This window comes from Mastigoproctus giganteus, chromosome 4 (genome assembly GCF_048544385.1).
Source record: "Mastigoproctus giganteus isolate SK-2022 chromosome 4, ASM4854438v1, whole genome shotgun sequence".
NCBI classification, from domain to species: Eukaryota; Metazoa; Arthropoda; class Arachnida; order Uropygi; family Thelyphonidae; genus Mastigoproctus; species Mastigoproctus giganteus.
The window spans coordinates 12505411-12577499 of NC_143578.1; the positions used below are offsets into that span (position 1 = coordinate 12505411).

Consider the following 72089-nt stretch of genomic DNA (forward strand, 5'->3'; position numbering starts at 1 on the left):
AGATTGAATTCAATTGAATTGATGTGGACCTTTGGAATAATCTTTTTCTTTGTTGTTCAATTAGTCTTAATATCCGTCTCAAAAATCATCTCGTGTTTGAGAATGTTTCTTTACAAGTGAAATATCTTTGTTATCTCAATGATTTGATCATGCTCCGAAGTTATTCGACATTATTTTGAGGTTTTATACTGTTTTTATATACTTCGGTTTTTAAAGTAAAATCCTTTTTTATACGTTTTGCCAGTACTCCAGGCCCATTTGTCACTACGTTTTGCTTTGTTCCTGGTTAAAATTTCGTTATATATCAGCAAGTATTTTGTTCTAGTATATTTCGAATGAAGTTTAGATTTTCACGGCAAATAAATCAATTGGCTCTCATACCAATACGGATATTTTGTGCTTCGTGTATAACATTGAGCACTATCGCTAATTACTAACATTAAATCGTGAATTAAGGCATCAGTCAGTAGATATTATTAGAAGCAGGTTGTCCTGCTAAAATGAATGTAGACAAATCTGGGAGTGATTGATCCCAGTAGGCCTTCTTTAAATGTAGCTCTGATGTCAGATTCATTTGAGAAGATAATATCGAGGACATTATTACCATTAAAAATAAACATATTTATTTTCAATATGTGAGTTTGCATTTCTTTTGCTTATCTCACCATCTACCTCATAAAGGTTAGGTAGATGGTGAGATATCACGCGTTTTCCCCCTTCGTGCTTCAGATTAGACTTGAAGAGACTATGCAATCTTTATATTTGAGAGGCAACACGTCATCGCTTGCGTTTTCAGAAATCTGACTTTCTAATTTGAGCTTAATCACCTCAATAAAGCGAGACTATATGTTTTCTCACCTTCTTAACTGTGTGATGTAACCTTCCCTTGGAAGGTGCAATCAAAACGACGCATTGTACCCCTGGAGCGTTAACTCTCAGCCTTTTCGAAAATTTCGACCCGTACAATTCTCCTTCAACGATCACGAACCAACTGACGAAGTACTTTGCAGGTTTTCTCACTTGCAAAATGAAGACAGTTAGTAGAAAGCAGTGTATTAAAGGTGCGAAAGGGTTCAAGGATTTAAGAGGACTTGTTCTCTCGTGTGAATGATTAAATTTTTTTCTGTGTATTCAAATTTAAATCATTATTTTATATTATAATCCTATTAGTTATTTTTTATTCAAAAGGCAATTAACATTTACTTAATCGATATCGATTACTTTGTTACCTTCCCTAGTAGAGAAATCATGGCATTCGAGTCTTGGGCAACCCAAATCACAACGGACTTTTTGGTCAAAGGTATTCGTGCCCTGCTGAAAGGCAGATTGTACAGGTCATTGATGTAGGGTACTCCTTTCTGCTCATCAAAGTTTGCCACAGCAATTCCAGAATCCCACAATTTTTCAAGAGTACATTCCACAGCTTCTGGGTCTATAATCAATAAAATGGCTTCCTTAATCAATTCAGCTCTTGGTTTATTTCACTTATTAATGTGAATGCCCCTCTAAGAGGAAAACAGTTTTCAGCTTTTTTTCATGTTTATTATTTATGATTCAAGTATACAGTATGCCCTCGATTTAACGGGCTAATTAGGGGAAGGGATGTCCGATATTGCCGAAAGTCCATTAAATCGAATGTATTTTAAAAACATATATTAATAACGAACTTACAATGTACAGGGTGTATTAAAATGTTATTATAATGTATAAGTATGAATAAAATATTATTATAATGTGCATTAAGTAATTAACACACGACACTAAAACATCTGTTAAAAATATAAAAATAAATTTACGACAGGAACCAAACTTTTTTTTAATTAAACACGTCAAAAACTATACAATGTAACTAATGGAGTGTTTCCACCACTTTATTCTTTCCTTAAAGCTCACACAAAGTTGTTTTCAATGTGAGCATTAGTTTTTTTTTCATTTAAATCCATTTTAGAGGGAAAAAATACTTTAAAATTCTTAAACTCCATTGAATAAAAAAAACATACAAAAAGCGTTAAAAAAAGATACATAATATTCAATATTAATATTAACTTAATTGAAATAATTTTCAGAGTCAGAAACAACTCTCATATGAAGGGAGAGGTGTTAATGCCTTGCTGGTAGAGGGGGGTCTGGTGAAACAGATCCAGTTGATGAAGTGGTCTTGAAGAAATCATCAAGCTTCAGTTGCCTTACAACTTGGTGCTGCTTACTTATTACTGTAGATCAAAATTGTCTAAAATATTCATAATAAGGAAGCACATCAGGGTCTAATGATCATTCAAATATAATGTATGATGTCATCCATATGTTGTCTTATAACAGACAATTTAGGATGAGGTGCAACTGATTCTTCGTCTTTGTCATCATCATCGTCCTCTTGTTCTCCCTGAAGAACATTTTCCGCAATCTCTCCCTCAGGAAAAAATTGATAGCCCGGATCACCTTCATCATTTTCATGCCATTGTTCCACATCATTCTTAGTAGCATTTTTGTTGCTGGCCCTCAGAAGAGTGTCCCGAAAATTAGACGTCTCGACTCCCTCAAAGTCCATTTGAGGTTCTACTCGTATAACAACTTCTTCCAACCGTTGGCCAAGGTTGAAATGAAGATTGGCCAATCTTCATATCTTTCCACGCAGCTGCTAAGTTGAAGATAGCAGATCTGATGTTGAACGCATGTAAATTTTGCAGTGCCCTGGTGCTTCTTGTATCCTATACTGAGTCTTCTGTTTCTTACAAAACAACAATCACCTCTTCCAAAAACTTCTGCTTATGCAACATCCAGTGAAGTAGAGTTAGGAGGCAGAAAAACATTTAATTCTCCCATCCCTGCTAACTTACCTCTCAGCATTACTTGATCAGGTGCACTTGTTCTTCATCTGCACCTAAAGATTCACCACAGGTTCTTTTATTAACAATGCCGTGGCGCTTTCGAAAACGCCACAGCCATCCATCACTCCCCTGAAATTTTAGGTCAAACACATGTTCATATGTTTATAAGAATTCTCTATTTTCTTATTTTTTGCAGCAGAAGTTTAGCGCAACTTCTAACTAATTTAAATTATTCAATAATTAAATAAAATTATTAAATAATTTAAATTATCTCGGCTGGCTATAAAGAGTCATCGATAACACTGCTAGAATAACACTAGTATAAAATGGGAATTTTATATTAGTCAATTTATATTAAGCTACAAAAGAAGTTTAATATTTTTTTTCACAATTCGTTCAGCTTATAAATGTGGGTAGGAAAGTTGTAACCAGCAATAAAAATCGGATTACTTTATTTTATATAAATGAATAAAGAAAAATGTCGCATGAACACACTACATGCAAAATCGACTTTAAATATCACAATTTTATAAAAATTATCTTTAGCTCTAAATTTCAGTTCCAAAATGTATTACTTTTAATAATAATGTCTCAAAGTATCTGAATGGACGGAATACAGAAATAATAACTCATACTGAGAACGAGTATTTGCCACATAAACATCTTCCACCAGCTTATGTACGGTAGAACAAATCCATGGCGTCTTGTACTCGACATTATGTGGCGCAATAATCAGTTTTGCTGTGCACGAAAAACAATAATAATAACAATAAAAAAAAAAGATAAAATTAATGGACTTTACAAATTACTAAAACGTACTAATTTTACAAAAATTCGTGTATACAAATTTTAAATACTTATATTTAACGTTGACATTAATGTAAAATCTATTAGCCATAAACACAATAGCTTTAAGAGCCGTACATATATAAATTTACGAAACTTTGGTGGCAGCATGTAATAATGAATTTTTGGAAATTTAAACATAACACTCCTTTGTACATCGACCACCAGTATATAAAGTAGTTCTCTCAACTCCGTGGATACTTAAATAACTTATACACATCCATGACCAGGCTGTTAGATACAGATACATGAAGACCTGTGTATATCCGGTCATGCTCTACGCCGTCGAAATATGGACTTCAACCGCTACGCCGCATCTTAGACGGATTTTTGCATGGAAATTCTTGCTATTAAAGTGGGCCATATGGAAATTACTGCTTTCTCCTGCACCAAGGACCGCCCAGATGGCGGCAGCTCTCAGCCTCAGACGTTTTATCATTCACGAGAGAAGACTCGTCTTTTCCGTCAAAATGATGGTTAGCCTTATTTCTGGACCAGATTTCTGGGCTAAATGCGGATGGAGGATCCCGGTCCCAAGACTTTGGGCCAATCCAGTCCTTTAGGCCACTCCAAATCGGTTAAAGTTATCCGATCGGTTCTTGCCCGTGCAAATGCAGTATATACACACCTTGGACGGCGACATCTACAAGCTCGCAGTCGATAAAAATATATGTAGAACGTACTCCATCAACTTCCTTCCCAGGACTACATTACAGGATATTAGAACCTGCTCCCGAGGACCTGTCCATCACTGCCATGGATCCATCACTCCAGTGTTCGAACCTTTCTGCGCCTGCTCAGATACTTGTACTGCACTACAAAAGGATTTCTCCCTTAAAATAACGTAATTTGCTAGCATGCTGTTGCAAATAATTTCCTTGTGAAAGAGAAAACATTTTCTTTTTCACAAAGTATGTATATGGCACTGATATCTCTCCTAGTCTTTGTGCAATAAATCGCTGAAAGTGTTCCCACCATTTATAAACACCCTGTATATTCTCATGTGTAAATATGTCATTTTTGCGCTCCACGCATTATCAAGTTGTGTAATTGGTCATAATGATTTTTTTGTTTGTTTGTTTGTTTGTTTTTGCTTATTCTTCTCATCTTTGTTTATTATATTGTGTTATTCATTTTATGTAAACCCCTGGCTTGTGGACGTGATGGGTGTTGTGTACAGCGATGTGCCTTCTGTTAAAGAGTTCTTCTTCTTATTATTATTATTTATAATTTGTTTATCTATACATGGTCACTGGGCAACATGCATGCCTAATAACTATATTATATACAGATTTGATATTTTCTGATGCGGAGTGACAACACTAAAACGTACAAATACAAAAGCCAGCGAGCACTGCGCCAGGTCTCAAAACACAAATCGAAAAAACAGCATGTGGCATTGGTTGAATGGCTATTGTGTGAAGAAAACAGTAATATGTGGATAACGATTTACACATGGGCTTTGACTGGACAAACACCACCACAGCATTTCACTATAACTGTGCAATTGTGCCAATATATAAAAAAAAAACAAAAAAGACTGTGCATTTTATGAACGTTGAATGTTCTTTTATGTATGGCAGAACAGAGTCATGATTTCTTGTATTTCACATCAGGTGGTGCAATAATCATATTTTCTCCGTATTGAAAACTTAACGGTAAGATTCATTAATATTTCAAATTTATTAACTAGCTGGATTTTAAATACGTGCATTTATTGCAAAAGCGAAGAAAACATCTATTAGTCAAGACAACAACAATTTCTATCAGACTTTCGTAAATGTTCTATTCCATTGTATTTGTTAGGAATATCTTATATTGCATTTATAAAAATGTACACTAAAAATAAACAAATCCTATTTATTTATACATTTCGTTATTCCCATTCATCTGCACGCAATTACTGGACAACACTAAAACTTTATTACGACTTTATTACGACAACACTTTATTACGACTCTTAGACAAAACTAACAGAACACATAAAAAAATAGTGTAACTCGTGCAGATTGTAATAAAGCAGGACAAAATATGTAATGCTATTGAAACATAAAATAACGATGAGATGGGAGACTGCGAGAAACTTCGGACGGTATATGGAACATTTATCGGAGTTGTATAAGAATTACCAATAAAGGTCACATTACAGAAGTCAATACAGGATGCTCGAAAATATGGTGACGTGACATCACTATGGCGTAAGATCCCCTCCAACGGCTCAACAGGCCTGACGATAGTGAACCACGGTACACGATTCTGTGGCAACAATCCCATTCTTCCACGACCTTAGCCCACATATTGACCAAGGAGAAGGCTGTCGGCGTTCTATGCTACGCTGACAGCATACATGTTCGATCGGATTTAAGTCTGGTGATCATACTGTCCACGGCAATCGTTGAATATCTTAAACTTCATGGTATTCCTCTACCACTCGAATTCTATGTGGAGTGGTGTTGTCGAGCATGAAAGAAAATCTGGCCAACTGTGTCCCTAAAAAGCCGCACATAGAGATTGATGATCTGCTCTAGGTAACTCTGAACAATTACAATAACCTTATCGAAAACGTGTAGAGGGGCCTGGCCGTTGATCTTTATTTTGTCCCACACGAAAATACTGCATCCATCGTAAGTGTCCCTTTCTCTGATATTATTGTGATGGTATCGAAATCTTCGTTGTCTCCTGATGAAATAACTTCGAGAATCGGTTTGGAGGCTAAAATGGTACTCATCAGAGAAGAGAATTGTACCCCATTTTAAGGCTCCGAGTCATGGCACCGGTTTCGACAAGTTCTGTGGAGGTTTTGGGTTAATGGGATTTTTTGTACTTTGTTGCTGCCTCCAGGGTTTCCCCCATACGCCAAAGGGTTAATTGGATACAAACCATTGGCTTCCTTGCATAATGTCCACTTAAATTGAGCCTTCTTAAAAAGTCCAGTTGGAAATGTTTTCAGCTGTGGCCACAGCAACCTCAAGAGACAGTTGATGACAAGACATTGTAGGGTTTGTCTTGCTAATGTTCTGTAATTCAGTCTGGTTGACTGAATCCTCGAGCGACCTTGGACAAAACTATTAAAACTATTACATTAGGGTAACCCGAAAAGTTATTTCAAATACCCATGTGTATTTGGTCTGTAATTTGTATACGTTCTCTGGTTGAGTCGCGCGTTTTGCTGGAAGAAAAATCAAACCCGAGTTTCTGGGGGAAAAACTGTTTATATCTACGACTGAGACCGATTAACTCAGCCATCGAGTGAAAAACGCCAATAAAATTCCTCGCGTTATGGACTGAATTCGAACCTGGGCCTTTTCCACTCGGTGCGGGAGGATTGGACCATATCACTGTGCTACTGCGCAGATATGGGCGACCTTGAACAGTTGTCCTTGTAATGACTCCTATTTTCTGAAACTTGCCATCAAGTTTCAGGAAATAGGAAATTGAGCCAACTTGCCACCTAACCGTGCGACTACCAGGTTTCAAGTAGTTCAACAGCCGTCATCTCAAAGAATCATTTAAACGACGATGACCTGCCATGCGGAGCACTAGAGATGTGGCTCTCCCAATGAGCAAGCAAAAAAACAGGAATAAAGTGATGTGGTTGCAACCTGTGCTTTTATATGTATGAATAATTTGCATAATGATCGGCTCTGTAAGACGGTAAATCAATTTCTAATGAGTACTCGGAATTTTCATGCCACCATGCCTATTGAATTAAATATTCACCTTCGGCGACACTTTTCGCTATAAAATATTCATGATAAATATTTTGTTCTGTTAATTTTGTCAAGCAGAGTTTTTCAGACACAGCATGGCTTTGTTAAGGGGAAAGCTTGTTTGACAAATATGATTGGATATACGATGTGGTCACAAAGGAACTGGATGCAAAAAATAAGTTTGATATCTTACACTTGGATTTTAAGTTAAGCTTTTTAAACTGTTGCACATTACAGACCGCTGTACAGATTGGAGCAGTGTGGCATTAAGGAAAAGTTACTGCTATACATATAGGGATGGTTGAGTGAGAGAAGACAGAGAGTGGTAATAAATAGACATTGTTGTTCGTGGACTAATGTTATCTGTAGTGTGCCCCAGGGTTCGGTGTTGGGCCCATTATCGTTTTCACTGTTTATAAATGATACCGATGAAGGCATGTATAATAATATGATAATAATAATAATACAATACAATACAATACAATACAATACAATTTTATTTATCAAGAGAATTCGTTTACAATAAATGAACTTGTTAAGAAAAGTAAATTTCTTGACAACAAGTTGTAATTCTTCCTTTACAAGTTTTGTACAAATTTGTTATCTTACAGAAAAGACTATGAAGTCACTACCCATAGTATATTCCACTGTAAACAGAGGTAGTTTATCTGCATATCAATTCTAATCTACTGTGTCATTGAGTATCAAGAATTTTCTTATTAGGAATTTTAATTTGGAGATGGGATAACTTCTCCTGAGCCTGAAATTAATGCTAGACAACAAGTTGTTTATTACATTCATTGTGTGTCTATCTCCAAATCTATTTAGTATCCTAGGGTGAGGCAAAGTAATTGCTTTTGGGTTCCTTAAATTATGTGAGACATTTCTTTGCAGATTCGACTTTTCAAAAATAGTGTTAAGATTTTTTAAGAATAGATTTAACTTCAGTTTTTGAACTGGATACAGTATTTTATGTTTCAACAAAAATTGCCTTCTCTTATTCAGGTCATTCCAAGAGTTTGTCCCCATTAAAAGTTTCAGAATCCTATTCATTAAGTTGTCTATTGCCCTTATCTCTGTTTTATTTGCTCGTGCCCATATGTATTTACTAAATAATTGAGTTGGGAGTCCACTAATGCATAATATAAGGTTACTTTTGTTCTAAGATTTAACTTATTCTTAATGTAGTAGAAAAAGTACACATAAAATCTCATTTTTTGTACAAGTTTGTTATATGCATTATCCAACTTCGACTGTAGTCGATCCATAACCCAAGGTAACAATGATTTGAGACTTTTTCCACAGTTAGACATTTGCAATTCTGGAAATTCTGTTCATGTAGGCAATCATGTTTGTGCAATTTGATAGAGGGTTGAATGTCCAAGGTTTGATGAGGAGGCCTTATTACCAAAAATTTAGTTTTTTCAAAGCTGAGTGCTAATTTATTATCGTGCAGCCAAGGTTGTAAATGTATTGCATCCTGTTGTAAATCATTCGCCATTTTTGTTAGGTCCTTTCCTATTGTATATAAGATTATATCATCTGCATAAATTTTCATAAAGGAGTTCTTAATTACTTCGAATATGTCATTTATATAGATGTTGAACATGATTGGCCCAGCATGAGTGCCCTGAGGTACTCCTCTCTTTACATTATAAGATTTCCCCTTTGTATTTTCTACTTCTACTGTTATTTTTCTCTTGGTTAAATAATTTGCTAGTAGTTGATTGAGTCTTCCCCTTATACCATATTTCAGTAATTTCTGTTGCAATATTGGGATATCAATAAGGTCATATGCTTTGGTCAAATCTATAAATAAAATCAATATGAAGTTATTGTTGTTTAAGTGTAAGTTTAGAGAGTCTATTAAGTTCTCTAATAATGTCTGTGTGCTCTTGCCCTTCTGATATGAGAATAGAGAGTTGTTTAACAGTCCATACTGTTGTAAATATTTGCTTATATGGGAAAATATATAATTTTCTATTATCATATTTAAAACTGACTGTATTGTTATTGGTCTGTAGTTGCAAAAGTCATCAGGTGGTCCCTTTTTATATATAGGAATTATCTTAAATGACAGTAAGTTTGTAGAATAGCTTCCCGACTCTAACATCCGTGCTATTAGCTCTACCAAGAGAACAAAGAACTGTTCTTTGTTTCTCTTTACCTCGGTTACTGTAATACAGTCCAGTCCGTAAGATTTCTTGTTCTTTAATTGTTCTATAATTTTAAGAATCTCAGTATAATGTGGAGCTAAGACTACACAAGAGTTCATTATCTGAGGACGCCTATCTTGTTGAGAAAAGGAATTTTGCCAATAATGTATTAAATATCTGTTGAGATCTAATACAGCTTTGGCAAACCCATTTGCAGCCTCATATTGTTTGTTTGCACCAGAAATCTGTTCTACTAGTGTTTTAATTTGGTTTCCCCTTGACGTTTTCTTCCTTGTACTTAACATGTTATTTATAATGCTCCATTTATCCTTTTGTGTTATCTGCTTATCCATGAAAAGATGATTAATAAGTGTTTTTTTGCTTTTTTATCATACCTGTCACTTTATTTCTGAGTGTTTTATAATTGTGATAATGTTCTTTCTTTGATGGACAATTTCTATACTGCCTGTAATATTTATCCCTTTGTACCATTAGTTCTTCTATTTCTTTAGTCATCCAAGGTTTCCTAAGCTTAATCCTGCTACTCCCAGTGTTTGTGTTGTTGCCTGTGTGATTAACTTTTCTCTTGGTATTTAACCTCGAATTGTTTATAATTTGTATTATCTTATTTGAAAAAACATTTACATTTGTTGTGTATGATGCTTGCTCTTGTCTTAACAAGTTTCCTATGTTCTGTTTCAGTTTCCCTGTTGATAAATAATTTTTCTTCATAGCATTTGTTAATTTTTTTTCTTCACATCGGTGTTGTTTTGAATACATATCTACTATTAGTATACATGTTCTGTGATCTGAAAGTTGATTTAATAGTATGTAGGTATTAGCATACTTCAACTTGATATTTGTAATTAGGTGGTCCAAACAAGAGCTGACTGTTCTATTACCCTCGATCCTTTGTTGTCTAGTTATTCCAATTGAGGTATGTTCAAATCCATAATTGTTTAAGATTGCAGAGTATCTGGGTATCACATTATCAGTTCCATCGGCTAGTAAATTAATATTAAAATCTCCTACTAGTATGGTCTTATCTGTTTGTATGTCGTCCCATTGCAAAATAATGTTTTCTAATTCTATTAGGAAGCTGTTTATTGAATCTGATGGTGGCCTGTAAAAAGCACAAATCATGAATGTGTTTTCTGGATCTTCTCCTAATAATTTGACACAGCAGTTTTCATAAGACTGAGTTAAGTGGTAAACCTGTATTGCCCTAAAGCATGTTTTATAGTATATTATTATTCCTCCACCCCTTCTCAACTCTCTCAATATATAGACCTTATCATAACCTTGTATGTTATAATTGGAAATTTCCTCACTTTTTATGTTAACCTCCGTTAAAACTATACAAGAGATAAATTCTTTCATTGGATTTATATATTGCAAGAAGTTAAACTAATTTTTTCTTAGTGACCTGATATTTAGAGCTACCATAAAGAATTGTTTTTTATCAATTATAAGAGCTTGAATATTTTGATTATTTATAAAATGTAAAGGTGAATTGTAAATCTGTGATTCCTCAAAAAGCATACCTGATGTCTTAATTTTACCTTAAATCTAGATTTCTGGAAATTTCAATTATTCACAATAAAAGAGTCTATTTTATAAACTGCAAATCCTTTGAACTCTGAATTCTAATGGCTCTTGAAGATTCATTCTTCTAAACATAAATTTTGCCATAGTTTTAGCCATAAAAATTTGTAACTGTGAGTTCTTGTTAGTTGTTTTGTTTCCCAAAACAATTGCTTGAGGTGGGCTGTTAAGTGGTCATTTATGTAGATTGGGATATTGCTATTGTTCTGATATATGTCTTTTGCTGTTAGTCGGATCTCCTTTGCCTTCCTCATCCATTTTTCCTTTGCCACATGGTTTGAAAACTTCACAATTAGTGTTGGCTTGTCTTTTGTTTTCTTACTGTTTGGTATGTAATAGTGTTCTATTTCTTTGTTGTTCTGTAGTTTCAATGCAAGTCCTAGCTGCTGTATAACAAGCTCTAGATCTTGGCCTGTTAATCCAGTTAATCCTACAATTTCTACGTTATTCGCTAACAACTGCTGCTCTATCGAGTCTATCCTTATGTTAAGCAAGTTGGAATTTTCCTCATTTTGCTTGAATGAGGCTTCCAGCTCCGCAATTCTTTTGCCGATTGCTGTGTAGGAGTCCTGTAGTTTGCTTATGCTTTTTTGTATTCTGTCAAAGGAATCTGAGACAAATGAGATCGATTTCTTTATATCTTCTACTTCTGTCTTCAGGTCTTTCATTTGCTTCTTTATTGGTACTATGTCTTTTAGTAAATCCAGCAAATGGATTTTACTGGATAGCTTTCTCAGCACGTCTTCCATATTAAGGGTGTTCGCCTGCTTTTGTGTAGCTTCTAAGTCTTCGTTCACTTCTTTTGGTGAATGCAGCAAGTCGTGAAATTCTTCTGCCGAGTAGGAAATTTCACTTCTTTCTTCCCTCTCTTCTTTCCTGCACAATATACACCTCCACTGCTGTTTCTTTTGCTTCGCCATTCCTTTATAGGTTGCTTCTTTCAATGAGCATCTGTAATGGTACCAATTGTTGCAGCCATGACATACCACTTCTTGCACGTGCAGCGGTAGGTTGCACTTTTTGCATATATTTTGATTCATTTTTGCAGAACTTTGGAGTAGTCAATACAAGACGTTTCAGATAAAGCACTTTCACAAAATAAATAACAAAAGAATGAATTTAACAACTAGCAAAAATTTCCAATTTTCTCTTGGAGCGTTGATACAGTACACATGCTAACACTAGCCCTCTAGCGGGAATAATAATAATAATAATAATAAAACAACTACACAATTCACCCAACCGTTCTATTCAATCATTTCTCTAGTTCTTCCTTGAATTTATTCAACCAATCCACTTCCAGCAAAACAGATGAAAGCCTTTTCTAATAATCAACCACCCACTGGATGAACGCAAACTTCCACCCCTCTATCTTGCGACTATTATTCCTCAACTTGAGTTTATACCCCTCACGTGCATAATACACTTGCTTTGAATTAACCGGGATTCAAGCCAGTGACTGATAAATACGGAACTGTTTCTTGTGTTCTTTATCTCGTGAGGTGTTCTATTACAGTTCTATCATAATCTGCAACGTGTTTAATTTTCAACATTATCCATTCATTTATTCATTCATTCACACGATATTATTCGCTACGCTGAAAGCTCGCTCAGTTTAAGCCCTGCTAATCGCAGTGGTTTCAAAGATATTTCTGGCTTTCTTAATTGTAAAGGGAATTTCACTCGATTTTATAGATAAATTGTCTTCGACAATATCTCTAAAATCATTAATTTTTATTTCATATTTTATCAGAAAACAAATTTCTTAATCGGTTTTCACAGTCTTGCCACCGAGACGAAAGTTCTTCCACGATTTCCGGTAGAATATGTTTAAAATTTCTTTCAATGGTATGATTATTTTATTTATTTAATTTAAAATCACCCTGTTGCATTAATAACTTATCCTGGATAAAACAATGCATTTAATAACTTGTCACGAGGTAATTTTACTGTTCTTACTTTCGATTTTGATTCCTTCAAATTCTTTCCACTTCAACATGCTATCAATTTTAGCTTTTTTTTTTTTTTTTTTTTTTTTTTTTATGTGAACCCCAAACACCAGAGATATTAGAACCTATAGTACTTAGTACCGTGCTTGGGTTGGAGGTTGGGAAGACGAAAGAAGATATTTGTTGACATTGGACTTGAACTTCTGTAGATTGTAATTTTCAGGAAATACGTACGAAGGAAGGTTGTTCCAGAAAACGACAGTTGAACGAATAAACGAGGAAGATGAAAAGTTGGTTCTGTGGGTTTGAAGTTGGACAGTAAATGGATGTTGGCTGGTGGCGGCACGTGTTCGGACTGTTTTGAAAAAGAGCGGGAATTATAGAAGCCAATTCAGAAGAACAGTGCCCATGGAAGTATCTGTAGAAGAGGCATGCAGCAGAAACAGTACGTCTATGAGACAGCGAGTGGAGAGACTGCTAGAGAAGACACATAAATTAACCTAACTGCCCTCTACTGAATGGAATCAAGAAGCCTGAGAGAGGTTTTGGGGGCACCACCCCAGATGTGGGAACAATATTCCATGGCAGGGCGGATTTGCGATTTATACAGAGTGAGCAGCTGTTTGGAAGAAAAGTAACGCCGAGAGCGAAAGAGAAAACCAAGTATTTTAGATGCAGAGGAAGCAATATTTGTAATGTGCTTGTGCCAAGAGAGATTAGAAGTCAGGGTAATCCCCAAAAGAGAGATATCAACTTGGCTAGAAATCGGAGTGTCCCTAAAGATAAGCATAGGAGCAGAAGAATCCTTTTTGCGAGGTAAAAGACAAGACTGAGTTTTAGAAGGGTGGAAATCAACTAGGTTGTCTTTGCCCCACTGGAGAATTACCTGAAGATCGGCATTTAAGGAATTGGTAGCAGATTTATGAGAAGTTGAAGCTGATTGAGCAGGACAAGATTTCTCAAAATGGAAAGTGGAATGCAAAGTGCTATCATCGGCAAAACTATGGATAGGATTTCCAGTCAATGGAAGAAGGTCATTAATATACAAGAGGAAAAGAGCGGGGGAAAGAACTGAACCTTGGGGGGACACCGGCATTAGTGGAGAAGTTAGAAGACAGAGAGCCATCTACCATCACCCTCAGTGAGCGATCAGAGAGAAAACTGGATAACCAATTACTAAAAACAGTTGGCAAACCAACTGTTTTTGGAAGCTTGTTTAGAAGCCTTTATGCCAAACACGATCAAAAGCCTTTGAGATGTCAAGAGCAACTACTTGCGTTTCACCGAACCTTTCCATTGAATTAGTCCATAAATGGGTAACATAAGCCAGAATATCACCAGTGGATCGACACTGACGGAATCCATACTGGTGATCGTTGATCAGACGGAAGATTTCTAGGTAGTTTAAGAGTTGGCAGTTAATTGATTTCTCCATTACTTTAGAAAGAGTAGAAGTAATTGCAATGGGACGATAATTGAATGGGAGGGATTTATCACCCTTTTTTGGAACTGGCTGGATATGAGCAAATTTCCAAGCAGAAGGAAAAACACCTTTGGAATAAGAAAGTGTAAAAAGGCGGCAAAGAATAGGAGTAAGTTCAGGAACACAGGTTTTGAGAACAAGTGGAGAAATACCATCAGGACCTGGAGCTTTCTTAGCATCAAGATTCTTCAAAATCCTTCTGATATCCTTTTGACGGAAGACCACAGGAGGCATTGAATGGAGCGTGTTTGGAATAGTGGGAGGTGTTTTTCCAAGATCATTAATATATGAGCTGGAAGAATAATGGGATGCTAGCAGGTCAGCTTGGCTGAAGTGACAACAGAACCATCTGGTTTGGACAGAGGTGGGAGCAGAGATGGGCAAAAGTTGTGGCCAATAGCTTTGGCAAGAGACCAGAATGCTCGGCTACCATTAGGGCAAGAAGCAAGTTTTCTACTCTTAGCCTGTTCAAACTCTAGTTTGGACTGATTAATAACTGCTTTACAATTGTTGTGAGCTTTGGTGTAGGCAGAAAATGAAACTGAATAATTAGAAACAAGCCAATTACGATATGCAACATTCTTCTCTTGAACAGCCTTAGCACATTTATTGGAAAACCATGGTTTAGATAAAGGACGAGATTCTAAAGTGGAGTGTGGGATAAAGGATTCCATTCCTGCAAGAATAATTTCACAGACACGATCTGAGCAAACCTTGACATCAGAAGTTTTGAAACAGTAATCCGACCAAGGAAAAGAAGAAAAGAAGTCTCGCAGGTCATCCCATTTTGCATTCTTGTAATGCCAAACAACACGACGTTGTGAATAGCCATGAGATAAAGGTTCCATTGGAGAAGAGACAATCACCAAGTTGTGATCTGAAGTGCCTAAAGGACCTCTCACTTCGACCGTGTACTTAGAAGGGTTGTCTGTGAGAAAAAGATCAAGCGTATTGGCTGTATGATTAGGATTGTCCGGTATCCTTGTAGGTAAATGAACAATCTGTGCTAGATAATTAGTAATTGCAAAAGCCTCAGCATCTCGACCTGCTGGGTCGGTGTGGCTAGAAAACGGAAGCCAGCTGGAGTTGTGAACATTAAAATCACCAAGGAAAATTACCTCACTTTTAGGAAAGTTGAACTGGAGAAATTCAAGTTGCAAAGACAGGAAGTCAAAGAGCTCCAAGTGATTAGTGGAGTTGGGAGAACGGTAGAGGCAACAGATGAATTTGACACAATGAGGTAGAGAGATTTTAAGCCAGAGAAGATCAAAGAGAGGAGATTCCAAATTGCCAAGTCTCTGACAGGGAATATCAGAACGGACATATGCACAAGTACCACCTTTGAGGCGAAAGGAATCATACAGCGAATAATTTGGGCATCTGAGGTGAGCAGTAGTTGAATCAACCAATAACTGAGATTCTGTCAGAAAAAGTACATGGGGTTTGGCAGACTGAAAATGGAAATGGACATCGTTGAGATTAGAATTGAGACCACGTATATTTGTGAAATGAATTAGGAAGTGATTGCGAGGTTTAGATCTTTTGGCAGATAAGCTTGCTCTATTAGTTTGACAATTCATGGTGTATTCAATAGTAAGAAAAAGTGAGTGGGACGTGCTGTATGAAGTAATGAAATTTTTGGATATGGCGTACACGTGGTAAGAATATACCCAGATCCTTGACATAACGTGGCCTCGACAATGCTGCCCGCATCGTACTCCCTCCAGTCACTATCTGGCAGAGTAGAGGTAGCAAGATTATACACTAGCTGATCCGGAAGCCTCCTAGAGAGTTACCAATAGGTTCGGTCCGATGTACTAACTAGCGGCCGGCCTGCGAACACCGTTTTAGAGCTGTACCCTCGAAATTTAAGGAATATTGTATCTCGCCACATTTTCATTCAGAATTTTTCAAATTAGCAATAGCAATGATAGGAGAGGGCTGCCTTACTAGTCGGACGTGCTGATCAACGCTAAAGAAAAATGTGCTTAAATATGCGTTTTAATTATAGTTATTGCCATAAAAAGTGTTCTCAACTAAAGAAGTCAAGTAGTGGACTCTCACGGTAAGAAATTTTTTAAATTTCAACTGGGAATTTAGCAGGCTATTTGCGTTTTCATCTATATCCTTTGTTTGCGAGACCGCAGTGGTCACCATGTGGCTGGCAGCAAGGATATAGAGAGGCACCAATATAAAGCGGCGGCCACGTAAATACCCTGCATTTGACTGGGGAGGTGCCCCAACTTGTGCTAAACCCGAGCTGCAAGAGCGTTCCATCATCTGTGCTGAATTACCGTTACTGTGCTAGTGAAACATGTATTTTTTGTCTTCCCCCCCCTCTGCAATAGACATACCGTGAACAGAATGGATCTTAGCAAATATACGTGTAGTGCAAAAACTGATGTCACCACTGTTATCGGCGCCAAGAAAAACCCCCAGAGAAATTAACCCCGTTTTCCTAGGGCCACTTATATACTAGGCCGTTTCCCCCCCCCCATACTGACAGTGGGGGAGAGCCCGAATCTTCGCCTGCAGATCACACGGCAACAAATATACCCACGGACTAGTGGTTTATATCCTCCAACAGCTCTCAGAGCCCTCAAACAAAATAACGCGTCTAGACCTCACTAATCCGGATAACTTCGAAAATCCGAAATGGATACAAACATGATGGGAGAACCACACGAAAAAGATTATGACTCTGACTGTGAACAAGTTAACCCTGAACACCAATTCCATACTGAAGAAGTTAAACCGACACCTTTGGCTAAAAGAAAAAATAAAAATCAAATAGTCTCTAATTCGGACAGAGCAACTAGAAGCCAGAGCCAACCAAAGGACGCTCATGATGATCCTGGCTCCCTACAACCAGGAAAACAAGTTGAAACCAAGCCGAAGGATTCCCCCCTGGACTCTGCACTCCCAGAGGGATCCCCCTTGGATCAAGCACGCACTCTCAAGACAGCCCTAGAAGACCTATTTAGGGACCAGAGCAACAGAATCTCAGCAGGTCTCAGAGGCCAAATTGCTACTTTATGGAATAAAATGGAGTCCGTTTTATTCCAAACATACTTGGAATCTGAAATAGCCACAGCTAAACTGCAGGCTTATAAGGAAGGAGAAGCAAAAAATATGCCACAGCGCACTCCCTCCTATGCAGATGCGCTGAGGATACCGGCTCAGTGTGATCACACAGCCACCCAACCAATACAAGCCAAGGAGAAATCCACCACTCGGCGACCTAACATTGTAGTGTTGAGACCCCTTAATAAAGTGGACAAACATTCTAGTGAAGGCATTAAGCAGGCATGTCTGGGATATGGGCATACCTCCCAACGCTGCTCCCACAAATCTCCATCCTGCGGGCATTGTGCCAGGAGTGGGCATGTCCAAGTAGAATGTCCCTACATTGACGAAGAGCCCTCTTGTGTGAATTGTAAAAGGAACAGGCGAGCACATAACCATTCCCTCCGGAATATTTTATGCCCAGAATACCAAAGGGCTCTGGAACTCGTAAGACTAAGGACCGCTGATGCCTAAACCAACAAGAAATCCCAGTTGTGTCCCCACTCCAGTCCTGCCCACTCTTTCTGGGAGCCTAAGAGGAGCCCCTGTATCTCAAACTAAATACTTGCGAATGATGCAAATAAATGGGCAAAGGTCCCGCACAGTTGCGGATGAAATACGCCAGGCCACTGAGGAGCATTCAATTGATGTTGTTCTGATTCAAGAGCCGTATGCTGCAAGAATACAACCCCATCCAACCTCTAAAATTACTGGCTTTTCCATACACACGCGAGTCATTCAACCTGTCCCAGTGGACCCAAAAACATGTATAGCAGTCATAAATAGGGATCTCGATGTCCTGGTTGTCCAGGGCCTCTGTAATCAGTTCTCCACCTGTATCCAGATTACATGTACAGATCAATCATTCTACCTGATGTCACTCTACAGCCCTCCCTCAAGTAACATCAATGAAGCACTAAACTTTTTGTAATTCGCCCTGAATTTTATTGGCTCCAAACAACTCCTGGTTGCATCTGACTTGAACGCAAAATCCCCCTTCTGGCACAGTGCAGTTGCCAATGGCCGTGGCCAGCTTCTTGAGGACTTCATCCTCAGCCAAAATCTTATTATCCATAACCAGCCTAGCCAGTTCACTACTTACTCTAGCTCCACCGGTGAATCTAATATTGATTTAACCCTCTCTACAAAAGACCTACGTCAGTCAGTTAGTTGCTGGAAGGTAACTCCGGATCTGACTGTTAGCGACCATAGAGCCATACTGTTCCATCTTGACTTGGTTCCACCGAGAAACAACAACAGAGCAAGGCCAACTGACTTCATTAGATTCTCTTCGAGAAACGTCAATTGGGAAGCATATGACAGCTCCATAGAACTGGACTTTCCAAATCCAGACCCATCACAGATGGACTCGCTAAATGCACAGGACTTGACCACCTTTATCCAGCACTCCGTACTCAGAGCCTCATACAGGTCCTCAAGGAAGAAGGTGTTCCGCCCAGCAATCTGCCCATGGTGGACCCGGGAACTTACCATCCTTCGTAAGGCAGTCCACTCTGCGCGCAGGAACTACCAGCGACACCGTGATTGGCCAGCTCCTGATGTCGAACGCCTTCATAGGGATTATATCGCCAAAACGAATGAGTATACCAAGGCAATTGCAGCCAGAAAGAGAGAAACTTGGGCAAATTTCGTAAAAGAAACCAACCGTACAAATCCATGGGGCCTGGCATATAAGATTTTGAGAGAGAAAACCTTCTCCCCAGAAATATTCAACACTGTTTCAGTAGACGCTCAGGAAACTAAGTGTTGGCAAGATTCTGCCAACCTTATTCTAGACAAACTGTTTCCACCTGATGACATCTCTGAGGATCATCCAGAACACTCAGCAATTAGAGCTGCCAACAGCAATTACATAGCAAAAGAGCAAGCCAACCCATTCACACTAGAAGAACTGGGAGCAGTCCTTAAAAATATTAATGCCAAAAAGTGTCCAGGCCTTGACCTAATAGAATACATCTTCATCATCCGCTTTCACACACTGCGGCCGCACCATCTACTCCTTCTCTTCAATAAATGCTTGGAAGAAGGATGCTTCCCAAAAGAATGGAAGTTTGCCCTCATTCGCCTCATCAAGAAGCCTCACAAACCACCAACAGACCCCCGCAGCTTCCGGCCTATTGCCCTGCTGGCTAACCTTGGTAAGATCCTTGAGCGACTCATGGCTCTCAGGGTTGTCTCCATGCTACAAATGCACGATTTGGTCTCGCCATGCCAGTATGGCTTCACCCGTGAAAGGTCGTGTGAAGAAGCTCTGTTCGATTTGGTTTTACATATTGAAAGTTCTGAAGAAAAATTCGAATTGGCCATCTTCATAGACTTCGAGGGAGCCTTCGATACCGTCTAGTGGGATAGTGCCTTGGCACGCCTTCGAACTGCCGCTTTCCCCCAGCAATTATACAGCCTCTTCCAGAACTATTTTTCCGACCGAGCAGTTATTCTCAAGTCAAAATTCCAGCAAGTCACAAGATCAGTAAATCGAGGTTGTCCCCAAGGGTCAGTCCTGGGACCCCTCATTTGGAACATAGTCCTCCAAGACTGGCTCTCCCGCACCTTCAGGAATACAAAAATTGTGGCCTTTGCCGATGATCTCACAGTTGTGGTGTCAGGGCATTCACGGAAGGCCATTGAAGAAAATGCAAACCAGGTCCTCGACGATCTCTCAACTTGGGCCGCACTTAATAAGTTGCATATCAACCCAACAAAAACCAAAATGATGCTATTCAAGAATAGACTGGATCTCAGGCGCCCACCGCAGGTAAAGATATGTAATGCTCAACTGCCAATCGTCACCGAAACCAAAGTACTTGGAGTGATTATTGACCACAAACTCAGCTTTCTTCCACATCTTGTTAATTTAAGAAACAAAGTTAAGAGATTCTCAGGAACCATCATACGCATCTCTAAGAATGATTGGGGACTCTCCAAAAGGTCCCTGCGGTTGTATTACAACGCAGTATTTTTACCAATTGTGACCTATGCAGCTGGAGCTTGGTTCCATCGGGTAACTCTTGTAAAGATGCGAGACAAGCTTGGAACCATCCAGAGGTCAATGTTAATGGCAATCTGCCGAGTGTGTAGAACGGTCTCCACTCCTGCCATTCAGGTCATTGCGGGAGCACTTCCGCTCGATCTACATGTGACCTTCCGAGGGTTGTGCTTCCGAATTAAGAAAAATATCCCAACAAGCATCCTTGACATTGAGGTTAATCTGGATGCTGACCCCAAGGCTGAGATGACACGTTGCTACAACGAGCTCTTCAACATTTGGCAAACTCGATGGCATAATTCAACAAAGGGCATTGTCACAAAAAGATTCCTACCTGATGTAACCTACAATGCTACTAAATCTGTACAGTCTTGGTTCACCCCTTCACTAGAAACATCATACCTAATTACCGGACACGGATCCATGAATGAAAAATTACACCATCTGGGTCTCCACCCAACAGATCTCTGCCATTGTGGAGCCAAAGAGAACTGGTGGCATGTACTATTCGAGTGCATTGCGTATGCTGATCTGAGACACAACCTTGTCAGCTGTACACAGATCTCTGGCGAGCATCTAGAGCTCTTCCTACAGAACCCTAACAACCTCCCTGCACTGCAAACCTACTCAGCTGAAGTCTTTAGGCGCAGAAGAAGGATTAACAGACCACCAGTGGCAAACATCGATGACCCAGCAGTGGACTGAAACCGACCATGTATTTCCCCCCTCCCTCCATCCTGCTGCATGGGCTGTGGAGCTTGTTTCTGCGGCCTGTGTTCAGGAAGGAAAACATCTCTCTCTCTCTCTCTCTCTCTTTCTCTTCCCCCCTCCTTTTTTTTTTTTTTTTTTTTTATAGATATATATGTATATATATGTTTTTTTTGTTTTTTTTTTTTTTCTCGCATTCTACAATCAGTCCATGGCTATTGTTTTTTTTTTTTTTTTTATTTATTTAAATTTTTTTTTTTAATTATTATTATTATTTTTTATTTATTTAATTTATTTTATTTCTTTAATTATTTTATTTATTTATTTTTATTATTTTTTTTTCCTTTCTCTTCGCGTTCTACAATCAGTCACATGGTTGGTTTTTTTTTTTTTTTTTTTTTTTGCGTTCTACAGTGATATTATTTTATTATTATTTTTTTTTTATTTATTTTTTTTTTCTTTTGCACCACGGGAAAATCTAAATAAATATATATGTTTTTTTTTTTTTTTTTTTTTTTTTTCTCTTCTCTGGAGTGGGCCCCTAGAGGAATCTGGCCCACCTTTTGGCAACATCAGGTGGATCAGAGTCTCGTATTGAGACAGTACGTGATTAGCTGAGACTGGCCCACCTTCCCGTGGTGTGGACGAGTACCCAGAATCATCTGTCCAGGTGACTGATGCTTCTGGGTAGCCAAGTGGCCAGAACAGAACAACAGAACACACACATAATACACACAAACCGACGTCACACACATATCTGGCCCATTTGTAGTGATACTGTTCTTCACAGAGATACGAGGCGGAGTTGAATTAACGTTCTAGGAGCCGCCCATTACAAAAACACATGTCCACATGTCTCCGATGACCTAAGGACCACGAAAATAAAATCGGTACGAAAGACAAGGAATCCAGGTGTAGTCATCGAAACAGAGACCACAGAGGAAATAAACGAAATAATAGCCAACCCCAAGATAGCAACCCTGGGACTCAGAGCGGAACCCCCAAGAAGGAAGGGGCCCTCCATCCTTATATACGACCTTGATAAGGATATCAAACCCGAGGAGGTCGCAAGAGAATTGTTTGATAGAAATCTGTCCAAACATTTGCCAGATCAAAATCTAAATGATCATGTGATACCCAAGCACACCATTAAGACCAAGTCCTCGAGCACAGTCAACTGGTCTGTAGAACTGAGCCCGCTGGCTTGGCAAATACTTATAAATCAGACTAGAGTTTATATATATTGGAGCGGCCACCGATTCCGCGAACATGTGGCTATCATTAAATGCTACAACTGCTGCAAGTTCGGACACACATCGCACACATGCTCCCAGGCTGTGCGAACCTGCGGCCACTGCGCTGGCAAGGGCCACAACTTCACCGACTGCCCAAATAAGAGCACAGACGCCGTTTGTGCAAACTGCAAAAGTCAGAAAATGGATGCCTCCCATTCCCTCAGAGACAGCATGTGTCCCATATACCAAAAATACAAGAGCTTGACCCAATCCAGAACAGATTATGGCACCACACCATAAACAATTCAACACTAAAGTAATCAAATTCTTCCAGCTAAACGCTCATAGAACCAGGGCAGTGGCCGACCAGGTCAGGATGAAAACCGACGACGAAAATATAGATATCATCATACTCCAAGAACCATACGCAGCCGCCAATCAAGTAAGGGGATACCCCCTACAATACAAGATCATACAACCTGAAAATGAAATCTCCTCGGCCGCTATTGTGGTCAGAAACCCAGATATAACAGCTACCAGGATCACTCACCTCTGCACGGCCTGGGCAGTCTGTGCGCATCTTATCTCAGCACTGGGAGCCTTCTACGCCGTAGCCCTTTATTGCCGCCCTGGAGAGGACATAACGATGGCTACAAGGTACCTAGAACATGTAACAAATATCCTCCCTGACCAGAAACTAATAATAGGAGCGGACGTGAACTGCAGGTCACCAGCTTGGTACAGCCATACCCCGGACAGGCAGGGGACAAGGAATGGGCAGCGCCTGGAGGAATTCCTAGCAACATCAACGATAACAGTGCTAAACCAACCTAATCAACTACCGACTTACTGCAACCTACGATGGGAATCAACCATCGATGTCTCCCTAGCCACTAGAAACATTGCTGGCAATATAACAGACTGGACGGTTCAGGATGCCTGGACAACGTCCGACCACAGGGTCCTGACCTTCCAACTCAACAGAGACCATCAGAGACAATATCCTGAGAGAAAAATGCTGCAGAGATATGCGGTGAACACTGCAAACTGGATCCAATTCAGAGACACCGTAATAGCAGAAAAAGATACACAACAAGCTGCAATTCAAACAATCCAAGACCCTGACCAACTCCAAAAAATAGTCACAGCGATCATTACTAAAGCAGCGAATGCTGCCATAAAACGAAGAAAACCTGCCTCAGGTGCTGTACCATGGTGGAGCCCGGAGCTCCAGAGGCTCCGAAGAGAAGTCCAGGACAAACGAAAAGCATTCCAGAGAGCCAGACGCTCCTGGCCTGCCCCTGAAGTGGATGCACTACGGGAAATCTACAAAGAGGCCAGAAACCAGTACACCTCGCTCATACGCAGAAGTAAACAACTCTCGTGGGAAAATCTGGTCGCAACCACTGGCAACACTGACCCCTGGGGGGTGGTCTACAAAGTAACCACTAATAAACTTCCCAGGGGAGAGGTAATTTCAACCACCATAACACCACAGGGAGATGCTACCAATTCTTGGGAGGCATCTGTTAACAATATTTTGGATGCAACCTTCCACCCTCATGTAGACCCACAGACACCCCAACAAATCAAGATGTGCACAGAGAATGACGACTACCGAACAGAAGACAGGGAACCGGATTTTACAATTGAGGAACTACAAGCGGCTGCGCACCTTATTAAAAGTAAGAAATGTCCGGGTCCGGACCTCTTGGAGCCCGAAATCATCAGGAAGGTGGTGGAGATAGCCCCTGACATGCTACTGAACCTCTTCAATCTATGTCTCCAAACTGGAACCTATCCGAAGGACTGGAAAAAAGCAAATATTAAACTCATAATTAAAAACCCGACAAAACCACCAGACCAACCAACTTCCTACAGACCAATAGCCCTACTAACAGTCTGCAGTAAACTCTTGGAACGACTCCTGTTAACCAGAATACAGGCTCACTACCTACAGGCAAACCTAATGTCTCCAAACCAGTACGGCTTTAGACCGGGAACGTCGACTGTAGATGCCCTGAAGAACGTCCTTGCACGTGCAGCTGCCACAGAAAACAAATATTTCCTGGCTATCTCTATCGACTTTGCTGGGGCGTTCGACACCCTTTGGTGGCCGAGCATCCTGGCCCGGCTCCGGGGGAGTGGGATGCCAGGCAACCTCTATCGAGTAATCCAAAGCTACCTCTCCAGTAGACTCATCATGGTGAATGCTCCATATAAAATACTCACCAGAAAAATCAACAGAGGCTGTCCACAAGGCTCCGTTTTAGGACCTACGTTATGGAACATCGTTTTGGATGAATTCCTAAATACCGATATTGGAGAGGCGTCTTCACAAGCCTTTGCAGACGACCTCACCCTGATGATAGAGGGAAACAGCAGAATCCAGCTGGAAAGAAAGGCAAATCATGCCCTTAAAATCCTACAAGAATGGACCAATATCCACTTCCTTAGGATCTCAGCAACCAAAACGGACTCCATTCTCCTCAAAGGTGCCCTAGATTACAGGAGACCCCCACAGATTAAGATTGATGGTATCACATTACGACTGTCCAAGGAACTTAGATACCTGGGAGTAATACTGGACCCCACTCTCTGCTTCCAGGCACACTTGAAATACATCCGTAAGAAGATACGGGACTATACAGCCCTTGTTACCAGAGTCGCAAAAAGGGATTGGGGATTGAAAAAGAAGACCCTCAAGCTGTTTTACAAAGCCGCCTTCCTGCCGATAGCTACCTATGCTTCCGGAGCTTGGTACCCCAAAGTCACCATGGCTGTAAATCGCAGAATCCTCGACTCTATCCATAGAGCCATGCTGCTCGCTATAACCCGGGCCTGCAGAACAGTTAGCACCCACGCGCTGCAGGTGCTGGCGGGAACCCTACCTTTAGACCTCGAAGTAGCTAAATGTGGAGTATTATATGAACTCTCCAAGGGAAGAGCCTGCACCTTCGCCGGCTTCGACGCAGATCCTACCACAAATCGTTTGACTGAGAAAAAGAGACTTGCAAATCATCTCATGCAAACCTGGCAAACCAGATGGGAGAATTCCCCAAAGGGAGAAGTCACCAAACGATTCTTCCCCAACGTTGGAAAACTCTATCCAATGGCTCCAGCATGGTTCACGCCGGGACTCCACGCGACCTTCCTGCTAACAGGACATGGTGCCTTTAAGGCTAAACTTACAGCCCTGGGCATTACAGATGACCCTACTTGCTGCTGTGGAGAGCTGGACAGCTGGCACCACCTCATGCATGAATGCCAGCTTTATGATGACCTCCGCTGCCAACTCATCACTCGGATCACTTTTTTGCCCAGAGATAGAGAACAACACCTCCTGGATGGGAGACAGGAATATATTGCCTTCTCAAAGTTCGCTGAAGCCCTGTACAGAAGAAGACGGGACCTGAATGCACATTAGCCACATAATGGCTAGAAGCCAAAATGTGCATAACACCAAAGATGGACTACTAAGCAACTATGAAGATAGACAAAAAATCTGAATGAAGGACGAATAGCAGCTGTTCTGGCGGCCTGAGCCAAGCACTAGCCTGGCTCTCCTTTAATATCCCTTCCTGGCAGGAGGACGAGATGACCAGTCGCCTCGCCCCCTGCTACCCCACCTTTCCTTCTGGTGAGGCATGGGCATGCCTCACTGACCACCTGGGGGATTCTCTTCTGTGTCCCCCATAATTCTGCCTTTTCCCCCCAACCTTCTTCTTCCCCTCCCCCACTCTATCTATACACAACGCGAGCGCCCTACACACTAAATTTAATCTAGCAAAAAATAATCTTCGCCCAGTCTCGGCCTAATTATCCTACGCAATGCCCTACTCCTGCCATATGAATGCATGCACACGTGCTGTATGCAAACATCCAAAGTAATTACGATTGCATGGATGCGTATATATTATGTATCACTGTTGTGTATATGTGCATATATGTGTATGTGTACATAAGTTTTTTTTTTTTTTTTTTTTTTAGGTCCTAGCTGCCGAAATCTCAGGAAATTAAGCGGCAGGACCTGCCAGAGTAAATCTTAGTCTACTGGTGTTTCTTGGTCTGCCTCCACGGGGCGAAGGTGGGGCAACGCTGGGCTCCAGCAGGGGTCCAGCGGCTAAATGACCAGATGAACAACGGTACACGACATTACACAGGTACAATACCCACACACTTTTAAACCTCTGGCATTCCCAGGAAACTGGTACACCCACAAAGAAAGCAACGCGGAGATGGGGGAAACCCCTGGGGCCGCATGACAACAATATACCTTACACCTTACACCTTAGCAATGATAGTTCGAATTATTAATTTATCTGCTTTTGCCATAGTGAATCTGTAAAGCTTCTTAAAAGAGCTCCGGCAGGATGTCGATCATTAGTGCTAAATGGTTAAAAAATTCCTGATTTAAAAGTCGCTTTAACAATCCCAAATAAAAATAAATTTTCTGTTTATACTCCAGGGCCACCACCCGGTTTGAGGAGTTCACAAGGTAGAGAGAATACAAGAAAAAGCACCGTATTTAGCAGGTACGGTGCTTGAAGCCGGGTCATTCAAGGCACGTATATTTATGCACTCGCGCGTCTGACCACTGGGCTACGACGGCCTCTGATTCAAAATGTTTGCACAATGCAGGATAATTCTCTTAAATCGCAATTACTATTCGCAAGCTATAAGCTGCTCTTCGTAGCCCGTACACACGACCGATCTTTGTAGTTTCCACATCAAGTTCTTTAGCAATCATCCTTAATTCGCGCTAGTTTTTTGGAGATTGGTAATAGTTTTTTTTTTTTTTTGAAATTATTGCCTGTATGCCATTATATTTTAGAACATTTTCTACGCACTGAAAGGCTGGACAAAATTTCAAAATCTGTCAACGTTTCATCTTCGTAAAGTTTATATATCTTAGTTTCCTCAATCCCCCCCCCCATACATTGCTACTGTTACTAGTTCTTTGAATACTGCAAAATATCGGAATCACTCCGACATTCAGCTACTGACAGGAGAAATTTACTGGAAGGCATGGATCACTCACTTCTCCGAAAAACATACGCCCGTTTGTCGGAGTAAAGGGGAACCACAACACAGGTTGACCAGAGGCTATAATCCATGTCGGGAATCTTCTTAATCCTCTGACTGGCTATGGAAAGCATATTGACTACCGCGACTTCTCGGAATGTGGCTTCTTAGTTTTACGGCCACCACTAACTTTATGGAACGATAATCCCTTTCTTCCTTAATTCGCTTTTTCTAATTATGACCTAAAGGCCAGAGGTGAGAACAATACATACAAAGTTGTCTCTCCTAATCTGTTCGTTACATGGAAATAATTTTCGTTCTACGGAAACTACTGTACTGTATTTTAAATGTAATTACCAAGGGGAATTTAAAAAACATTCGGTATAAAGAAGTTGGTTAAACAGAGGTCCGACAGTAATTAAATCCAAAATGAAGCAATTTTAAAATACATAACGGATCGATTGCGCCATTTAAATGCTGGGAATGGGGCCCTGTTCGCCCCACCATAGTTTCGGCTCTGGATACTCAATAATTGCGCGTTTAGGATTTCATTTGTAAAATAAATGATCGTCTCAAAATGGGCTCGCAAATTTCAAAAAAAAAATAACAATGGGCTCTCGCGAGTCCACTATAGCTCACCACTGGCTATACCAGCAGGCGACCCTTACGGCATCCCCTCATAACCAAGGTTCATCGGCGTAAAAGACTTGCCTGGTGCAAAGAGCATGCAAGTTGGACGTTAGAAGACTGGAAGAAAGTGTGCTGGTCGGATGAGTCACGTTATTTACTTAACACCTTGGATGGTCGTGTACGGATTTGGCATCACCAATATGAGGCTCTTCATTCATCATGCATGGTATCAAAAGTGTAGGCGGTTGTATGGTGTGGGGCTTTTTCACTGGCCGGAACTTGTACGCCTGGTGCATGTGGAACAACGTATCACTGGTCTGCGCTATCGTCAACTGCTTGCTGACTGTGTACACCCCGCTATATTACACTTTTTCCCGAATGGCGATGGTGTTTTCGAAGATAATGCGTCGAGCATTATCTTCGAAATTCCGGCACTTGATGCAGTTGAGGAACACAGTTCTGACTTCCAGCATATCGATTGGCCTCCCAACTCCGTCGATATCAATCTCATAGGACACTTGTGGGATACTGTGGAAAGGCATATCAGGCGTCTGGATACACCAATTACCTCCACACCTGCATTGCTGACTGCATTACACACAACTTGGTTAGCCATACCTCCCGAAGGCTTCCGACATCTTGTTGAATCAATGCCACGTCCGATAGCTACTGTACTGAGGGCAAAAAGAGGACCTATGAAGTATTAGATAGGTGGTCGTAATTCAGTGATCACTCAGTGTAAATTGTAAAGTTTATTTGAATAAGTTGTTTTTTTTCCTGTAATAATTTGATTTTTTAATATTATAAATATAATTTTTTGAAAGTTTATTTTATTGACATTCTGTAAATTTTTAAAATGGTTGTTACAAGATCCTCCTTGACCTCTTGAACAGAAGGTACCATTACTCATATGGAAACAGCCGATGGCGATTTCTGGGGGCGTCATGATTTTATCCTATGCAGAACCTGAGGCATGTATTCCAAGGTCGGTCTAGAATCTCATCTGGCGATTCTTTTCTTTGTCACCGTTGTAAGGAGTGTACCGATTTTACGTTAAAATTTGGTGCATTGCTAGAACAATTTGAGTCACTGAAAAACGGATGCTTGAGCTCGAGAATAATGTAACTGGGGACCTAGTGATGCATTCCCGATTCGAGTCCCAGAAAGAATAACCAAGTGCAAACTACTCTGGTTCAAAAGAACTTAGTTCTATTACAAGACTCCATTGTCAGGGAACCGGGAAGTACTTTTTGTAATAATGATAGGTGGACTAGAACCAGGGTATGTCTGCCGGGACAACTATTAAGGATGTCATCAACAGACTGTCAGATTTTAAGAGGGGAGGATAAAGAGAATATTATTATTCATGTGGGGACGAATGATATTAAGCATACACGATATGACGATTCGTTAGACAAACATATGACCATGCTGAAGAAATGCCGCGAGTTATGTCACAATCTCTGTGTCTGCAATTCTGCCCAGGCATGATAGGAGGGATTATATGCTGAAAGCTTGTGGATTAACTCAAGACTTGAAAGACTCTGCAAGGCTTTAGGGGGAAAATTTCTATCAGCTTGGGCGGCACTTGTAGGAAGAAGGAATCTGGTTTGTAGAGATGAGATACATTTAAACAAAGGTGGTGCAAGGGTTTTTGCCAGTTTTATTGAGGATACTTTAAAAGTTCCGGGAAACTGCTGGTTTGAGGTGACAAGGGTAATATAGACGCATGTTTATCTAATTATATTGGTCAAAGTAACTCTTGCATATACCTTAAGAGTTCTTGTTTGTTACCGCAACAGATCATATTAGCAAGATGGAATGAAAGCATCCAGCTCCTCTTAAAGCTCTCATAAACGTTTATCAGATCGCCGAGATGGTGTCTAATTTCTTTGCACTCTGCACTGAATACATACAAAAAGATCCCCCTTGTATTAGTTTAGTTGTCTGCTTCGAAAAAACAACCTAATGGTCGTTGTTTCTTGAGGAAAATCTGAAGAATCTTTATTTTATTCACCATTTCCACTTTTTTACTTATTTATTATTTTATTTATTTATTTTTTTTGTTCGACCTGGTGTTTTATTTGTCACTGCAAGAAATGAGAGACGAGGCACGATTGGTTTTGCATTGTTCCTAATATAAATTTTTTCCGCATTTTTCAAAGTTAGCCAATTTCTGGCCTTAATCATGATGATATTTGATTTAAAAATATGCTGTTTTGCCTTCAAAATTCTTAAACCGGACCGCAATCGTTTTGATAAAAATGTGAATTTTCTTATTTTATTTTGCGGATTTAATATTATGAATTTTTCAACATTTTCTGTTTTGTATTAGAGGGCGCTATGATATACTTTCCTCTCATGTGTGATCTGCTTAGAACAAGTGATAGTGAGCTTTTACACGAGATGATGTCTTTTAACATATTTTTATGTAGTGATTCCTAAACGTCCACATTTACTTTTTTTTTGTGTTTTTTATATTCTCAACGTCAATATTGTTAAGTCTTCATTCAGATCATCAGCCTGTAATTCAGAAATGCAAGTAGAAGGAGATTTTGTTGAATTAAATGGTGGCATGGAAGATATTTTGGCGCCCCTTGCAGTTTCCCCATCAGAAAAAGGGGATAGCGAACTGCTCGAAAAGAGTGTAGAAGAACAAGAAGACGATGTGAGTTTGTTCTTATTTATTTATGTTATTGTTTTGTGCGGGTTCAGTAACGTAGCCAAGCTATGGAACGGAGACATCTCAAAATCTGTTACCCCTTTTAAAAATGCCTTATTTTCGGTCATTATATTTAAAAAATCATTTGGAAAGCCAGCAAAAAATATGAGAAAAGTATTGCTTATGTATTTTTTTATTAGCTTGATAATATGCAGATTGCTGTAATATTTAAAAGAAACTATACAGTTTATGAGGAATTCTCGAAACCTACCTCCATCGACTTTTTTTTTTTTTTTTTTTTTTTATTTAAATCCCAAACACGAGATGTATTAGAATCTATAGTACTTAGTACCGTGCATGGATTGGAGGTTGAGAAGACGAAAGAAGGTATTTGTTGACATTAGACGTGAACTTCTGTAGACTGTAATTATCAGGAAATATGTATGAAGGAAGGTTGTTGTTCCAGAAAACAGCAGTTGAATGAATAAACGAGGACGATGAAAAGTTGGTTCTGTGAGTTTGAAGTTGGACAGTAAATGGATGTTGGCTTGGTGGCGGCGCGTGTTAGGACTGTTTTGAAAGGGAGAGCGGAAATTATAGAAGCCAATTCAGAAGAACAGTGCGTGTGGAAGTATCTGTAGAAAAGGTACGCAGCAGAAACAGTACGTCTATGACAGTGTAGAGACTGTTAGAGATGAGTCATTAATTAACCTAACTGCCCTTTTCTGAATGGAATCTAGAAGCCTGAGAAAGGTTTTGGTGGGCACCGCCCCAGATGTGGGAACAATATTCCATGCTAGGGCGGATTTGCAATTTGCACAAAGTGAACAGATGTTTGGAAGAAAAGTAACGGTGAGAGCAAAATAAAAAACCAAGTTTTTTAGATACAGAGGAAGCAATATTTGTAATGTGCTTGTGCCAAGAGAGATTAGAAGTCAGGATAATCCCCAAAAGAGATATATCATTTTGCCTAGAAATTGGATGTCACCAAAGGTAAGCATAGGAGCAGAAGAATCCTTTCTACAAAATATAAGACAGCACTGAGTTTTAGAATAATTGAACTCAACTAAGTTGTCTTTGCTCCACTGGAGAATGGCATTTTAGGAATTGGTAGCCGATATTTGAGAAGGTGAGGTTTCTGAAACTGGAAAGTGGAATGCAATGTGCTATCATCAGCAAAACTATGGATAGGATTTGTGGTCAATGGAAGAAGGTCATTAATATACAAGAGGAAAAGAGTGGGGGGAAGAACTGAACCTTGGGGTTCAGTTCTTCTTTACCAACATTAGTGGAGATGTTAGAAGATAGAGAGCCATCTAACATCACTCTCAGTGAGCGTTGAGAGAGTAAACTGGATAACCAGTTACAAAAACAGTTGGCAAACAATAAAATGGAAGCTTGTTTAGAAGACCTTTATGCCAAACAGGATTGAAAGCCTTTAAAATGTCAAGAGCAACTGCTTATGTTTCACTGAACTCTTCCATTGAATTTGTCCATAAATGGGTAACATAAGTGGGTTGACACTGACGAAATCCATACTGGCGATCGTTGATCAGATGGAAAGTTTCTAGATAGTTTTAAGAATTGGAGGTTAATTTATTTCTCCATTACTTTAGAAAGAGTAGAAGTAATTGCAATTGGACAATAATTGGATGGGAGGGATTTGTCACCCTTTTTTGGAACTGGCTGGATATGAGCAAATTTCCAAGCAGAAGAAAAAACACCTTTGGAATAAGAAAGTGAAAAAAAAAAAAAAAAAAAAGTGGCAAAAAACAGGAGTAAGTTCAGGTATGCAGGTTTTGAGAACAAATGGAGAAATACCATTGGGACCTGGAGCTTTCTTATCAGCAGGTCAAAACCCTTTTTACGGAAGACCACAGGAGGCATTGAATGGGTCATGCTGGGAATAGTGGGAGGTGTTTTACCAAGATCCTTAATATATGAGTTGGAAGAAAAATGGGATGCTGACAGGTCAGCTTTATCCTTGGCTGAAGTGACAGTAGAACTGTCTGGTTTTGACAGAGGTGGGAGCAGAGATGGGCAAAATTTGTGGCCAATAGCTTTGGCAAGAAGCAAGTTTTCTACTCTTAGCCTGTTCAATTTTATGTAATTTTATTGAAGCTGAATATTATATAGCGCATTAGAAGCTATTTCTTTTTAATAAGAAATATTCCATTTATGATTTATTTATTTACTTAGAAACATTTTATACTTTGGGTTACCCACTTGATATAAGGGGTGTTGGTAACTTTTTCAGTACCACAGCTCAGTTAACAGTTATAAATAATGTTTAAATAATTTAAGAACAAGGGCTTGGCACATAATTGAAAATGTTAATAGAGAACTGTAAAATGTTAATGTACACCAGTTAGCAGAAGCTTCATATTTGTATGTTGCCTGGAACAAATTAAGTTAGCTACGAAATGTTTCATTCTTATATTGCAAAACAAGTCACCATGATTTTCCACATTCTGTATTTGTGCTTCAAATAAACAATGCTCTTCTCTAAGAAGTATGTTCTGCTTATTTGAAATGCAGTTGAGACTGCAGTCCTGACGACTAAACGTAAAATTACGTGTCTTACCTTTGCTGATGGCAGGGAGGAGTGGTGCCAACAGTGATAGGCAAAAACAAACCAAACCCCACATGCTGCTTTCTTCTCCACTAATGGAAAGTAATGGGATGGGCTATGAAAAAAAAAAAAAAAAAAAAAAACCACCGAACAGCAGTAATCATAAAATGACCTGAAATAAAAGCAACAGCTAACTCTTTGGCACTGAAAATTTTAATAATCTATCATTATGATTTTTTTTTTTTTTTCCAGGGCTGCTGCCTTCAAGACCCCCACTAGGAAAAGGGGGGGAAAATTCTCAAACCCCAGAAAACCTGTGATTTCTGAACAATAGAAATCACAAAATGACCTGAAATAAACCTTACTTTTCAGCACCAGAAAACCTGTGATTAATTTTAACGTAAAAATAATTTAAAAAAGGAAATAAAAAGAAACTTACCTATTCATCTTTCCTGCTTGGAGGATAAGCAGCGATGACGGCCTTGAATATCTTTCAACTAACAAACTATTGAAACAAACAAACACGAACAAAAGAGAACAAATAGTCACCTGGTAAAAAAGGTGAACAATAAATACATTATACATACAGTGACAAATTAGGTGGTAGATAACCCTCGTCAACTGGTGCAATACTACCACTTTGCTAATTGGAGGCTTGAAGTGGTGGAACCCATGTTTAGTCTCCAGAGCTAAGTTCCAGTCAACCCTTCCCCATCTCTTCCATCATGCAGTATGACTGATGACTTTTGAGGTTATGATGGACATTGTGGCGAGATCCAATCTTTCTTACATTTCGAAGGTACAGCTCTAAAATGGTGTTCACAGGCTGGCTGCTATTTAGTACACTGGACCGAACCTACTCGTAACTCTCTAGGAGGTTTGCGGATCAGCTAGTATATAATCTTGCTACCGCTACTCTGCCAGATAGTGACTTGCGGGAAGGGGTCCAAGTAGTTTGTATGTGAGGAGCATTGTCGGGCCATGTTACGTCAAGGATCTGGGTATATTCTTACCATGTGTATGCCATATCCAAAAATTTTATTACTTCATACAGCCTGTCCACCCACATTTAATTTTTTCTTACTATTGAATACACCATGAATTGTCAAACTAATAGAGCAAGCTTATCTGCGAAAAGATCTAAACCTCCCAAACACTTCCTAGTTCATTTCACAAATATACATGGTCTCAGTTCTAATCTCAATGATGTCCATTTCCACTTGCAGTCTGGTGAACCCCATGTACTTTCTCTGACAAGTCTCAGTTATCGGTTGATTCAACTACTGCTCATCTCAGTTGCCCAAATTATTCACTGTATGATTCCTTTTGGCTCAAAGGTGGTTCTTGTGCATATGTCCGTTTTGATATTCCCTGTCAGAGACTGGAGATACATTAAATCATTTGGAAAAATTCTTAATTAGCATTGTTAGGTAGGTGGCAGTGATAGCCCTAAATTGTAAAATGTCCATATTATAACAAAATCAGAAAAGCATGGGAACATTTCAGTATTATTATGCTCAAATTCAATTTTTCAAAGATTAAGCTTCCCTCTGAAAGTTTCTATTTTACTATTTTATCACTCAGTATTAATATATTTGTTTCCTGTTCTTGAAGACTTAAATTTAAATCATTTTTTAAGTTTTTCAAATATATCAGCAAGGGAACTAAGTTTTCCAAGCCATTTTTGATTTGTAAACAGTTGAGCAAGGTTCTGATTCTTTACCACTGAACAACCACCCAACTTTTGTATATAAAAGAAGTGTTTTCAAAAATCTTCTCACCCGTCATTCTTCCTTCCAAAGCTTTGCAAAACAGAAAATATCTTCCTCGTAGCAGTATCTCACATATGCAGTAAGTTAAGTAAGGTTTTAAATATCTGTGATTTCATCTAACTGTATTGCAAAAATTGGACTTTCTTTCAATCGATTTAATAAATTAGATTTTATGTTGTTCGCAATAACTGTCTCTGGATAGAGAAATGGTATTTAAATTATTGCTGTACTTTTCTCCATGCATAATTGAAATAATTTTTATTGCAGCAGGGAGATTATTTTTATTTCAGAATTTTTATTTCAGCAATAGTATGTGATTTCAAATTTTTTCCTATTAAATATGAAACTTCCAATGATGCTCTTAAAGCTTTACAAGGAACTCCAGTGTTTCTTCATGAAATATTTCAGACCTTGTATGGAGTCGGCATGTCTTTTGAACAAGGATTCAGTTTTTTTCATTATCTTTGGATGTTTCATATGTAAGTGTCTTTTTAATTTAATAGGTTTCGTGCTTTTGTTAGCCAGTTTTTCATAATATTACACAAGCAGGATGTTGCTCATCATCATGAACAACACTATAAGTAAAGCACTATAAGTTTCATAAATTCTTCTTGATATTTTCTATTCTTTTTCATTCTTTTTGATTTGGAATATAATGGCTTTCTACCAGAAATTGGTAGTTCCACTACATTTGAAATAACGTTAGTGTCCAAATCAAATTTTCACATGATACATTTCTTACCCTTTCAGGTGTATCTGTAGCAACATTATTGTTGTAACACGATTGTTTTGTTCTGATTACCCAATTGTCCATGGTAAAATATATAAAAATGTATATTTTTTTCTTCTTAAAAATAATAAAAACCATGATATAAAAAGTAGCAGAAGAATGAAAACACATCCAAGTTGACATGAAAGCACTGAATTACGAAGCAGAATAAAGTGTGCGTGCAACAGACTTGCTATTTACTGCCACAGCATATTCGCATCTCTTGCCTTTAGGCAATTCCAGAAATTTTTCCCGTAGGAAGCACGAATTAAGAGTTGGGTGGATTACAGTTCAGCAATTGAGTAGTATTGAGAAGTATTAATACATACTGAGAAGTCACACTAGTCAGCTGCTTTTTGTGTGTCCATAGCCATTGAGCAAATTAAGCCGTTTTATCCACAAGGACAATAAGTAAGAAAGCCACCTGCATCACACGTGAAACCACCCTAAAAATAGTGGCAATAGGGTTCATTCGTATCTCAGACTTCGTTCGAGTTGTTAGGTACTCTACACCTATAGTACTGAAAAAGTAATTTTAACAACAAGCTTTTTGGCTTTCATGTACAAAAAACTAATTTTATTTAAAAATTGCCACAACCCCTTTAATTTATCCTGCGACCCCTCCAGGGGTTGTGCCCCATAGTTTGCGCACCACTGGGTTAAATGACAGAACCAAAATTAGCTAGAAGTTTCTGCTGCTCTGAGTGGGCTGTTGTTTCCAGTGAGGTCCGGTAGAGTTCAATACCAAATCCCACGTTCATAATATGATCACTGAAAGGCACTGTTTGCATGTGCAATAAAGATAACTGGAAAAGGAATCACTTCTCTGCATTGGTTAGAAAATATTTATTAAACTGGATTGTAGATAAATAACATTTAAGATTTTGCAGTATCATCTTTACCAACCATTCTTTGTGGATTTTCTTCAGTGGATTAAAGCAAAAAATGTTTATTATTGGTATTAGTATTGATACAAGGAAGCAAAGATTATACTCTTCTGATATGAGTGTTAAAGGAAATAACTGAATCATCATAAATTACACAATAAAATAGTGGGTGAAAAGAGGAGTAGATGATGTAACATCCACCACACAAATGAGAATAGACAGTTTCATCTTAGACACCTATATATCCTCTCCTCCAACCATATGCATAAGAGGAGAGAGTTTTGAACAATCTAGCATAGTCCAAAGAACGTGTTAAATAGGAACAGCAGTGAGAGTAACCCATTCTGACCTGCCTTTATCCCCCATCCCTTGTGAATATTTAGGAAAGTATTGCCACAACTGCCTCTTGGCCAGACTTGCCAACACATTTTTGGTCTCAGTCAAAATCAACTCCCTACACTTATCAGCACTGAACCACACCCTCAAAAAATCTGATCCAGAATAAAGAGCAATGTTCATGTCTCCAATTTCAAGTCTACAGCAATGAGCTGTAATAAAAAGGCCTTTGTGCATGTAAGGCAAATTTCAGCACATCTATTCTACAACTGTCTTTCCTCAATTTGAATTTATGCCCCATCAGCATTGAGCTTGCTCAAACCATTCAACGCTTTATACACTGCAGTCAGATCACCTTGCAGGTGCCTAGTCTCCAGATGCTGCAATTTACAGAGCTTGAGCCTTTCTTGGTAGCAGTAACCCTTTGTTCCACTAGCTAAACTTGTTGCCCTTCTCTGTGCTCATTTTAGCAACTACATCCTTACTAAAATGAGGCCTAAAGACCTGTACGCGGTAATCAGGGTGTGGCCTGACCATTGCCTTATACAAAGGTATAATCACCTTCTTGTCTCTGCTAGCAAAATTCCTGTATATCATTGACAAAACTCCATGACCTGCTCTGGCAGCCTGTCTGCACTGCTCAGAGAATTTCATATCCGACTGCACAATTACCCTCAGGTCTTTTTCATTCTCCACTTCCTGAGTGTAGTACCACACAGTTGGTACATTTCTCTTCAGTTACTGCTACCCTTATGCAGTACTTTGCATTTCAGCTGCCACTTCTCGGCCCAGCTGCCTAACTTTTCTAGATCCTGTTGCAGTAGTATACTGTCTTTACTGTCATTAACAACCCTGCCAACCTTTGTATCATCTGCAAACTTGGACTTTAAGCATGATATACCTTCATCGATATCATTGATAAATTCAGAAAACAACAATGGGCCCAGCACTGGACCCTGGGGAACTCTATTAATACATTAGTCCATGTAGAGCAGTGTCCATTTATTACCACGCTCTGCCATCTCCCACTCAACCATTCCTTTATCCATTGCAGCAACTTGTCCTTAATGCCATACCACTCCAATTTGTACAGTAGTCTTCCATGTGCAACAGTATCAAAAGCTTTCCTGAAATCCAAGTCTATGATATCAAAATTATTTTTTGCATCCAGGTCCATTGTGACTACATCATAGTATCTAATCAAATAAGACTTCCCCTTAACAAACCCATGCTATGTCTGAACTATTACTGCTGTCTTGTCTAGCTGATCTTGCATCACTTCTTTAACCAGTGACTCCATTATTTTCCCTGTAACAAAAGTTAAATTAACAGGTCTATAATTATTTGTGTCACCCTGTGAACCTCCTTTGTGAATTGGAGATACATTTGCCCATCTTCAGTCCATGGGGACCTCCCCTGAATCTAAGGATGTTCTGATAAATGTGGCTAAGGGTTTGCTTACTTCCCTTGCTGCCTCTTTCAATATAACTGGATAGATTCCACCTGCCCCGGGTGCCTTTTTTTATGTTTAACTAAAACAATTTCTCCTCCACTTTACTCTCTGTTATTACAAAATAATTTAGCTCCCTGTTAGAGTTTAGTAAACTTCTGTCCTCTCCCTCCTTACAGAATTCTTCATGTGTGAATGTAGATGCAAAATACTCATTCAGTTTGTCCGCTGTCTGAGTAGGATCATCAACAGTCGAATCACCACCATCAAGTGGACCAATCTGATTCATCCCCTTCCTTCTAGAGTTTACATAATTAAAGTCTTTGTTGTTTTTCTTTGTATCATTTGCCAAGCATTTCTCATAATCAGCCTTCGCTTGCCTAACCTCCTTTGTGACTTGATTAGAGACTAGCTTATAGCTGCCATAGGATTCCATAGAATAGATGTGTGGAAATTTGCCTTTAGCCAATAGATGGTTAATTGCTGGAACAAACTTCCATCTGTCATTGTGTAAGTTGATAGGTTAAATAAATTTAAGGAGGAACTGGATAAACATTTAGAGGGAATTGTTTGTACATTTTTTTTTTTTTTTGGCTGATGCTGCATAAGCTCATACACTTGCTTTCTTGCATCACATGCTACTACTATTACTACCTGCTAATTTATATGCATCCCACGCATTTTTCTTCTTTGCCACTAGCCTCATAAGTTCATCTGACATCTATTTAGGCCTAAATCTTGAACAGTAATCCTTAGTTGGTATGAAAAGCCTAGTAGCTTCCAAGATTAATTCCTTGAAGGCCTCCTATTTAGAATTCACTGTTTTTAACATAATCAGTTTATCCCACTCTATAGAATTCAAAAACTGCCTAAGACCACTGTAGTCACCTTTATGAAAACAAAAAACCCTTCCCTTTACCCTTGATGGTAGTAGTTACATCTTTCTAAGTAAATTCCACGTCAGTAGACTGTGATCACTGTCACCTAGTGGTTCCTTTATCTGCAAATTCCTAATGCATGCATCATCTCTGTTGATAATCAGATCAAGTGTATTATCCCCTCTGGTTGCCCCTCGGACATGTTGCTTGCTGTAGAAAACAATCCTCCAATAAATCCAAAAAAGTCTTGCTAGCGCGTGAGTGACCAACTACAAGTTCCAGTAAATATCTGGAAAGTTAAAATCCCCCATTACAAGACATTCTGATTTACTGGCCCACTCTATTTCTCTGCACAATTGTTCGTTGAGTTTGTTAGTTATCTGACCAGGATCATCAACAGTCGAACCACCAACATCAAGTGGACCAATCAAATTCATCCCCTTCCTTCTAGACTTTACATAAGAAGTCTTTTTTGTTTTTCTTTGCATCCTTTGCCAAGCATTTCTCATAATCAGTCTTCGCATGCCTAACCTCCTTTGTGACTTGATTACAGACTGGCTTATATCTGCCATAGGCTTCTGTGTCACCTGATAATTTATATGCATCCCACACATTTCTTCTCTGCCACGAGCCTCATTAGTTTATAAAACTGTCTGAGACTACTGTAGTCACATTTACGAAAACAAAAACCCTTCCCATTACCCTTGATGTTAGTTATATCTTTAAGTAAATCACACATCAGTACATTTTGATTACTGTCACTTAGTGGTTCCTTTATCTGAAAATTCTTAATGCACGAATAATCACTGCTGATAATCGGATCAAGAGTATTACTCCTTGCACACTATGGCCACAGATGCTGATGCACCTAAAATATCACCAAACAAATGGTATTACTTCCTCTGGTTGCCCCTTGAACATGTTGCTGTAGAAAACAATCCTCCAATAAATCCACAAGAGTCTTGCTAGCATGCGAGTGACAAACCCACAAGTTCAAGCCAGTATCTAGAAAGTTAAAATCCCCCATTACAAGGCATTCTGATTTACTGGCCCACTTTATTTCTTGTGTTCCAAAAAAATTAAAACATTTTATTCTTAAAATCGCATTGAATTACAAATGAGGATCACTAAACATAGTTTGCAGCCCCAGTGGTAGACAAAAGGTTGAGGTCTATCTCAGCAAATGTATACTTCACCCTTTGTTCCATCTGAACCATCTAACACTGCCTTGATAGCATCAGCAATTATTCTTGCATCACTTCTATTCAACTGTATTCTATTTTCTGTAAAAAACAGTTTTTCTATTAACAAGGGCACAAAATATTCCACACTGAGCATTGCACAATCTCTCCCAAGTCATTGATTGACAAAGCTGTCATAATGAATTCCCTCCTATTATGCCTTTGCAAAATTTGAGACACTTCGAAGTTCAGCTCCAATTTTTGACCTTTTCTTAACATCACTTTGAATTAAATAGTCTCAGATCATTCATGCTTAATCATTTACTTGCATCTGCAACAGTATTTAATAGATAATTCATTTAAAAAGATAAAAGAATTTTTCTACCATTTCCCTAGTAGACATATGCTGTTCCTATTCTGCCTGTCCTTATTGCATAAAATATTGCCCATTTCTCTCAGCAGAGTCGCCAAAAATAGCTACTTTCTGTAAGACTAGCTTATGATGATCCCACTATGTTGCCAGATGCAGTGAGTTGTGCGTCTGAGTACTTGATGAGTTCCTTAATTTAATTCCTATGAGTGAAATGATTGTTTTCTTCAATCACTCAAATTCATCCATCAGAATGCTAAATTTCTTAATTTCATTGTTCTTCCACCTAATGCATACAAAGGCATCTCCTGTGGCATTATGTCCAGGAACAGTCAACTCTGCATGTATGCAATATAAAGTGCAAATAAAGACATTCACAGTACAAGCATACCTCGGTTAACGTTACCTCTGATAACGAAGCTTCAATATAACGAAGTCCGCAATTTCAAGCCCCATTTAACATAAAAAAAAATATTCCAGTTTAATCACCTGAAATCTAAACAAACTGACGAAATTACGGAAACCTTTTGGGCTTCTCGTGGTTGGTTCGAGAAATTTAAAAAACGGGCCAGGGTTCATAGTGTAAAATTAACAGGAGAAGCCGCAAATAAGTTTTCAGAAAAACTAAAGGAAATAATTGAACGTGAAAATTTTCCACCAAATTTGGTGTTCAGTGTTGACGAAAGCGGTATGTTCTGGAAACGGCTACCAACAAAAAGTTTCATTTCTATTGAAGAAAAACCAGCTGCTGGGTTCAAAGCAGCCAAAGACCGTTTAATGTTACTCTTTCGATCAAATGCCTCTGGCGATTATAAATTAAAATTGTTATTAGTTTACCATTCAGAAAATTCGAGGGCGTTAAAAGGTAACATAAAAATGAATTTATCTGTAATATGGAAAGCAAATAGAAAAGCGTGGGTTACCAAGGAGTTATTTACTGATTGGTTTGTTAACCACTTTTGTCCTGAAGTAAAACGGTATTGTCAAAAAAACAACTTTGAAGAAAAAGCTCTTTTGTTGTTAGACAATGCTCCGGGACATCCTACTGATCTTAACACGTTGGACACATGCATTCCTGTCAAAGTTGTGTTTCTTCCAGCAAACACAACTTCCCTGATTCAACCATTGGATCAGGGAGTGATAGCATCATTTAAAGCTTATTATCTGCGTCGAACATTAAGCAATTTAACTGAACTAGAGGATAAAGAGGATATGACAGTTAAAACTTTTTGGAAAAACTACACCATTAAAAAGGCAATTGAAAACATTGATAGTTCTTGGAAAGAAGTCACTAAGAAATGCTTAAATGGAGTTTGGCGCAAAATATGGCCAGAAGTTGTACTAGAAGAAGAAAATAGCATCCAAGAAATTAGAAATGAAGTTATCCAGATGGCTCAATCAATAGGTTTCGAAAATGTCGATGAAGAGGATGTTAGAAATTTATTGAATGCAGAAGATGATGGTTTTTCAGTGGAAGATTTAGAAAACCTTGTTAGCAACGAAGACAAAGATAATGAAGACGAAGTTAAAGAAGTTCCTGCCGAAAAAGTGTTAACAAACAAAGATTTAAAAAGCTGCTTAAATGACATTGAAAACGTTTAAATTTTTTTAGTGAAAATGATCCTGATTTAGGAAGAAGTTTTATTGTTAAGCGATCAGTGTTAAATGCAATAACTCCGTATAGGCAATTGTTAAATGAAAGAGAAAAAAAGCATAAGCAATCAACTTTAGACTCATATTTTAAAATGTGATTTCACTTTGTATGTAAGTTGAATGTTTATTTAATAAAACTTTTCTTTGTTCGAAAAAAAAGCTTTTCATTTTCTTTATGTAGGAACGTATCCCTATTCTGGCCATAGTATTTTTACCTCTGAAAACGAAGTTTCGCTTAACGAAGTAATTTCTTGGAACGCATCCTATTCGTTATTCGAGGTATGCCTGTACTGCCTTTGTCTATTCTCCCGATATTCAGAGGTCAGCTGGATAATTATCTACAGGAGAGGGAAAACACATAGCTTGTCTATTTCCTTTTCTCTTATTCTTTTTTTTTTATTTATTATTATTATTTTATTTATTTTTTATTGTTTTATTTTATTATTTGTTTTTGGCTTGTGCAGCATAAGCCATAGTCTTCCTTGCACCATGTGGACATTGATAATACTAATACTAATTGGAGGATTTTATAGTCCAATTAATGTGGTAACAGGTGTAGTATAGCTGTCATAGCTGAGTAGTCAGGTGTCAGGGTATAACTTGAGTGACCATGGTTCAAGCTCATGTGACTACTAAATGTGGAGTTCTTCTGTTCTCTTTATCTTATGTGAACAACTCTGACCTTGTGGTCATGCAAGAGTATAACAATTTTTTTTTTATAACTTTGTTAGAGATGACCTTATAATTAAAAATGTTCTTTTGGGAAATGAACTGCATTCAACAATAATTTGTTGATCAGTACCAACAAAACCAAGTTCATCAAAACCAACTTACTAGCATACTATATCTCTTCTAATTATTGTATCAGTGATCTTTATAAACTACCTCCTGTGATATCCAATACACTCCACTCAGCACTTCCTATAGTCTTTTGACAGAAGAATGTTAGAATTCTGAACCATCTTGTTGCTAAGAAAGCTCAACTTCCTGTTTTGTATTGCCTTTGCACACTGTCTTATTTCACTGGTGCTTTCCCTTCTGCCAACTCTTAAGCATCTTGAAACCTTCCAACTGATCAATGAACAACAATATGGATTCTGTCAGTTGATACATTAATGATATTTTCGCTTATGTTTGATCTTTCAACAGATTGGGAAAATTTGGGGAAACTAGCAGTTGCCCTTGACATTTCTAATGCTTCTCATGTTTGGCATAAAGGTCTCCCATCTTATGGCCTGCAGTTGTTTTTTTGCAATTGCGTTTCCAGTTTTCTCTCTGAACAGTTCCTATCTACCATCAGCCACAGCAACTGTTCAGAGAGAAAACTGGAAACTCAATTGCAAAAAAACAACTGTTTAGCAACTAATGCTGAACTCAGTTCCTATTTAATTCATGCAAAAAGGTCTACTGCTCCTATGCTTATGTCTTGGCATAAGAATATTCTATATTAAAAAAAAAAAAAAGCGTTTTCTTTTCTTTTTCATTCTTGGCATTACTTTTCATTTAGCGAGCTACTTGCTGTATATAATTTCAAATCCACCGTACCATGGAATATCATTTCCACATCTTGGGTGGTGTCCCTAGAACCTTTCTCAAGCATCTTGACTTGATTCAAAAGAAGGAGTTGGCTTAATTAATGATCCATTTCTTACAAGTCTCACTACTTACTGTTTTAGGGTTCAGTTTCTGCCATGTGCCTTTTCTATAGATACTTCGATGTTCATTTGTTCTGAATTGTCAAGTGCAATTCCCCTAGTCTCTTCTATACCAGTTCAAAGATGTGCTACAAATAGTCAGCATCTGTTTTCTGTCAAACTATTCCAAAATTCACAGAGCCAATGTTTCCTCTTCCTCAGTGATTGCCTATACTTCTGTTTTCTGAAACAACCTTCCCATGTATCTCCCAAAACTATAATCCTCAGAAATTCAAGTCTAAAATCAGTATGTTTTGTCTTTTCAGCTTCCAACTTATATGTATCGTATTAAGTGTTATAGGTTCTAATACCTATAACACTTAATAAAAACTCCCAACACTCTTGTTTTGGGGGTTTTCATTAAAAAAAAAAAAAACTGTGAAGCTTTTCTAGTGACTATTTGTGGCTTCTCAAAATCTGTGCAGGTCTGTCAAATTTTAAAAATTTTAACCCCCAGTAGGCCAATGCATGTATTCAGTTTTGAAACATGGTTGTGGAATTGATGTAGATTTCTACCTCATATTCTATCTCCCTCTCCCTACAGTACCCAATTCCCTAAACACCTGTTTATGGAATTGGGTACTGTAGAATTTTATTTATGTATAATAAATAAAAATTTTTTTAACTTTTTTTTTTAAATGTTTAAAATAATTTTGCACTGATATTTGAATCTGTGCCTTCATAAACATCACAATGACTGTGAAAGATTTTTGCTTTTGTCTCTTACTCACTCATTCATTGTCTCTTACAACTTACAAGGCAAATTTTTTTTTTTTTTTTTTTGTAATAGAATTATTACAAACAAATGAGCTGTTATATAAATATTTCTAAACAGTATAGCAGAAATGTTTGGTTGATAGCAAGAAATTTTCAATGTACAATTCTTTTGATAATGAAAAGAAATGCATAGCCTAAAACGAATGTTATACTACATTTTAAGATGAAAAAAATAAAATAAAAAAAATATATATATAGTTATTATAGTAAAAGCACAATAAGTACTATACAGATGCTGAACATGTATATGAACACAACAGTATACAGCTTGCAGTAGGCCATAAGGCCAAAATAACTTATAAAAATAAAATAGCCCATGCAGTCATACATGGCCAAACCCTGGAAGTAAACATATAATTAGTAATGTACAATCTGTTTTTGATGGCATTAATCTGATCTTGCTAATAACTTTATATTCATCTGTATTGTTTATATATATATATATATTACTATATTACTTCATTTTTCTAAAATGGTTTGTCTTTCACTATTAACAGGATGACTTGGATGAAACTCTTGCAGAACGACTGTGGGGTCTTACTGAAATGTTTCCTGAAACCATTCGAAATGGTGCTCATACTCTAGTTTCGGGTTCACTGATAAGCTTGAAGCATCTGTACAGTTTTAGTTGCTCTGCATTGTGGATATTTTTTTCCTCATCTGCTATTCTAATGGCTCCAGTTATTTTTGAAATGGAAAGAATGCAATTGGATGAAATGCAGAAACAGCAGCAACGGCAGGTGAGTATGAAAGTGTTAATTACTGGTGTTTGAATGATACGAGATGGCACGTGCCTCTTTGCTAGATATGCAAAGATTTGACACTACCTTCCTGAAATGTTTTCTGCATTGACAAGGGATGGTTGGTGAATAATGGAAATAGGTAATTATTATTAATTAATAATAACACTGAAGTTTTGTATAACCTAAAAAAAATAATATGGTCGAGATTAATATGTACATTACTGTATTATTATTTGTCCGGTTTGCTAAATCAAGGGTTTACTGTACATAAGTATGGCAGCAAGTACTGGGCAATTTTTTAGACGATTTATACATAAATGGATGACTTGTAAAACTTAGATCTTCTTATGTACTTTTGATAAAGTTAAAGATGGTTAGATGAATTTATAAGGGAAGGGATCAAAATTATATACTGGTTCTGTTAACGAACAGTTAGTTTTCTTTTGGTGGTGCTTATATTGTAATTCCTTGTTTTTGGCTGCTCATGTATCTATTAAGACTGCCAAAATACATTAACTTTTAAAGCAGTTGATGGCAGATCTGATATCAATTCAGTTTTCACTTTCTTAAAAAAGGATTCAGTGCTATGGCAGAATTCAATGCTAAATTTTACATAACACTATCTGGTTTTTAATAGCACCTGTTCTTTACTACCATTGTTTGGCACATAATGGCCCCTAACTGCTGTTGCTCTTTAAAACCTCCAGTAACAATAACAACCACATTTAAAGCAATGGTTTCCAAATTGTGAGCCCTGGTACTTTGGTATGCCATTACCTTCAAATCTACTTCAAAATTAGAAAAAAACAAAAAAAAAAAAAAAAAGTGTGCTGTGAATAGTCTTGAATGACTAAAGTTTGGGAACCACTGATTTAAAATATGCAAAAGGTGCTGTATTTATCTATAAAATGTGGGAATATACTCTATGGATGTCTTGGTTGTTAATTTTATTCCCTTCTAATATTTTGCTGTACTTGGGTATGCAAAAAAAAAAAAAAAAAAAAAAACTAAACAATAAATGAATAAAATCAAATGATTAAAATCTTAAATGTTTTATTTATTATTTTTTTTTTTTTTTAGATTCTTCTGGGACCAAGTGCTGCTCTTTCTGGAAGTGGATCTCATGGAATGCCCTCACCAATGGGCTTAGCTCCAGCACCTATAGCCCCTAGTCAGCGTACATCATAACATATTCATTAACAGGTTTCTGACAGCACTATATATAATGTGGATTGCTCTTTAGAGCAATACGTGTTAGCGGCAAATATAATTTTAATTTGAAAGATGTTATAAAATTGTTCGTTAGACATGTATAAAATATTAATAAAATTATCAAACTATGACTTTTTTTTAATATTATTGAATTCTTTTGAAATATGTAATTATTTGTGTACCGTGTGTATTTATATATATTTTTTATTTTTATCTCATTTATTTCTCATATGAAATACAGGCAGTTCCTGTTTTGAGTTCTTTTTCAAGTATCAACAAAATCGAAAATATAAACATTAATTGCAATAAATTGATGCTAAACATTGATAAATACGGTATTTCAAACCGCGTGCATAGCTGTACAATACAGTAGTGCTGTCTGTTCAGGCAGATGAGAGTCTCACTGGCTCACATAAATAAAGCAATGCCATGCTGCCATTACAAAGAGTGGTTGTATTGCTCTTAATTTTCGCTGTCATGTCTTATTTCATTGAAAACAAAATATGAGATCATAAGCAAACAGCAGTGGTCGTTAATATTGCTAACGAATTGCAGCTTGAGGTTTCTGCAATTGTGTCACTGATCTGCTTTAAGCACACAATGGTGAGGTCACAGATGAAGACCACCTTGAAATGGCAAAATGTGAAGAAGCTGAGGAAGAAGAAAAAGAATTAACAGCTGAAACTCATGTTCCTTTCTTCACTCGCAAGGGGCTTGAAGCTTTTCAACACAGAAAAAGCAACAGATTTTCAAATCAAGATTCAAATTTTAAGTGCACTAGAAAATTTGCAACATTTAAAAAATGCTTATGCATGCTATCATGAAATTTATAAAGAAAAGAGAAGACTGTCTTGGAAACAAACAAATCTTGAAGCATTTCTGATGAAGACGACTCCTTGTGCTACCAACAACGATGAGGAAGGATAAACATTCTTTAATATTTGTATGACATAATGTCTTTATTATTATAATTTGCTTGAATTTAAAGGCTGTTTTCATTTCTTTTAATAAATAAATTGTTTAAGCATAAATTATTGTTTTGTTGATGCTTAATTTAACATTACTATGGTCAAATTTCATCATTGAGAATGTAACTGTTTTTAACATTGTCTATGGGAAATAAATTCCCGCTTTTGCGAGTGTGCGCTAGGAACAAATTACCTTGTAAAGTTGGGAACTACCTGTATGTCAAAACATTTGCACATTGCTGATTTACTTGATAAGGGGTTTTGTAAAAAAATGCTAGTATTTTAAATTCATCATTTATTGAAAATTATAAGATGGAACAGTAGTGTGAACATCCCTTGGGGGGGGTACACTGGCATACAAAATGTGTTATTAAAAAGTTATAAATTTTCTCTATGTGTGGTAAATTTATTTATGTTCAGGTTAATTCATCGGTTGTATTATAAACAGGTATTATCCCAAGTGTGTTTATTGGATATAAATTTCACAATGTTTTTCAAAAAAAAAAAAATGGGTATGTCAACAAAAAAGGTTAAATACCACTGAAATAGAACACCAAAACAAATTGTGGCTTGCAAATAACAGCATACTTTTATTTTCAGTGTATTATTTTTATATGAGCTCTGTAGCTTTCCACACATACAGCATATAAATTTGTGTTATATTCCATGCAGCCATCACAGCCAAAGGATTTGAGACTTTCAGTGTAACTTTTATTGCAGCCCATTGTTAACTGTTATATAACAGTTAACAGTGGGCTGCAATGATATAACAGTTAACCATGGACTGCACTAAAATGCGTGGCCCATACATTTTTAGTGGTAGTGTGCATACCTATGTCCATGTACGTTATCACAGGGATAATGTATTTGGACATGGTCTGATCTTTAAGTGTTGTAGTGAAGTCCTGGATTGCAAAAACAAAAATCTAATGGACTGAGGTCAGGTGAATGGGAAAATTAAAATTTATTCACCAGAAATTAGGAACCTAGTATGGGGAGCATCAAGTTAGTTAATGTATGCAATACATAACTAATAATAAAACATGATTTATAAAATTACAACCAAATTGTGCTTGTATTTTTATAAAACAAATTGTGCGCAAACAGAAGGCACATTTGTTTCTGCACATCTGCCATATTGCCCATTCATTCCTCCAATCAGTGCATGGCGACAGTATATCCAGTATTTGAAATACAGTATACAGATAGCCCGTTAATGAAATTTGGAAAGGCTCAACTCATTCTGAAAGATCTAAATATAAAATTTCATGAAAATCCATTTACTGTGAGTTATTACATTTAGATGGACGTAAAAAGGAATAATTTCCAGATTTCTGTTGGCCTGGTTTTGATGAAATTTTGGGATGGTTCAACAGATCCCTTTAAAAGAGCCAAATATAAAATTTCATTAAAATCTATCCAGTGTGGAATTTTTATTACATGTGGACAGATAAACAAAAAAAATAATAGCCAGATTTTTATTGGTCTAATTTTAATGAAATTTGGGATGGCTGGACAATTTTTTCTAAAAGTCTGATATAAAATTTTATGAAAATCCATTAGGAGTCAAGTTATGTGCAGGTGGATGGACATGATGAAAATAAGTGCTTTGCACCTATATGCTATTGTCCCTAAAAATCAAAAACCGCATTCATTGATTTCCTTATGTGCACTATCATGATTGAAGACAATAGCATTTATCTCACACTGTTGAAAAGCATTTTTTTCTAGTATGCTCAGATATACTGCTATTGTATTCTCCATAAAGAAAACTAGTGCTTTGTTTCTTCATTTTATGAAATACATATTATGCATTCGCCTTAGAAGTATCTCTTCCATGAACCAAGTAATTTTGTGTACAACCCCAAATGCAACTTGAATGCTTATATATAGTCCTTAACATTAGGAATATTGCTTCAACAGAAAAATGACTTCTGATGGTCAGCCACCTCTCTCCTACCGGTAGATCCATTTAATCTTTAACCAGTTACTCTTTGAAGAAAGCACTGCTGCAAATTAGAGGAGTTGTAGTTTTTTTTTTTTTTTTTCAGGAGCGCCTTAAACAGTAATTGATTTAGAACTCTAAAAATGTATAACAAATGTTCATAAGTTCATGCATAATATGTCAGAAGTTCCTAAGAATTTTAACTATTCTTCAGATTTAAAGTTCTCAGTACTTCAGTCTCTTTGGACTTGGTGCATCATGGCCCAAGTTTCCCATTTGCCATAACATCCAAGGAGGTACAGCCAGTCGACATCGCTGGACAGTGCAGTATCGAGTCAGTTTGGTGTGACATAAGCACTGGGAAATCAAAATTGAAAATAGGAGTGTTATAGGCCTAATGACTCGGAGGAGTATAATAAAAAAACTATACAGGGAACTAGAGTTGGCCAGTAAATCAGAGAGTCTTATAATGGGTGATTTTAATTTCCTGGATATTGACTAGAATTTGTGGGTGACACACTAGCAAAGCTTTTGTGGATTTATTGCATAATTGTTTTCTACATCAGCATGTTCGGGAGGCAACTAGAGGGAGCAAAACTCTTGAACTGATTATCAGTAGTGATTCTTCATGTATTAAGAATCTACAGATAAAGGAACCACTAGGTGGCAGTGATAGTATGTTGAAGTGGGATTTACTCAAAGAGGTAACTACCATCAAGGGTGCAGGGAAGGGTTTTTACTTCGTAAAAGCGACTACAGAGGTCTGAGACAGTATTTAAATTCTATATGATGGGACCAACTGATGATGTTACCAACAGCAAATTCAAGATGGGCAGCATTCAAAGCATGAACCTTGGAAGCTGCTAGGCTTTTCATACCAACTAAGAAATATTGTTGAATGTTCAGGTCTAAATGGATGTCAGATGAACTAATGAGACATGTGGCAGAGAAGAAAAATGAATGGGATACATACAAATTAATGGGTGACATGGAAGCCTATGATAGATATAAGCTGGTTTGTAACCAAGTCACAAAGGCAGATTATGAGAAATCTTTGGCAAAGGATGCAAAGCAAAACAGCAGAGTTCTTTACCTATAAACTCTAGAACAAAGGGGATGAGTCAGATTGGTCCACTCGATATCGATGGTTCAACTGTTGTGATCCTGCTCAGGTGGCTAACAAACTAAATGAATACTTTGCATCTACATTCACACATGAGTTATTCAGGGAGGGGAATGCCAGAGGTGAACTAAACTGGCAGTGAGCTAGATGATTTTGTAAACAGGAAAGTAGAGGAGAACTTGTTGAAGATAAACATAAGAAAGGCACCTGGGATGGATGGGATCTATCCAGTTTTATTAAAGGAGGTGGCAAAAGAAGTAAGCAAACTCTTAGCCTTAATTATGAGAGCTTCCTTGGACTCGGAGGAGGTATCCATGGATTGGATATGTGCAAATGTGACCCCAATTCACAAAGGAGGATCAAAGAGCAACACAAGTAATTATAAACCTGTTAGTTTAACTTCTGTTCCAGGGAAATTAATGGAGGCACTGGTTAAAGAAGCACTGCAGGATCATCTAGACAAGACTTCAATTATAGCTCAGACACAGCAAGGGTTGTTAAGGGGAAGTCTTGTCTGACCAATTTGCTTGGACACTATGATGTGGTCACAAACCAACTGGATGCAGGGACACTTTGATATATATTTGGATCTTAGAAAGGCTTTTGATACTGTTGCATATGGAAGACTGCTGCACAAATTAGAGCAGTGTGGCATTGGAGGCAAATTGCTACTATGGATAAAGGGATGGTTGAATGGGAGAAGACAGTGGTAATCAATGGACACTGCTCTTCGTGGACTAATGTTATTAGTGGAGTCCCTCAGGGTGCAAAATATTTGGTTCATTGTTTTCTGTATTTATAAATGATAATGATGGTATATGAGGCTTAATGTCCAAGTTTGCACAAGATATGAAGGTTTGCAGAGTTGTTAATTACAGTATGCTGCTGCAAAAGGATCTAGAAATGTTGAGCAGATGGGCTGAGAGGTGGCAAATGAAGTTTAACATTAACAAATGTAAAGTACTACATTGGGAAGCAGTAACCCCAGAGTAACGTATCAACTCTGTAGTACTACACAGAGTGGTAGGGAATGAAAAGGACCTGGGGGTAATTATGCAGGCAGGTATGAAGTTTTCTAAGCAGTGCAGATGGTCTGCAAGAGTAGCTTGTGATTTCTTGTCAATGATGTACAGGAATTTTTCTAGCAGGGATGAGGTGATTATCCTCTTGTATAAGGTGATGGTCAGACCACACCTTGAGTACTGCATACAGGTCTGGAGGCCTCATTTTAAGAAGGATGTAGAGCTGTTGGAACAAGTACAGAGAAGGGCAACAAGATTAGTGAATGGAACAAAATATTACTCTTACGAAGAAAGGCCTAAGTTTTGCAGATCACAGCGTTTGAAGACTACGCACCTGCGAGGTTGGTTTGTTTGTTATTTGGTTTTTAGGAGCGTTAGCAACTAGGCCATATTTCTCCGGGGGATATGCGGTGGTCATTCCCTGACCTTTCCGCATCCTCCGTATTTAGTGGTCACGGGCTCGAACCCCAGTAATCAAGAAGCGTGTGCTATGCACTGCTGCTCCTGCCCACCTGGCTATGGAGGCGCCGACCTGCAAGGTGATCTGATTGAGGTGTATAAAGCCTTGAATGGTTTGAGCATACTCAATGCTGATGGGATTCTTCCTCTTGTTCAAAATAATTACTTGAGAGGGCATAAATTCAAATTGAGGAAAGTCAATTGTAGGATAGATGTGCAGAAGTTTGCCTTTAGCCAGTGGGTAGTTGATTGGTGGAACAGACTTCCATCTTTTGTTGTGGAAGTTGATAGCCTTAATAAATTTAAGTCTGAGCTGGACATATTTGGAACGAATGGAGGGGTGAAATCGGAAATTTTTTTTGGCTGCTGCGGCATAAGCTTGCTTTCTTGCATAGTGTGTCTCTACTAATGCTAATGCTAATAAAAAATCAGGTTAACATCCAGTCTAGCTTGGTTATACCACTAATACATTTATCATCAAGCATATTAAAACAAACTGAAACAAGTCTAAATTTGCACTGAACTTTGAACACTCATTCAAATTTAGCATAGTAAAACATGCTTTCTCTTGAATTGTCACCAATTTGAAACTAGTTTCACTAGTTTCAAATTGGTGACAATTTGAAAACTAGTCACCAATTTGAAACTAGTGAAATTAGTTTCAAATTGGTGACTGGCCACAAGATGTGTGCACATGTTTGTGAAAAAATCTGGTAACAACATTCTTATTTAGATAAAATTAATACTACTGTGTTTTTATTTTTTTAATGTAATTAGGTAAAGTTTTGCATGACCTATCAGCATATAATGTCAGAATATAATTTTAGCTGTGGTTTATAGAAATTTGCACTACAGCTGCATCGCTGATTTCTAATATAATGTGTGCAGAATATATCTCAGTTTGAATTTCAATTTCTGTGGGAATGTAGATATGCTGGAAGATTAAAATTGTTGGCTGTTGACATAATGTTAGCAAGGCTGTCACAAAGTTACAGTAAATAATTGAAACCAGAAATTTTACATCAATAATATAATTGACAAAAAAAATTTAATTAATCATTAAAGAAAAACTAATTTCTGTAAGTGCATCAGCCAATATGCTAGTTTGTTTAAGTGATGCTGAAACCAACTTGGTACCATGCTGAAAACTGCATGTATAATTCCAAAAGGTGACTCGAGTAATTACAGACCTGTCAGTTGAGCTTCTGTTGCGGAGAAAACAATGGAGCCACTGGTTAAAGAAGCACTGGAGGGTCATTTAGACAAGACTGCAATTATAGTTCAGACACAGCATGGGTTTGTTAAGGGGAAGTCTTCTCTGACCAATTTAATCGGATAGTATTTTGATATATACTGTTGAACTCGGATAAGAAGTTTTTCAAGGGGCTGAAGGTTTAAAACTTCTTAGAAGGGAAAATTACCTAAGGGTATTAAATATTGACTACACAAATAAAAATGGAAAGATAATAAATGCATAAGTTAAATATCATTTTTAAGTATTATTTCAGAATTTATAAATATTTCACTCTGCCTATGGGAAACATTTTTAAGTCACGATTTTTTTTAATTGCTTAACATTCTGTTCATTCAACTCCTTACTAAATATTCATTACCCAGTTGGAAAGTTGAGCTTTGGAGTTCCAACATACCTTAAAAGCTCACAATTATAATAAGACAACAACAATCCACTAAGTAATTCAGAACTAGACAGTTGAATATCAGAACTTAATGGCATGTGCTTCACGTGGTTGACACTATCCAGTTATAGATATTATTAATATTAGCTATATAGTGCAAGGAAGCCTGAGGCTTATGCTACACCAGCCAAAAAATTCCCGAGTTACCCTAAGAGAGAGAGAGAGAGTGAAAAGTAGAAGAGAATCACCAAGAAAGAGAAGAATGATAATATCCAGCTCAGGACCCTGGGTGTGCCAAGCCATACTTACCAGATGTGAGCCCCCATGATTAAATATTGATGAGAACAATTGCAATATGTCACTTTCATTATATCAAAATGTTTATACTAAAAAGGATTTAGTGCTAAAAGCCTCAGACTAATGGAATATTCACTAATCGAACAAGTATGTGCCAAGCATCACTTCGATTCATAGTAAATCACTGAAGTAGGTGAAATGGCATAGTTTTTGTGATATCACATATTGTGAATGCCTTCACAACAAGTTGCCCTGGTATTGAACTACCTCGAATAAGCAATGCTTCGAGAGTGGATTCTTGGCAGATACCACCACCACCACCACCACCCCTGGGTGGTAGTAACCACCGAGAATAAGTAACATTAGTCTTCTCTATTGGGAAGCATTACTTATTGGAAGTAGTACAATATCGGGGAAACTCGTGAAGGCATTGACAATATAAGATACATGTATTTTAAAAACGATGTCATTTCACCTACTGTGAACCTACATTTTTACCAAAATATTCGTATTGTTTAATATTTTTTAATATTAAAAATAAAGAATTTGTATATTTAAAAAACGTTAAATGGGAAAACGTCATTATCATAATAAACTATATTCTTTATCATGAACTTTTTATGTGGGAAAAATTTTTACCTGGGAAACTTTTCAGGCAGGAAAATAATACATTACAATATATAGAGTTGAAATTGAGACTTAAGAAACCAAACCTAGTACGGGGAATTGGATTTTCGGTAACCTTTTGATACTGATGCACTATCAAAAGTGCATCATTATCAAAAATGTGCCATATTGTTCCAACTTGTACTACTGTACAAGTTGGAACAATATGGCATTAAGGGCGATTTGTTGCTGTGGGTAAAAGGATAGTTGAGTGCGAAAAGACAGAGTGACAATCAATGCACGCTGCTCTTTGTGGACTAATGTTATTAGTGGAGTTCACCAGGGATCCATCTTGGGCCCATTGTTGTTTTCTGCATTTATCAATATTATTGATGAAGGTATATCAGGCTTAATGTCCAATTTTTTTTTATGAAAACCCCAAACACTAAAGGTATTAGAACCTATAGTACTTACTACCGTGCTTGAGTTGGAAGTTGAGAAGTCGAAAGAAGATATTTGTTGACATTAGATTTGAGCTTCTGTAGACTAATTTTCAGGAAATACGTCCGAAGGAAGTTTGTTCCAGAAAACGGCAGTGGAATGAATAAATGAGGAAAATGAAAAGTTGTTTCTGTGGGTTTGAAGTTGGACAGTAAATGATGTTGGCTGGTGGTGGCACATGTTCGGACTGTTTTGAACGAGAGAGAGCGGGAATTATAGAACCCAATTCAGAAGAACAGTGCCCATGGTAGTATCTGTAGAAAAGGCATGCAGCAGAAACAGTACGTCTGTGAGACAGCGAATGGAAAGACTCTGTTAGAGATGTCATTAATTAACCTAATTACCCTCTTCTGAATGGAATCTAGAAGTCTGAGAGAAGTTTTGGGAACACCGCCCCAGATGTGGAAACAATATTCCATGCTAGGGCGGATTTGCGATTTGTACAGAGTGAACATCAAAGTATCATTTTGCGTAGCAATTGGAGTGTTACCAAAGATAAGCATAGGAGCAGAAGAATCCTTTTTGCAAGATATAAGACAAGACTGAGTTTTATAAAGATCGAAATCAACTAAATTATCTTTGCCCCACTGGAGAATTACCTGGAAATCGGCATTTAAGGAATTAGTAGCAGATATTCGAGAAGTTGAAGTTGATTCAGCAGGGTAAGGTTGCTCAAAATGGAAAGTAGAATGCAATGTGCTATCATCGCAAGACTATGGATAGGATTTCCAGTCAATGGAAGAAAGTTATTAATATACAAGAGGAAAAGAATGGGGGGAAAAAACTGAACCTTGGGGCACACCGGTATTAGTAAAAAATTTAGAAGACGGAGAGACCATCATACTCAGTGAGCGATCAGAGAGAAAATTGGACAACCAATTGAAAAAAACAGTTGGCAAACCATAAGGTCGAAGCTTGTTTAGGAGACTTTTAGGCTAAACACGATCGAAAGCCGTTGAGATGTCAAGAGCAACTGCTTGTGTTTCCCCGAACTTTTCCATTGAATTAGTCCATAAATTTGTAACAGAAGCCAGAATATCATCAGTGGATCGACAGTGACGGAATCAATACAGACGATCATATCAGACGGAAGGTTTCTAGTTAGTTTAAGAGTTGGCGGTTAATTGATTTCTCCATTACTTCAGAAAGAGTAGAAGTAATTGCAATGGGACGATAATTGGATGGGAGGGATTTGTCACCCTTTTTAGGAACTGGCTGGATATGAGCAAATTTCCAAGTAGAAGGAAAAACACCTTTGGAATAAGAAAGTGGAAAAAAGCGGCAAAGAATAGGAGTAAGTTCAGGAGCACAGGTTTTGAGAACAAGTCAAAATCTTTCTGATATCCTTTTGACTGAAGACCACAGGTGGCATTGAATGGAGCGTGTTGGGAATGGTCAGAGGTGTTTTACCAAGATCATTGATACAGGAGTTGGAATTAAAATGGGATGCTAGCAGGTCAGCTTTATCCTTTACTGAAGTGACAACAGAACCATCTGGTTTGGACAGAGGTGGGAGCAGAGATGGGCAAAAGTTGCGGCCAATAGCTTTGAGAAGAGACCAGAATTCTCGGCTGCCATTAGGGTAAGAAGAAAGTTTTCTAATCTTACCCTGTTCAAAATCTAGTTTGGACTGATTAATAACTGCTTTACAATTGTTGCGAGATTTGGTGTAGAAGAAAATGAAACTGAAGAATTCGAAACAAGCCAATTACGATATGCAACATTCTTCTCTTGAACACCCTTAGCACATTTATTGAATAACCAAGGTTTAGATAGAGGACGAGATTTTAAAGTCTAGTGTGGAATAAAGGATTCCATTCCTACAAGAATAATTTCACTGACACGATCTGAACAAACGTTGACATCAGTAGTTTTGAAACAGTAATGCGACCAAGAAAAGAAGAAAAGAAATCTCGGACGTCATCCCATTTTGCATTCTTGTAATGCCAAAGAACACGAGGCCGGGAATAGCCATAAGATAAAGGCTCTATTGGAGAAAAGACAATCATCAAGTTGTGATCTGAGGTGCCTAAAGGACCACTCACTTCGACCGTGTACTAAGAAGGGTTGTTTGTGAGAAAAATATCAAGCGTGTTGGCTGCATGGTTAGGATTGTCCGGTATTCTTGTAGGAAAATGAACAATCTGTGCAAGGTCATTAGCAATTGCAAAAGCCTCAGCATCTCGACCAGCTGGGTCGGTGTGACTAGAAAATGGAAGGCAGCTGGAGTTGTGAATATTAAAATCATCAAGGAAAATTACCTCACTCTTAGAAAAGTTGGACTGGAGAAAGTCAGGTTACAAAGAGAGGAAAAGAGCTCTAAGTGATTAGTGGAGTTGGGAAAACGGTAGAGACAACAGATGAATTTGACACAATGAGGTAGAGAGATTTTAAGAGAAGATCAAAGAGAGGAGATTTCAAATTGCGAAGTCTCTGACAGGGAATATCGGAACGGAGATATGCACAAGTACCACCTTTGAGTCGAAAGGAATCATACAGCGAATAATTTGGGCAACTGAGATAAGCAGTGGGCGAATCAACCGATAACTGAGATTTTGTCAGAAAAAGTACATGGGGTTTGGCAGACTGCAAGTGGAAATGGACATCGTTGAAATTAGAATTGAGACCACGTATATTTGTAAAATGAATTAGGAAGTCCTTGTGAGGTTTAGATCTTTTCGCAGATAAGCTTGCTCTATTATTTTGACAATTCATGGTGTATTCGATAGTAAAAAAAGTGGTGGGGTGACATGCTGTATGAGGTAATGAAATTTTTGGATATGGCATACACATGGAAAGAATATACCCAGATCCTTGACATAACGTGGCCCCTACAATGCTCCCCGCATACACTCGGACTCCCTCGAGTCACTATCTGGCAGAGTAGTGTGTCAAGATTATACACTAGCTGATCCGGAAGCCTCTTGGAAAGTTACTAATAGGTTCGGTCCGGGGTACTAACTAGCAGCCGGCCTACGAACGCCGTTTTAGAGCTGCACCCTCGAAATGTAAGGAAGATTGAATCTCGCCACGATGTTCATCATAACCTCAAAAGTCATCAATCATACTGCATGATGGAAGAGATGGGGAAGGGTTGACTGGAACTTAGCTCTGGAGACTAAACAATTCCACTACTTCAAGCCTCTAATAAGCAAAGTGGTGGTACTGCACTGGTTGATGAGAGTCATCTACCACCTAGTTTATGATACAAAGGTGGGTAGGGTTGTTAATGACGCAAAGGACGGCACACTACTGCAACAGGATCTAGAAAGGTAAGCTGATGGGCACAGAGGTGGCAGCTGAAGTTTGACAAATGCAAAATACTGTGTATAAGTAGCAGTAACCCCAGAGTAACATACCAACAGTGTGGAACTATACTCAGGGTAGTGGAGAATGAAAAAGGCCTTTGGTAATTGTGCAGTCACGTGAAGTTTTCCTAGCAGTGCAGACAGTCTGAAAGAGTAGCTCATTGGGTCTTCTCAATGATATATACGAATTTTCTTAGAAGGAATAAAGAGGTGATTATCCCCTTGTATAAGGCAATGATCTGGCCACACCTTGAGTACTTGAGAATGGCACAAGATTAGTGAGTGGAACAAATGGTTACTGCTACTAAGAATGGCTTAAGTTCTGCAGATTGCAAAGTCTGGAGACTAGGCACCTGCGAGGTGATTTGATTGAGGTGTATAAGTCCTTGAATGATTTGAGCAAGCTCAATGCTGATAGGATTCTTTCTCTTGCTCAGATTCCTCACCTGAGTGGGCATAAATTCAAATTGAGGAAAGACATTTGTAGAATAGATATGCAGAAATTTGCCTTTAGACGGTGGGTGGTTGATTGCTTGAACAAACTTCCATCTGTCGTTATTGAAGTTGGTAGCTTAAACAAATTCAAGGCTAAACTAGACACACTTTTGGAGTGAATGGATCGGTGATACGGGAAGGGTTTTTTTTTTTTTTTTTTTTTGGCTGATGCTGTAAAGCTTGCAAGAAAGCATCTTACGATGCAAGAAAGCAATTCTTGCATCGTATGCCTCTGTTAATGCTAATGCTAATATGCTAGTTTGTTTCAGCAACCTATTTTTTAAGTGATGCTGAAAACTACATGTATAATTCCAAGTAAACAACTGTTTACTTTGTGATGCAAATAATATTTAAAATGAATTTTAAATATAATATTTAGGTGTTAAAGCTATGGACTCTTCCCTACAAAAGACTGGCGTACAAATTGGAGGGGGTAGCATTAGCGGCACGTTACTGCTGTTGATAAAGGAATGGTGAGTCGCAAAAAAGCAGAGTATTTTTAAATGGGCGCTGCTCTTGGATTAATTTGGTGGAGTCCCTCGAGGTTTAGTACTATGTCTCTTAAGTTTTGCAATATTTATTTATGATGTTGCTATAGGCATATAAAGCTTATTGTTAAGAGTTCAGATGGTACAAAGGTTGGCAGGATGGTTAATGACAGGAATCGAGGCATATTACTGCAACAAGACATAAATTAGGTAGATGAGCTAAAAGTGACAATTGAGATTGAACATGTGCCACTTCTCAGCTCACAGGTGAAACTTAAGATGTCTGGTTGCTAAACCAGAACATCAAGACTTTTAAACCGGACATCTTAAAGTCCTCAATATTGAAGTTTAGCAATCAAATTAGTGACGGGCACAAAGGAGTACTCTTACCACAAAAGACCTCAGTTGAGCAAATTCCAGCATTTGAAAACAGTTGCAAGGAGACCCGACAATTGTTTACAGTTTCAGTTTTAAATGGATTGATTAAACTTAATGATGATATTATTCTAACTCTTCTGAGACAATGTGCAGAGTACAAATGCATGAATAAAAATTTTCTTTCATCCAGAGAATAATTGATTGGGAACTACTAAAAAAACCAAAAACGAAACTATTATTTTTAGGCCACCTGAATAATGAAATTCATCTGCTTTGCTGTGTGTCCTATGTCTGTTTATTGCTTATGTTCTATGGTCAATTTGTCTGTTTTGCTGGACGAAACATACCAGTTTCTGGGGGGGGGGACTTTGCTATCTACGCCTGAGACCGACTAACTCAGCCACAGTGAAAAAAGCCCATTAAAGTTCCTTGCGTCATCAACGGTATTCGAGCGGGGCCTTTCCCACCCGGTGTGGGGAGGACTGTGACGATACCACTGTGCTACTCGCCGTGCAGACGATTGAGAACTACTGCTTGGCCCTGTGGATATGAGTAGCTTTAATAAATTTCAGCAAGATTATTATTATCATACATATGGTGCACAAGGAAGCCGTGGCTTATGCTGAACCCAAAAAATTTCCGAGTCGCCCTGAGAGAGAGAGAATGCAAAAGTCAGAACTAGAAAGGAATCACCAAGAAAGGAAACGATGATATCTAGCTGAGGACATGGGTGTGCCCAGCCCATACTCACCAGATGTGAGCCCCTGGGGTCATATTATAGAGGGGGAGGGATGAGTGGATAGTGTGGTTTTTTTTTTTTTTTTGTTTTTTTTTTGCTGCTGATTCTGTATAAGATTGCATCATTTCTCTTTACTGCTACTAATATATCTTAAAGTTGGGAATTATCGAGACTGAAGATCAAACTGAAGAAAAACAATTTATCTTCCATTTATGAACCTTCTAAACTGAAAAAAGTGACGGTTTACCTGACTAAACTAGTAACGTTGCCAAAATGGGCGTTATTTTAGTTAAATAGTTGGACCCTGAAACTATTACCATAGCTCCCATTATTGGTAATAAAAAAAGTCAGTGCAGAACTATAGAAAAGAACACATTTTTTCAGATGCTTCATTGCACACAGCTTACACCTAAAGATCAGTGCCGGATTAAGGCACGGGCCATAGGGCCCTTGCCCTGGGCGCCATTCTTTAAGGGGCTCCAAAAACAGAAGAACAATGGGACAAGAAATATATATCCTTAGTAATAGGGCACCGAAAAACCTTTCTGCCTGAGGTGCGGAAATACCTGGTCCGGCTCTGCTAAAGATAGCATAGAGAAGAACGAAAATATAGATAACTCTAAGCCGAAAACTTACATAAAGGTCTCAGCGTCCTCTCTTTGCTAATATACCTAATGTTGTTGCTACAAATTATAGCATCGCTTGTCCTTCAAAGGAAAGGAAAAATTATACTTATGGTGACTGGTAACAGCTCATGTAACACAAGTGAAGGTGTAAAAGACTAAGGCAATGTACCTTAAAGCAAGGTTTTAAAGATGTGAGGATTAAGTCCCTCAGATTTATCCATAACAAAGGGACTGTTTTAGACACAGTGAGAGTGAGATGGAATTACCCATATAGTGTGTCTGTATGGTTAAATCCCATGAATGCTACTATCTCAATCGATACTTCAAGTTTTGAACTTCCACTCTCCTCTTATTTGATATTTCCGAGGATGTAACTAAAAATTACATTCTTCAGGATTCCGGTTCACTAAGAAGGACGTGTTCACGAAACCACATTTAGATTAAATTCCGTTGATATTATTAGTATACAGAACAGCTTTAGGTCACTCTTCCAAAATTACTGAATATTTCTTATCAACAAGATTCACACAATATTCTGATGTCTACCCTAAATATTATACAGTCATCCTATGCAAGGATTTAGATATTACTATCGTCAATGCTCACTGCAACAATGTTCTACTAGTGTCCTCAGTTAGCTGGGAAATCTGACTTATCTGATAATTGCAGTGAGGGTGCATATGAACAAGCACTTTGAGTGATTGGGGTTAAATCCCACATGACTTCTAAATACGGTGCTTTTGTTGTATTCTCTATCATATGAACTCCTCTGATCGTTGTCCATCCTAGAGTATATTGATTGCCAGAGAACTGCTTTAGACCTTAAAAAACATTGGAATTGCCTTGGTCCCTATGCTACCACTAGGCTGGTACAGGGTTTCATATGGTTAAAAATGTGATGACAAATTTCTCTATCTTCTCCCTTCCCCCAAAGATTCATGCTTTGCTTTTTGCCAACTTGCGAATATTTTGGACCACTTCTGCTGCCCTTCAAATATTGGCAGAGCCACTCAACCCCTTTGATTTTCATTTAGCATTCAGAGGCCTCTGCTACAGTATAAAAAGAAATATTGCTACTGAATTTCTTGGTATCACCACAAGAGAGATGCGAAATTATTAAAATACGGGTGTTGGAATTAAATGGTTAGCCTCTGGCAAACGACAAGGTTAGACACGACTACAAACGGTAGTATTATAGTATTACAAATCGTTTTGGAAAAAAAAAAAAAAAAAAAAGTGATCTCCCCTAGTTTTTTTTTTTTTCTATCTTTTTTGTCTACAGGCCCGGGGTCTTTATGAGCTGCCCTTTAAATTAGTTGGAGCGTACTGAATTAGTTGGAGTATTCTTTTGGCAGCAGAAAAGAGCGGAATCTTAGTTTACATGAATGTCCAATTTACACTGATTTATTCATATTGTGTTGCTTCTTTTCCTTTCAGAAATGAGAAACTTTTTTTCTTTTTTTTTTTAGAAAATGGATATTTTCAAAATTTTTCACAAATAAGCAGATATCAACGTGAATAGCGCTTATTCGGAACTACTAAAATTTCAAGGATTATTTTGAGAACTTCAGAATCCTTTTCATTATGACCTGGAATTCACTATTGGACTATACTATAATATCTATGCGACGCAGTAGCACAGTGGTGTCCTCCCCACACCCGATGGAAAAGGCCCGGTTTCGAATCCCGTCGATGACGCGAGGAACTTTAATGGGCTTTATTCACTCCGTGGGTGAGTTTATCGGTCTCAGGCGTAGACAACAAGGTTTTTTCACTCATAAACTGGGTTTTTTTCGTCCAACAAAAAGGCAAATCGACCACAGAACATATGTCATTTAAGACAAAATACGTATATGTGATCAATTAAGATGCTCTCACGTAGAACGCAGGTGGCATGCTTACTTGGGACCAGCAGCTACAGATAGCTTAAAGGAACAATGTAAGTCAATGGGAGTGTATACAGTAACGTGTGGACAGCGCATCGCTGCCCACACGTTACTGTATTCAGCAATCATTTAATGAAACACGCCAACAATTTGAACAAAATAGAAACGGGTAATTAATCGTTTAAGAAGGTGCGAAAGGGCGAGGAGAAATTCGCAGAAAAGAAAGAGAACTTTGACCCAGAGTAGGTCAAGATCGTTTTCCTCGAAAAAGGATTAGGGGAAAACAGGGAACGGCATAGAGATATACATAAGGAGAAGGGTGCAAATTTGAGGGGCCTTTTGCCCTTTTTCCGTGGTGTCGGGTGGTATGTAGAGAAGTTGTGTATAGGGTTGTGCATGTGGAAGTTTTTGTGGAATAATGGCATAAAATGTGAGGAAGGGAAACCCACTAGTTTGGAAATAAAGCCGAAGTTTATTGAAGAAAAGGTTTTCGAGGAATAAGAACAAGAAAATAGGATCCTATAACATCAGAGGCGAACGGTGGGCCTTTAGATATCCAGGACAGATTAATTCGACTGATTAATATTTAGCAAGTTGATCAGGAAAGTAAGTTGCCAATATTCCTTTATAATGTCTCCCGCTCTAAAAGTATTCGGACTAGAAGGATTTAGTACTAACTGGAACTCCCTGAAGGCATTCAGTATTCCTGAAAAATAATGTTTCATAAGTTAAATAATATGTTTCAAAATAATATATTGTTAAGGATAAATATTATATTAACTCTTTAGAGAGCGGAGTTTATATTGAGTTTGTAAGTGTTTTTGTATTTGGAGTGTACAAGTAAATTCTAATAACTATGAAGACCCCTCCTGCAAAGTGGAGTTGTAGAAATATTCATGTTACTCAGGAAGACTGTATTTTAAAATGTATACGTTAACTGATGAGAATTGTGTTTTATAAAGTAAAATGTATGATTAAGACCTAACAATATTATTACATGTATATTAAATTATTCTTTGATATTAACGTGTATCGGTAGTAAATTTGTCTTCACTTTTACTCTGTATTCTAAAAGGACATGGAGTTTTCCCTGCAGTCAGAGGCCCTAACATATTTAAAATAAAGTAGGGCAGCAAACATTATATAGCAGTGCTTGCGTAAATTGTTATAGGTAAAAGTTGGCTTTAATCAGCCAGAACAAACATAGTCCTACATAAGCTTGCTGATTCCCAGGGAAGTACAGATATCACTCAACTGGGTACGCAATGCTCGCACCTCTGGCCTTTAGGCAATCAATAGCACGACTGTTGCTGTAAAACGCAAGAATTCATGGTGGCATAAAGAAAACCTGTAATCCAGAAGTTTTAAGAATGGATACTGAAATTTTGATTTCAGACATTTATGTAAGATGCGCAATATGGAACAAAAGTCTCAACTGGGTACGCGTTGTATATAAAAAGGAATACCATGGAGAAATGTTAGCAAGAAAAAATATTAATACCATTTATTATTCGAATTTGAAACATAACATTTCTTGATTTGTACTGATATATTAAAAATTGCACTTTATAACCATCCAATTCGTTATATAAATTATGATATTCAAAATTTGTCTACTATAATGTACAGGGATTGGGTATACCCATCAGTTCCTTATTGTTTCCAATCTTGAAAGAAAAAAAAAAGCAAAAATTAATCAGTACGACAACGAAGAAATGGTTATCCTACCTCATAATTAATCTAGGTTTTCCATCTGCAGTTAACATTAAATGAGAAGGGAGCTGTAAAGAAAACATGATTAAATTAATATACGGAGTAATGGCCAGCATCAAATATGGGTGGGCAATTTTGATCCCAGAAAGGGGTAGAGAAATTATAAAATTAAAATTTGATGTTAGCTAACATCAGTTTGTAATTTTATAATTTCTCTACCCCTTTCTGGGACCAAATTTGCCCACTCCTATTTGATGCTGGCTATTACTACGTATATTAATTTAATTACTTCTCTCTAATTCAGCCTATAATTTTTGCTTAATTCATTATTTCATTAGGATATTCACATTCCTACTCACTGCTTCAATATCTCCAATTTCTGCTATTCTTCCCCTATTAGTTTTGGCATTTTGGGACGCATCCATCTTCACACTTTTTAATTAATTCTACCTCACATATATAGACTTTTATATCTTTTGCTGCTGCTCTGCGCACTCAAGTGCAAGTGTCATATATAAATATATATAAAAAATATATATTAATATTTTATTTCATTTATAAAAAATATATATAAATGAAATTGGAAGGAGAAAATGTTTATTGAAGGTGAAAGTCTTTAAATTTATATCAATGAAAAAAAAAATTAAATAAATAAAAATTAATAATAAATTTAAAAAAATAATAAAATTAAAAAAAATCCTTCTGACTGCCTGCAAAAAAACAAACAAACACTTATCTAGGCTGATTCAGCAATAATCCTGCATCTTAGCATTATAAGATGCCAGCAAAAGAAAAAGAAGAAAAGAAAAAAAAAGGTGCAAAAGCACAGAATATTTAATGAAAATTTATTTTACGATGAGATGATTTTTTTTATATTTAAAAAAACTAGGACGCAAGTGTAAAATCCGCGGGATGTCCGTGGACGCCCTAAAAACTAGGACATATCCTCGGAAACGAGGACATGTCCTAGTTTTTAGGACATGTATAGTAACCTTGTATATGGTTGAGATTAGTCTTTAAAAAGAAAGATTGCACAAAAAAACGATATTATCGTTTTTTTGTGCAATCGTTTTGTTTTTTTTTTTTGTTTTTTTTTTTGACGCGGAACAAAGTTTAGTATTGCGGTGTACCCCAAAATAACGATGAAATGAGGATACAGAGAGAAACTGCAGAAAGGTATAAGGGATAATTTGTAGGGATTGTATAAGAATTACCATATAGGTCACATTATGAAGTCGATGCAAGATGGTCGAAAATATCATAATATGACATCAGCGGCGTATTCTCCCCTCCAACAGTTCAGCAGGCCTGACAGCGGTGAACCATGCTCGATACAAGGTTCTCCATAAGATTCTGTGGCAACAAATCCCATTCTTCCACCAGCGCACACCTTAGCTCACTAAATGATCTACGAATTGGCTATCGGCATGCAATTCGTCCCACACATATTTGAGCAGATTTAACACTGGCGATTGTGCTGGATACGGCAATGGTTGGATAGCTTCGGTTTCAAGATTTTCTTACAGCATTTGAGCTCTATGTGCAATGGCATTATCGTGCATGAAAAGAAAATCTGAGCTAACTGCACCCCTAAAAATGTCACACATAGGATTCGAGGATCTGTTCCCGGTACCTCTGTGTAGTTATGGTACTCCTATCAAAAACACGACGAGAAGTGCGACGGTTGATCATTATTCCATCCCACACAAGAAACCGTCTCCACGATAAGTGTCCCTTTTTCTGATGTTAGAGGGATAGTATCGCATTCCACTTTGTTTTCAGATCAAATAACGTCTAGAATCTGTCTGTAGGCTAAAACGGGATTCATCAGAGAATAGAAATGTACCCCATATGTCAGGGGCAGTCACATGTTCATGTATCATTTTCGACGAGCTCTAGGGTGATTTGGTTTTAAAGGGATTATTTTTTGAGGAATATTATTATTATATTAGGGCCACCAGTAATTTCTTACATATAACCGTTTATTTATTATGTCTGTAAATTGTGTGTGTTCTCTGGTCAATTTGCCTGTTTTGATGGAAGAAAAAAAACCCCAGGTTTCTGGGGAAAAAAACTTGCTGTCTACGCTTGAGACCGACTTCTTCAGCCACGGAGTGAAAAAAGGACATAAAAGTTCCTAGCGTCATCGACGGGATTCGAATCCGGGCCTTTTCCACCCGGTGTGGGGTGGACGGTGACGATACCAAACTATTATATTTAGGCCACCCGAATAATTAAATTCATCTGCCGTGCTGGGTCTTATGTCTGATAATTGCGTGTGTTCTATGGGCGATTTGTCTGTTTGCTGGACGAAAAACCCCAGTTTCTGCGGGAAAAGCTTGTTATCTACGCCTGAAACCGACTAACTCAGCCACGGAGTGAAAAAAGCCCATTAAAGGTGACGATACCACTGTGCTACCCTCGCAGACAGTGTTAAAGGTTTTTTTTTTTTTTCTTATTTGTACTTTGTTGCGGTCTCCAGGGTTTCTCCCTACACGTCATGGTGTTAAAGAATACAAACAACTGGCTTCCTTGAGTAAAGTCTACTTGGATTGAATTTCTTTAACAGTCTGGTTGGAAATGATTTCACTTGTGGCTGCAGCAACCTCAAAAGACAGCTGATGACAAGACATCGAAGGGTTTCCGTCTTGCAGTTAAGGTCAGATAGTGGTCTGTTCTGTTTGACGCAGCCCTCGGGCGACCTTGGCAAGCTCTTCTTGTAATGTTTCTGTCTCCTGAAACTGCTTCCATATTACCGAGACTACACTGCTTGCACATTAAGTCAACGTGCCACCTCCACCTGCTACTGTCCAGTTTCGAGTCTTCCAACGGCCAGCCATCTCAAAGAATCAAAAGAACAATGATGACTTGCAATCCCGAGTATTGGAGAAATCGCTGTCCTACTGAGCAGACCAAAAACGGGAATTCGCAACCGGTGTTTTTATATGCATGAATAATTTGCATAATGTACAGCTCTGTAAGGCGGTAGACCGATTTCTATTGGATATTTGGAATTTACATGCCATGATTCTAAAGGGAAAGGCTATTGCTTTCGTAAAGGTGACTGCAGTGGTCTCAGACAGTTTTTAAATTCTGTACAGTGGGATCAACTGATGATGTTTCCAATGTTCAATTCTAAATGCGAAGCCTTCAGGTATTTAATTTTGGAGGCTACTGGGCTTTTCATTCTAAGTAAGAAGTATTGTTCAAGGTTTAGACTTACATGGATGTCAGATGAACTAATGAGGCTCGTGGCAGAGAAGAAAAATGTATCGGATGAATATAGAGTATCAGGTGACACAGAAGCCTATGGCAGATATAAACTAGTCTGTAATCAAGTCACAAAGAAGATTAAGCAGTCGAAGGCAGATTAATAGAAATCCTTGGCAAAGGATACAAAGAAAAGCAGCAAAGAGTTCTTTACTTATGTAAACTCTAGAAAGAAAGGGATGAATCAGATTGGCCACTTAACATAGATGGGTTGACTATTGATGATCACGCTCAGGTAGCTGATAAACTGAATGAGTATTTTTCATCTACATTCACACATGAGGAGTTATTCAATGAGGGAAGTGAGAGAACTTTATTAAACTCCAAAAGGGAGCTAACTGATTTTGTAATAACTGAGAGCAAAGTAGAGGAGAAATTGTTGAAGTTAAACATAAAAAAGGCACATGGGGTGGATGGGATCTATCCAGTTCTATTAAAGGAGGCAGCAAAGGAAGTAAGCAAACCCTTAGCCATAATTATGACAGCTTCCTTGGAATCAGGTGAGGTCCCTATGGACTGAAAATGTGCAATCATATCACCAATTCACAAAGGGTGTTCGAAAGATGACACAAGTAACTATAGCCCTTTTAGTTTAACTTGTGTTCCGGGGAAAATAATGGAGTCACTGGTTAAAGAAGAGATGCGGGATCATCTAGACAAGACTGCAGTAATAGTTAAGACACATCATGGGTTTGTTGAAGAGAGGTTTTGTCTGATCAATTTGATTGGGTACTATGATGTGGTCACAAAGGATCTGAATGCAAAATATAATTTTGTTATCTTATAGTTGGATTTCAGGAAAGCTTTTGATACTGTTGCATATGGAAGACTGCTGTACAAATTGGAAACGTATGGCATTAAGGGTAAGTTGCTACAATGGATAAAGGGATGGTTGCGTGGACACTGGACACTGGATACTGCTCTACGTGGACAAATGTTATTAGTGGAGTTCCCCAGCTTTCGGTGTTGGGCCCATTTTTGTTTTGTATATTTATCAATGATATTTTTGAAGGTATATCAGGATTAATGTCCAATTTTTCAGATGATACAAAGGTTGGCAGGGTTGTTAACCACAGTGAAGACAGTATGCTCTTCCAATTGGATCTAGATAAGTTGGGCAAATGGGCTGAGAAGTGGCAACTGAAGTTTAACATTGACAAATGCAAAGTACTGCTTATGGGTAGCAATAACCGAAGAGAAACCTACCAACTGTGTGGTATTACACTCAGGGAAGTGGAAAGTGAAAAATACCTGGGGGAAATTGTACAGTCAAATATGAAGTATGAAGTTCGCTGAGCAGTGCAGACGGGATGCCAGGACAGGTCATGGAAACTTGTCAATGATATATAGGAATTCTGCTAGCAGGGACAGGGATGTGATTATCCCGTTATACAAGGCAATGGTCAGGCCACACCTTGAGTACTTTGTACAGGGCTGGAGGTCTCATTCTAGGAAGGATATAGAGTTGCTAGAATCAGTACAAAGAAGAGCAACAAGATTGGTGAGGGGAATGAAGGGGAGTGCTCTTACGAAGAAAGGCTTAAATTCTGCAAATTGCAGCGCCTGGAGAGTATGCACCTGCGAGGTGATCTGATTGAGGTGAATAAGACCTTGAATTGTTTGAGCAAGCTGCATGCTGATGGCATTCTTCCTCTTACTCAGATTATGAACCTGAGGGAGCACAGATTCAAATTAGCATTAGCATTAGCATTAGTAGAGGCATTTGATGCAAGAAAGCAAGCTTATGCAGCATCAGCCAAAAAAAAAAAATAATAAAATAAATAAATAAATAAATAAAATAATAATAAATAAATAAATACAAAATAACCACTTCCACTTCACCCCTCTGTTCGTTCGAAATACCTGTCCAGCTGAGCCTTAAACTTATTTAGGCTATCAACTTCCACGACAATTGATGGAAGTCTATTCCACCAACCAACCACCCGCTGGCTAAAGGCAAATTTCCTCACGTCTATCCTACATCTGTCTTTTCTCAATTTGAATTTATGCCCTCTCAGGTGATTATTCTGAGCAAGAGGAAGAATCCCATCAGCATTGAGCATGCTCAAACCATTCAAGGCTTTATACACCTCTATCAGATCACCTCGCTGGTGCCTAGTACCCAGACACTGTACTTTGCAAAATTTAAACCTTTCTTCGTAAGAGCACCCCTTTGTTCCATTCACTAATCTTGTTGCCCTTCTCTGTACTCGTTCCAGCATGTCTACATCCTTCTTGAAATTAGGCCTCCAGACCTATATACAGTGCTCTAGGTGTGGCCTGACCATTGCCTCATACAAGGGAATAATCACCTCCTTATCCCTGCTAGAAAAATTCCTCTTTATCATTGACAATACACCATGAGCTACTCTTGCAGCCCGTCTGCACTGCTCAGAAAACTTCATATCTGTCTGTACAACCACCCCCAGGTCCCTTTCATTCTCTACCAATGTCAGTGTAGTACCATAGAGTTGATACGTTGCTCTGGGGTTGCTGTTTCCCATATGTAGAACTTTACATTTGTCAATGTTAAACTTCATTTGCCGCCTCTCAGCCCATCTGCTCAACCTTTCCAGATCCTGTTGCAGCAGCATAGTGTCAGTAGTGTCCTTGACAACCCTGCCAACCTTCGTATCGTCTTCAAACTTGGACATTAAGCTTGATATACCATCATCAATATCATTTATAAATACAGAAAACAATAATGCACCCAATACTGAACCCTAAGGGACTCCACTAATAACATTAGCCCACTGATGAGCAGTGTCCATTGATTACCACTCTCTGTCTTCTCCCCCCTCAACCACCCCTTTATCTATAGCAGTAATTTGCCTCCAATGCCACACTGCTCCAAAATGTGTAGCAGTCTTCCATGTGCAACAGTATCAAAAGCCTTTCTAAGATCCAAATATATACAAAATTTGTAATATCAAAGTTATTCCCTGCATCCAGTTCTTTTGTGACTGTATCATAGTATCCAATCAAATTGGTCAGGCAAGAATTCCCCTTAACAAAACCATGCTGTGTCTGAGCTATAACTGAAGTCTTGTCTAGATGATCCTGCAGTGCTTCTTTAACCAGTGCCTCCATTAATTTTCCGGGAACAGAAGTTAAACTAACAGGTCTATAATTACTTGTGTCGCCTTTTGATCCTCCTTTGTGAATTGGGGTCACATTTGCACATCTACAGTCCATGGGTACTTCCCCTGAGTCCAAGGAAGCTCTCATAATTATGGCTAAGGGTTTGCTTACTTCCTTTGCTGCCTCCTTTAATATAACTGGATAGATCCCATCCACCCCAGGTGCCTTTCTTGTGTTTATCTTCAACAATTTCTCCTCCACTTTACTCTCAGTTATTACAAGATTCTCTAGCTTACTGCCAGAGTTGAATACACCTCTGGCATTCCCCTCGCTGAATAACTCC

General features: G+C 38.1%; 1 protein-coding gene across 1 annotated transcript; it reads left to right on the top strand.

Annotated features, from left to right (window-relative positions):
• Positions 1 to 30623: 30623 nt before the first annotated feature.
• mge (translocase of outer mitochondrial membrane 22 homolog mge) lies at positions 30624 to 47335 on the top strand. The gene is made up of 3 exons (XM_090371365.1): positions 30624 to 30916; positions 45747 to 45989; positions 47073 to 47335. Exons 1-3 carry the CDS (start codon positions 30785 to 30787, stop codon positions 47178 to 47180), a joined length of 483 nt encoding a protein of 160 aa, XP_090227491.1. The 5' UTR covers positions 30624 to 30784; the 3' UTR covers positions 47181 to 47335.
• The last annotated feature ends 24754 nt before the right edge of the window (positions 47336 to 72089 follow it).

Coding starts and splice junctions, on each gene's coding strand:
- mge (XM_090371365.1), top strand. CDS start 30,785: ATGCAAGTAGAAGGAGATTTTGTTGAATTAAATGGTGGCATGGAAGAT. Junction 30,917..45,746: donor TAGAAGAACAAGAAGACGAT/GTGAGTTTGTTC, acceptor CACTATTAACAG/GATGACTTGGATGAAACTCT. Junction 45,990..47,072: donor AGAAACAGCAGCAACGGCAG/GTGAGTATGAAA, acceptor TTTTTTTTTTAG/ATTCTTCTGGGACCAAGTGC.